Source organism: Carya illinoinensis, chromosome 9, assembly GCF_018687715.1.
Source record: "Carya illinoinensis cultivar Pawnee chromosome 9, C.illinoinensisPawnee_v1, whole genome shotgun sequence".
Classification (NCBI taxonomy): domain Eukaryota; kingdom Viridiplantae; phylum Streptophyta; class Magnoliopsida; order Fagales; family Juglandaceae; genus Carya; species Carya illinoinensis.
In genome coordinates this window covers 16,455,647-16,527,735 of record NC_056760.1, presented here as the reverse complement: position 1 = coordinate 16,527,735, position 72,089 = coordinate 16,455,647, and the positions used below count along the sequence as shown (strand labels likewise).

At 35.8% G+C, this 72,089-nt stretch overlaps 3 protein-coding genes across 4 annotated transcripts; 2 read left to right on the top strand and 1 right to left on the bottom strand.

The window, feature by feature from the left end:
- Positions 1–7,513: 7,513 nt before the first annotated feature.
- Positions 7,514–10,812, top strand: LOC122276260 (protein SRG1-like). Its single transcript, XM_043085851.1, has 4 exons — positions 7,514–7,863; positions 7,973–8,220; positions 8,691–9,015; positions 10,313–10,812. Exons 1-4 carry the CDS (start codon positions 7,597–7,599, stop codon positions 10,577–10,579), a joined length of 1,107 nt encoding a protein of 368 aa, XP_042941785.1. The 5' UTR covers positions 7,514–7,596; the 3' UTR covers positions 10,580–10,812.
- Positions 10,813–42,956: 32,144 nt separating this feature from the next.
- On the bottom strand, positions 42,957–43,754 carry LOC122276861. Its single transcript, XM_043086757.1, has one exon. It carries the CDS (start codon positions 43,752–43,754, stop codon positions 42,957–42,959), a length of 798 nt encoding a protein of 265 aa, XP_042942691.1.
- An 11,707-nt stretch (positions 43,755–55,461) lies between these two features.
- On the top strand, positions 55,462–58,097 carry LOC122276268 (protein SRG1-like). 2 transcript variants are annotated; one of them, XM_043085859.1, is made up of 4 exons: positions 55,462–55,856; positions 56,438–56,613; positions 57,049–57,373; positions 57,597–58,097. In XM_043085859.1, the coding sequence occupies exons 1-4, from the start codon at positions 55,608–55,610 to the stop codon at positions 57,843–57,845; spliced, it is 999 nt and encodes a 332-aa protein (XP_042941793.1). In that variant the 5' UTR covers positions 55,462–55,607; the 3' UTR covers positions 57,846–58,097. The 2 variants fall into 2 exon arrangements, with proteins under 2 accessions (XP_042941793.1, XP_042941792.1); XM_043085858.1 differs by having other exon boundaries at positions 56,438–56,685.
- Positions 58,098–72,089: the final 13,992 nt, after the last annotated feature.

Here is a 72,089-nt window from a genome sequence, read left to right as displayed (position 1 = left end):
TTTGTATTGCAGTCACTCGAGCCTCCAATTATGCTACGCATGCTGTTGGATTATTGGGGTTAGAAGAGGTAAACAAATCTATAAAGTATTCTTGGAAAAAATGACTAATTCCCTCTCTCGAGTCTATTACTTGTCCATTGCTATCCACCAACTTTTTCATCCCATTTTTTTTCCTCCTATGTGAAGCACATTGGTGAAAATATTTTGTATTTCTATCTCCCTCATGCAACCATCTCTATTTTTTCCTTTGTTTCCACTTGATATTTTCAGCCTCAAGAATTATGTCCACTGTTTGTTGTACTTGCTTGATCTCCTCAGTTAGCTGGTCTGTGTTCCTTTCTTGTAATTTTGAGAGATAGTCTATTTTTTTCACTAACTTCTCTGTTTGAGTTGCCAAAGGTCTTCTTACTCCATTGTGATAGCTTTAGTTGACAATTTTTAAGACCTTCAGCAGTAGATTGCATTTTGTTTATAGCCTACCTAGGTATCCTCCAAGTTTTCTCAACCAATTCAAACCTTTCTTCCCTTAGTGACCAACTAGCCTCGTACCTGAAAGGCTTAAGATGTCTGTTTACAGGAGGTTGCATTTGTTCCATAGCAATCCATATAGGATTGTGGTCTAAGTTAGGTGTAGGGAGAGTGAATACTCTCAAGTCATTGAATAGGTCTAACCAGGCAGTATTGCAAAAGGCCATATCAAGCCTTTCTTTGGTGAAAGCCTTCCCTTGCCTACCATTTGACCAAGTGAATTTGCTTCCAAAGTAGCCCATATCACTAAGTCCACAGCTATTCACAGCATTTCTGAAGGCTTCCATTTGTTTATTAGGTCTCAATGGTCCTTCACACTTCTCTCCATAGCTCAATATTTCATTAAAATCACCTACACACAACCATCCTATTGAGCTTGTAGGTTTAAGTGCCTGTAACAAGTGCCAACTTTCCTGCCTCTTTGTTATGATTGGATTACCATAGAACCTAGTTAGGAGACAGGGGACACCCTCCTTCATATCCTTAACTTGCAATGAGATGTGGTGTTGAGTATATGAGACCACCTTTGCTTCCATATCTTCTTTCCATAGGAAGGCTATGCCTCCACTGGATCCTTTCGAATTAACCACAAAACCGTTTTCAAAGTTCAAATTCCTCTTGAAAGCTTCCACCTTTGGTCTGTTGCATTTAGTTTTCACTAAAAAAACAAATCTTAGGGCCTTATTTTGCACCATCAGATGCAATTTATCCATTGTCCAAGGGTTCCCAAACCCTTGACCATTTCAACTTAGACTAATCATTGCAAAGGGTGAGGCTTTGCACCAGCCACCACCACATCATTTCTGTTGGCACGTTCATCAAGCACCACCACATTTTTCCTTTTTTTGTTTGCATGAACTACATCTTTTGCAGTTATTTGAGTAAGATCCCTCTTAGTATCACTTGGGAAGCTTACATTACTCTCCCCTAACCCAGTTAGTAGGCTATCAAGATTTTTATCCCTAGCTTTTCTCTTCCAACTTGCTCTTTTTATATATATATATATATATATATTCTCTAGGGCTTGGACCTGGCCAGAGACCAACTAGGCCAAGCATGATGCTTGGGCCCTCAAGTCAAGGTTGCTCTCAGGGCCCAGGGTTGACTTCTGGTTATTACCTTTGCTGGCAATGACTTTTGGACAATATGATACCTTAATGCCTTGCTTGAGACACGCACCTCCTACAATAAAAGTCTGCTTAGAACTATCCAAAACAGGCTCACTCTAGCTTTCCTTAAAAGGCATTTGGGTTGTTTCTGCATAGATCCTAGGAGAAAGCATGTTTTTAGATGTCAAAACAGTGGTTGCATTGTCAACATCAAGCAAACTAGTATCCTGAAAATCTGTTTTGATTCACGATTACTTTTTGGCCCTTCATCCCTGTTCTCCCCTCCCTTCTTCAATGACTGCTCCTCTTTAATATGCTGAAGGTCTTCTTCCCCATATTTATTGTTTGTGCTAACCCTTCCTTCACTATTGGTGCTCTCAACCAAACCCCATATTACAGCTTACTACTATCAAGTGAGCTAACAAAACAGTTTTGTTTGGTATGCTTTATCACCCCACACTTGAAATAGAAAGTAGGCAAGTGTTCATATTTAATAGGGACCCAAGTCTTCTTGCCTTCAGAGTTAAAAAAATCCCCCTGACGAGTGCTTCTGCAATGTTCACTTCTACCCTTATCATCAAGAGTTTCCCCCAATCAATACCTCTATCACCAGCCTAGACTTTTATTACTCTACCAATCTTGACACAAACCTCATGTGTCATGCTTGCAAAAGAAAAGTTGTAAGTTTGCATCCATAACTCTTCCTTATTGAAGGGAACTTCATTGATGGATTTGTTACCTTCAAAGGCTTGAAGACAAAGCAACCATCTATCAAATGACCATGGTCTATCATGTAAAATATGCTGAAGATCCTTCTCTTGATTAAACTCAATAAAAAATTTATTCATGCCAATTTACCAACTCCCACCCCTCTATATTTTGACCATTGTAGTCTTGAATGCTTCTCGATTAACGGGTCTTTTTACTATAATCATGGCCAATAAACAAAATTTGCTCAAGGCTTTGGTAGTAGAGTTGAGAACTTAGAAGGTAAAACCACTACCTTTTTTACTTTCTAAGTAAGACATAAGTCTTCTCACTGTTAGCTAAGTCCTTTTCTATTGTAATCACTTTAAGCCACACAAAAAGACTTCACCCTTTACGAGAGAAAAACCTTATCCTGTTAAGAGAGGACCGGTCCTTGTAAGAGCATCCTCATTAGCTTGGCCAAATGAGGTGCTTGGCTATATATGAAATAAATTGGTTCAGAAAATGCTCACATTGGATTGGGCAACTTCAAATATTATGGACTTGTGCTACAGTTGATGGTCAAATATGAAAGACCGATTTCACTCACCAAATCATAAATAATTATTTTCTTACTCCTACAATCAAGCAAGGGTCAGAACATGGGAAGGAAAAGTCACTTTCTCCTTTCTCCCTCCATTTCCGTATCCGCTCCCTTTCTCCCGTTCACTTTTTCTCTCCTCTCTCGATTCGCATACACGGAAAACCCCCACGACCCACGGCTGCGCACATCCACTCCCACGGCTGCACCCCTCCACTCTGTTTCTCTCACAGACGATCCCAATCAGTAAGTTTCCGTAAATTACCCCTCTTTTTCTCTCAGTTTTGCACTTAGAAATGTGTATTGGTTTGTATTGATCGATTTCTCTGTAAGAAGGTATCTGGGGTGGAAAACCTATAACATTTGGAATTTTAAATAGAGTCACTGACTGCTTTTTAAATTGTAACAATCTTCTCAAGCCTTTTAATGTCGTTGGTTCCAGGTGCTTAAGGCACAATACACCGTGTACTCAGCAAATATGCTATTTCTATTCACATGAATTAGTCTGTTATTATATTTTATTAAAATGGAGCATTTGGATAATTTGTTGTTCTCTAACAAGATCATCCTTGCAGCAGATAGAAAGATGGGTATGATTACTGCGTTGATAACTTCTGTGTCTGGCTTGTCTTTTCTCCACTATTAGTGTATATGCAAATTTATCAGATGCAACCCGAAAAACCCATTAATACACACTGACTATTTACTGTTTTTAGGGCGTGTTATTAAGCTTGGTGATATTTTGTTGTTATTTTTACATTAGGCAGTGTGTGGATGTTAATGCTGTAAGTTCTTTACTATGGTCACATACTCATTTGCAGAGAGTGATCATTTACTGTCGTCAAAGCACTCTACTTAGGGGAATCCCTCATGTACCATAAATTCCAAATCGGCTTTCTAGTGGTAGAAGTTATGCTTATGCATGCCTTTGTCGGCCATTAGCTTTGTGCAGTCTAAGATTACAGTTGCCTTCTTAAAGTTTGACTTACCGGTAACTTCTCTCACGTTGGGAGAAATGGAGGCTTGTGATTGTGGAAAAGATAACTGAGACACATATAGAAGAGTAGGCTTGTGAAAGTAAATGGAAAGCTGCCTTGGCCTGGTCTCGAAAACTAAATTCCACAATTTAATTTCAACTCAGCTTCAATATCTTACAACTACATTAGTTGATTGGACCATGGCAGAAACCTCATGATTAGGAACTTAACTAGGAAGTTGGAATTTTTTAGTTGGGTAGTTCACTGTTCTATCTTCTGAGGCTCATTTAGCCTTAAGCTAGTTGTAGTTCAGTGATGAGCATAATATTTGGTACTCATCCTAATAAAGGTTGTCTGGCTGAAAATAATTGCTCATGGGCCATGGAATCTAACACAATGTCTGCATTGCATTTCAATTGTTGTTTGAACCATTATGCAGAACTAGGATTCTTTGTCTCCAACAACCGCGAACTGACATGAAGTGTCCTGTTGCACAATGATGAAAAATAGCAGTTGTCTACCATAAAAACAAGCATTATATATATTTCTAATATTGCTCAAATATTAAACACTCCCTTCTAGCCATTTGGGCGTATATTGTTACATAGTATGGTAGTTTAAACAAAATACTAAATAGTCAACCTATTTCTTTTAGTCATTTTGGCATATATTGTTCACTGTCTCCCCTGCTTACTTTAAGGTTGTTATGTTTATTATTTGCTGATTGTTGACTTTATTACTTGTTGATTGTTTTAAATAGGATGGATTCACAGTTATTGGACGATCCCTTTTTCACCACATTATTGCAAAGTGGTGGAGAAGGTATTATTAACCCCCCCATGGCTCGTGTCTTGCATGATAATATTGTTAATGAGGTTGAAGTGACACAACCCGAAGGGCAAGTAAGGGCATGAACTAAACTATCCCAACGGGGTGTGTCCTTCAACGTGGAGGAAGATAACCTTTTTGTATCAAGGTGGCTGAACATTAGTATAGACGCTATTAGGGGGACAGATCAAAAGTCCACCCAATTGTGGATAAGAATCTATGATTACTTTAATACTTATAAAAAACATAATTGGCCTGAACGTTCTGTTAGGTCGTTGACTAATCGATAGTCAACTATCCAAAAAGCCACAAACAAGTTTTGTGGTTACTTGGCCCAAGTCGAATCAATGCATCCAAGCGGTACCAATGAACAAGACAATGTATGTTTCTAATTATCATAAAGTTTGACTGAAAATATGTACTAATATTTTTATGATTGATGTTTAGATTGACAAGGCAAAGGCATTGTACCGATCGACACAAAAAAGCAATTACAATTTGGATCATTGTTGGAACTTATTGAGGCACCAACCAAAGTGGCAAGTGCATATGGATAATTTGCCAACAAAGAGAAAGACGGGTTGCCCTACTGTTCCAGCTGCCATTGCCATAGATGTTGAGGAAAATGAGAGCATGTCTACCAATTTGGAGAGGCCGCTAGGTAAGAAATCTGAAAAACAAAGGGAAAGGAAAAGAAAATATGAAGAATCTTGTAATAGTCAATTTGATGAAAAGTTAAGTAATATGGAGACTGATAGGAGGATAATGATGATTGAGCGACGGGAGACAGCAATGAAGGCTAAAAAGAACAGGGCTGAGATAATTTCACTTAAGAAGAAGAAGATGGAGATGGAAGTCATGATGTTGAATGTTGATAACATGAATGCAGTGCAGCGAGAATACTTCAAGTCAATTCAAATTGAGATCCTAGAGAAACATAGAACTGAATTGAATGAAATGCAGTAGCTGGAGGAGGGAGAAGTGCACTGGAGTTGCTGTTTTGCACACCTAGTAATACCATGGTTTTTTGTTGCTGTTTTTTGTTAATAAACTGAAGAGTTGCTGTTCATGATGTTGAATGTTAATGCCATATTTGGTAGTTGCTGTTTTTTGTTAATAAACTGAATAGTTGATGGTTTTGTACACCTGAAAATAATTACTAGTTGCTGTTTTTGGTAAAAAAAAAACAGATTAATATTGCTCTGTCTATCTGTTTTGCAGTTGGTACTGATTTATAAAATGGAAGAGTATTTTTTGCATTGAAGTCTACTTTTTGGAACTTCATGACAGCTTGGAACCCACTGAAAGATTTTTTAGATGTATATTGAAACCTTGTAACTGCTGTTATATGTTAATAGCGGTTTATATTTGAACTGTTGTATATGATAACTAGGTGCAGATTTATGTATTTCCTCTTGGTGTTTATGTAAGTGTTTTTTGTAATTAAGATTGTGTTTGAATATTTGATTTCTACTAGGTGTTTATGTAAGTGTTTTGTAATTAAGATGGTGGAGGAAGTGTATATTTTCTCTAGGTGTTTATGTATATGTTTTGTAATTAAGAAGGTTAAGAATGCAGTGCAGATTTCCTAATTCTGTTTATGTAGATGTAAGTGCAGTGCAGATTTTCTTCATATTGATTTATGTAACCTTAAGTTGTTGTTTTCTTCATATTGATTTATGTAATTGCAATGCAAATTTTCTTGATATTGATTTATGTAAGTGCAGTTTTTTATTTTTGCATGACTTCTCAAATGTTGTTAGATATTTGGTTAAGATATTTAGTAAAAAAATTAGTTGATAGAATTTTGTTATTCCTAAATGAGCTTTAAAAATGTGTTTTTTTAATATTACTTAATATTAAATTGGTAGAATTATAAAATGTGAGAAAATAATAATTTTTTTAAAAAAATATTGTTTTAATATTATTTTATTATTATATATAAAATAAATGACTAATTCAATATAAGATTTAAATTTAAATTAAATAAATAAATATATTTTTAAGTTAATATTAATTAAATTTAAATATGCATTTAACCAAATCAATGTTAATGTTCTGATGAGACAAGTTAGAATATTACCATTCTAGTTGCGTGAATGAGGTGGTATTTCAACATGGAACTTTGCCACGGGCTTTTCTGATTTGACTTCTGCGACATGATGACTCGTACATGAATAGAAGAATTTTTGTCTGGTACCGTGTGTGATACAGGCCGTCACATGTGATCAGAATCGAAGAATTGCAAGGAGACTTCCCGCGAATTGAACACCGAATTACGTACTAACGACGGAATCAACCTAGTTGGCTTCAACTTTCTCTTCTCGTCTCGTCGAATCTTTCTTTTCTCAAGTTTCTGTGCTGTCAAATTCCACTTTAAAAGATATTTGAAAAGAAAAGAAAATTATTTCAACCCACCTTTTACTTAGAATATATTTAGACAGTCAGCTGATTTTAAATTATTTATAAATAATAAAAAAATAAAATATAAATAAAATATAATAATACAATATTAAATAATAATTGATTAATTTATTATTTTTCAATCATAATAATAAAGTATTTTGACGGTTGACAAATATAATTTTAATCAACTCAATTTATTTCATACATTTTAATCTAAAAAATTAATATAAAATATTTAAATTCATTTTAATCTAATATATAAAATATTTTATTTAAAACTCAACTAACTATCTCTACATGCACACTCAGCTAGGCAGAATTTATACACCGACTTTAATATCTAACCTTACTCGTATATAAATAAGAGTGAGTAGTTAGCTATCAACAAAGTTGATACAGAGAGGAACTTATTATATATACACCATCGTAGATTGTTGGCTTGATATATCTGTTAAAAGCTATGGATCTTCAAGAACAGCTACAGAACCTAGGAAGATCTCTTGCAGTGCCATGGGTTCAAGATCTGGCCAAGGAGAAAATGACAACAATTCCACCACGATATGTGAGGTCCCATCAAGATCCTCCCCTCATCTCAAATACCTCCTCTTTATTACCCCAAATTCCTGTCATCGACTTGCAAACTATACTTTCCAACAGCGACGATTTTAGTACCCACTCAGAGCTCGACAAGTTGCACCTTGCTTCTCAAGAATGGGGTTTCTTCCAGGTATTTTCTCGCATCTAGAATTAACAATAATTTAAAAAAGAAGAATTGGTGATGGAGTACTGTACGTTATCTTAAAATTAAGAATATGGATTAATTATATATATTACAGCTGATAAACCATGGGGTGAGCAGTTCGTTGTTGGAGAGTGTGAAGTCTGGCATTCAAGAATTTTTTGAACTCCCAATGGAAGAGAAGAAGAAATATTGGCAACAAGGAGGAGATATAGAGGGATTTGGGCAAGCCTTCGTCATTTCTGAGGAGCAGAAGCTTGATTGGGCAGACCTTTTCTACATGGTCACTCTTCCTACCCATTTGAGGAAGCCTTACTTGTTTCCCAAGCTCCCTCTCCCATTGAGGTTCTTTCTCTATATAAATTATCTTTAAATTTGCACAATTCAATAATTGGTTTTAATATTGAAAAAGTATATGTAGTTTGCTTAATGGAAAAGTTAGTCATATATTCATCTAATTAAGAGAGCCAAAAGGAGGGGGAGATCCATTTTACCAATAAAGGCTTTTTGGACATAACAATGAAAATAGGAATTAATATGGAGACCAATCTAAAGCCATTAAATCTAGACGCAAGAGCTTTGATATATAACCTCATCAAATTTATTTATTTATTTTTTTAACAACGTCAATCGCATCTTTATAGTTATCTCTATATTTGGAGAGTAAATATATTAATATATATATATATATATATATGTATATTATATAATTTGGGGATTAAGACTGAAACGTGCATTTCTCCAAACTTTAGATATAATTAATGCACTTGATCAATTGAGTAAAAGATCAGTACTGAAGCATATCTTCTTTGCAGAGACAACTTAGAAGCTTACTCAGCTGAATTAAAAGCTCTTGCAGTGAAAATCCTTGACCTAATGGCAAAAGCTCTGAGAATGGAAGCTAGAGATATGAGGGAATTGTTTGAAGAAGGGTGGCAAGCTATGAGGATGAACTATTATCCTCCATGTCCGCAGCCAGAGCTTGCCATTGGTCTCACTCCTCACTCTGATCCAGTTGGCCTAACAATCCTCCTGCAAATCAATGAGATGGAAGGCTTACAGATAAGGAAAAAGGGGATGTGGATTCCTGTTAAACCTCTGCCTAACGCTTTTATTGTCAACATTGGTGATATTCTGGAGGTAAAAGTACTCTTAATAGATTATTCATTTTATCTTTTAAAATATATAATTAAAATTAATTTTATTTATTTTACGTACTAAATTTTATAATATACTATATATCAGTTTATCTATTTTTATTTCATATTTTTTAAATACTATATTTTTTAATATTTTGTGGGACAAAAATATAAAAAGAGAAATTATTGTAAAATGCAAAGTATAAAATAAATAAAATAATATTTATAATTGTGTACAGTTCCTTCTATATTTAGAGACAACATTGTAAATAAATTGAAAATAGAAATGGAATGCATAATCTATTAGATGCACGTTTAAGAGTACTAGTAATGATTTATTCATCTTTATTTTTATTTTTAAATTTAAATAAAGTTGCCTTAAAATTACCTACATTGGCTTATCTATTTTTATAATTTTAAATAATTATGAACAGTAATTATTCATCTTTAAATATGTCTTTTTCATTCTTCAAATATTATTTTATTATTTTTCTCTCTCCTCCCAACTTTCTCTTTTCTCTCTTTTCTTTTTTTCTCTTCTCTTTTTATTATTTTATTATTATTTAATCAAAAAATACCTAATTCAATATAGGAATTTTTTTTATATTCAAAAACAATTTTTAAAATATGTAATTTTATATATAAAGATAAAGAATCCATACTCTAAGCTGTTTTACTTCAAATTTTACGTAAAAATGACTTTGACAAAATCGAGTGCTCTTAACCCAAGATTTCGAAAAGAATAATAAAAGAAAAACCTCGTTGTCGCCAATTCATGCTGGCCGGGCAACGACCCACTTCAAGTATTTTTCATATTTTTTTAGATGAATCATTGCATATATAAAAAAATATATATATATATATATATATATGTAAAAATATATAAGACGTGACAAACTAGTACGAGGCCGGTGAGAAGAAGTCATGGCGCACGGGCACGATTTTTGACTTTCTTTTACGTGTTAGGCCAGTGTTCACTTTTATATATATATATATATAAGCAAAGAAGTATTATGTCACGAAGTGATTTAATAAAAATAATTTTATAAATTAATGTGATTTTATATGACATGTTAGATATATTTTATAATAAAATTAATTTTATATTTGATCTAATATATTAAATTATATCAGTTTGTAAATTTATTTTAATAAAATATACAAGATTTTTTCATATAAGAAAATAGAAAAAAAAAGGAGATTGAAAATTAAAGCACTTATGTCCCGTAGTTATTAAAATATTTTGTTGATGCATATATGTGAAATTAAAGGGGCTTTGCTACATGACGTACATGCAGATCGTGACAAATGGAACATACCGAAGCATCGAGCATCGGGCCATGGTGAACTCGGAGAAGGAGAGGCTCTCTATTGCCACATTTTACGGCCCAAAGCTGGATGGAGATATGGGACCAGCACCAAGCCTTATTTCTCCGGAAAAATCACCTGCTTTGTTTAAAAGAATTGGTGTTGCCGATTACTTTAGGGGTTTTTTTTCACGGGAACTCCATGGGAAATCATATCTCGAAATCATGAGGATCCAAAATAAAGAGGCGAGCATTTAAAGTACTGATCTACATCTACTTATTTGTAACAAGTTATTGTCATATATATATATATATATATTTCAATAATTAAGTATCAATGGCAATGGAATACCCTTAATTTCTTTTCTAGGCATGGGATGAGGGGAGATTCGATCGATGTAGAATGTCATGACAGTTGAAACCACAATTAATTGTCATATATACATATTGTAATGATAATTAAAATAATACTTCCCCTCTTGGAATGGTGATATTATTTTCTCTCGAATTTCATTAATAAAGAATAATGTTAAGGGTAAGTGCCAAATATATATAAGTTTTGTGCAAACGTCTTTTTGTAAAAAAGTAATGTCACCAAGGAATAAAAGAGACGAGTTTTTCTTATTCTTTTATGGTGGAATTCACTTAAAATTTATATATATAATTATTTGTTAATAAATACCATTGGAGCTACGAATTAGGGGCTTCCCAAGTCTCAACGCCAAAGGCCAATTCTTCCACCGTCCCTTGTTTCACCCTCCAAAGAGTTACACCATCTCCAGCAGCATGTGTTGGTCGACTGGCAACTGCCAATCTCCCTATTAATTTCTACCACCAACATCCCACTCTTCCCATTTCCCAGCACGTCCACACCATGAAATATGTTCGCTCCATTGTTTAAAGAAAAATAATATTTATAGTCTTAAGATTATGTTCAAATTCTGTGTATTTTTTTTTTAGAAAAAGTGAACAAATCTGTAATTTACATGAAAATAAATAGTTTTTTAAAGGTAGACTATTTTTTTCAAAATCGAGTGTGCGAAACTTGCATAAATTAGCTTATTAACGCTCTTGTTTAAATAATTGTTTTGTAAGAGTTAATGCATGATCACTTGTACTGTTCTGGTTTTACGTAATTAATAAATCCTAATTCATCAACAAAAAATGGAAATGATACTTAGCATATATATCATTTGACAGCCCAACTTGACCGAATTGAATAAAGAATTTTTTTTCCCCATTTTCTTGAAAGAATGAATTTCATACCATTTGGCACTATTTTTTTTTTTTTCCATGAAAGTTTCTCGTAATTTTCTAGCAGAGAACCGTAAAATTAAAGAACAAAACGTCCATGATCGTCATCAAATTAATGAGATCGAAACCTAAATTTTAGAAATATGGTGGAGGCCCAAAGAAAATTTTTTGGGCAATGTTAGGGATCCTGTTGGGGGATATCGTTGTCCAGTCCTGTTAGTCTTTTTTTATTTTACATCATTTTTCAATACAATATTTAAAAAAATTTAAAATATTATTAAACAATACTTTTTTAACCTCTTATTTTTTTTAAAACAATAAATTGAAGTGGGACAGGACAACAGGATCCCTATCGGGATCCCTATCTTTTTCCAAAGAAAATTTAATCTTAGTTAGCTAGCTAAAGGTCGAGGAGAACTAAATGAAAAATAATTATAAAGTTTTGCTACATATAAATGAATTTACGTATTAATTTGTGTACTAATACTGTTACTTTTATATTCAAAATTTATTGACACAATTTTTATTAAATTTTAACTTACTAACTAATCATATTTAATGGATACGCATATTGGTACGCAGAATCGCTTATAATTAAATTTTTCTAAAACGATAATAATTGGCAAGCAGCGCCCAAGAAAAAGTTCTTCACGGCTTTAATCGTACCCACTTGTAACGTCTTTCCAAGGGCACATCATTGAAGACGTCGTAATTGTACTTTTTCATGAAACTTTTTAATTTGTAGGTCTTTCTCGGCATCCGCAAAGAATTCTTCGATCTCGGACTTTGTTGGCATCTTCCTCTTCTCTACCGTTGATCTGGGATGAGAGTTCGCCTCGGTTGGCCTCGCCTTTGATTCCAGGTTGGTCGACTCTGCTCGAGGCTCGCTCGATGGCGTCGTCTCTCTCCTGCCAGAGGATTGCATTTCAAATTTGAAATGACGCACATATTGTTGGGAGCTGTTCGGAGATAGAGATGATTATAAATAAAGGAGAGATGAAATTTAACGTGGTTCAGCAATTGCCTACGTCCACAGCTGCTGTAATTTTACTATGAAATTATTTTTACAAAAAACCTCTCTTGTAAACTCTCTCTGCTCACCCACTCTGTTTTTCTCTTCTTTCTCTCCCACACTCTATCCGCACACACGCAGCACACACTCTCTGTTTTCTCTCTACACTTCTCTGCTGCACACACTCACCTCAACTGAGCTCTCTCCTATTTATAGGAGAAAGCCGCCTACAATTTTTTTTTTTCCCGGTGTAGTGATTTATGCCTAGAATTGAGGCGTCACTTGCTGCAGACACTGTGTGTGTCTGCAAGTGGCGCCTAACATGTCAAGGAAGGAAACGGTGCATGATTCACTACTCATAATAATCTCCCACTTGAAGACAAATGAGTCTACATATCTTCATAGCGACCATTACAGCAACTTCAAGTCATGCCTTTAAGTACGAAGGCCAACTGAAGCTATACACAGTTTCAGTTTGTCAGCAGTAACTACTTTTGTAAACATGTCTGTTGGGTTCTCTGCTCCTCAAATCTTCTCAAGTATCAGTTGTCCACTATCGAGAAGAGATCGGATAAAATGGTATCGCAACTGTATGTGTTTTGTTCTGCAATAAAAGGCTGGATTCTTTGCAAGAAAAATAGCACTCTGACTATCACTGTGCAGAATACCTTTTTCATTCTTCTTTCCCAATTCCTCCAAGAATGACTGCAACCAAATCATTTCCTTCCCTGCTTCAGTTATAGCAACGTATTCCGCTTCTGTAGTTGAGAGAACAACAATCTTCTGTAACTTAGAAGCCCACGATACAGCTGTACCACCCAGCGTATACACAAATCCAGTAGTACTTTTTCTGCTGTCAACGTCACCTGCTAAATTAGCATCTACATATCCTTGTAGTTTTAAACCTGCTTTTGTAAAGCATAGTGATGTATCTGAAAAGCCTTGTAGATATCTTAAAATTCATTTGACTGCTTCCCAATGCTGCTTTCCTGGATTACTCATATACCTACTCACAGCTCCTACTGCTTGTGCAATATCTGGCCTTGTACAGACCATGGCGTACATAAGACTACCAATAGCAGATGCATAGGATATTCTGTTCATGCATTCTTGCTCTTCCTCCGTCTTTGGCGACTGATCCTTAGTTAGTCAAAAGTGACTAGCTAAGGGTGTGCTCATTGGTTTCGCCTTGTCCATGTTAAACCTTCTGAGCACCTTCTTTACATACTCCTCCTGCGAGAGCTTAAGAGAATCATTAGTCATGTCTTTAATAATTCTCATACCAAGGATTTGTTTTGCAGCACCCAAATCCTTCATCTCAAACCACTTTGACAACTGCTTCTTCAGTTCATTGATTTCCTCGATGCTTGACCCTGCAACGAGCATATCATCCACATACAACAGTAGGATAATATAAGACTTGTCAAAGTTCTTCATATAGCAACAATGGTCAGCCTGCAGTCTTGTAAATCTATTACTGCACATGAAGTTGTCAAACTTCCGCTACCATTGTCTTGGAGCTTGTTTTAGGCCATACAAGCTCTTCTTCAGTTTGCAAACTAAATTATCTTTTCCCTTCACTGAGCATCCTTGTGGCTGGTGCATATAGATGTCTTCCTCCAAATCACCATGAAGGAATGCAGTCTTCACATCTAACTGCTCAAGATGTAGATTCTCTGCAGCCACAATTACCAACACTAGCCTGATCGTAGTCAATTTTACAACTGGGGAGAAAATGTCTGTGTAGTCGACACCTTCTTTTTGTTGAAACCCCTTCACGACCATTCTGGCTTTGTAGCGCTTGCTACCATTGTGTTCTTCCTTAATTCTGTACACCCATTTATTGTGTAAAACCTTATTGCCTTTTGGAAGCTTAGTTAGCTCCCATGTCTGATTTGACATCAGTGACTCCATCTCATCTTGCATGGCTTTCTCTCACTTGATCGAATCTTCAATTCGTAGAGCTTCATCATAACTTTTTGGTTCACCACTATCTGTTAGCAAGATGTAGTGTAGAGATGGTGAGAACCGCTGTGGTGGCTTGATTGTCCTTGAAGATCTTCGAATAACAGTGAGTGGTGTACGTTGTTCGATCTGTGTATCATCATTTTCTTGATCCTCATTCTGATCAGTGTTGACTCGAGTAACATCAAAGTCAACAACCTCAGGTTTCTTTGGCTGCTCTTCAGGTTCAGATTGTGACTTAGCTTTGTACAGAATCTGCTCATTAAATATCACATTTCTACTTCTGATGATTTTGCGATTTTTATCATCCCAAAATCGATAGCCAAATTCTTCATCACCATAACCGATGAAAAAATATTTTCTAGATTTGGCTTCTAACTTGTTACGATCAGTAGAATCTATGTGAACATATGATAAACAGCCAAAAACTTTTAAATGGGAAAGATTTACCTTCTTTCCGCTCCAGACTTCCTTTGGTAGATCGAACTTTAAGGGAACTGAAGGTCCCCGGTTAATCAAATAGGCTGCAGTGTTAAATGCATCAGCCCAAAAACATTCAGGCAATCCTGAATTCAGCCTCATGCTTCTGGCACGTTCGTTGAGAGTTCTGTTCATGCGTTCAGCTACGCCATTCTGCTGCGGTGTCCCGGGAATAGTCTTCTGAAATCTAATCCCATTTATAGCATAGAATTCTTTGAACCCTCCGTCGATGTACTCTCCGCCATTGTCTGACCTCAGACATTTTAACTTCAAGCCTGTTTCATTTTCAACCATGGCGCTCCACTTCTTGAAAGTATCAAATGTGTCAGATTTATTTTTCAAAAAATAAATCTATACTTTCCTGCTTTAGTCATCAATAAAGGAAACATAGTACCGCGATCCTCCAAGAGAAGCGACTGGGGATGGCCCCCACAAATCTGTGTGCACCAACTCCAACTTTGTGGACTTTGGAGTTCTACCATTTTTCAAGAAACTAACATTTTCTGCTTCCCAAAAATGCAACCTTCACACATGTCGAAATCAGTTGATTCCAACTTTGGTAACTTCCCCTTGGATAATAGTACTTTCATTCCTTTCTCACTCATGTGACCAAGCCTTTGATGCCATAGGTTGACATTTGCATCAGCAATTGCAATAGTATCTCTAATACTTGAAGTCATGTATAGAGTACCTGTTTTTGTACCTCGAGCTACTACCATAGCTCCTTTTGTTATCTTCCACGTGCCACCGGTAAATAGTACCGAATGCCCATCAGCATCAAGTTGTCCTACAGAAATCAGGTTCCTCATGAGCTTGGGAACATGTCGCACCTTTTGTAGCAACCATGCACTTCCATTGGGCAGATTGATTGGTACATCTCCCATGCCTTCGATTTCCAACGCTTACCATCTGCTAAGTACACCTTTCCGAAATCACCAGTGACATAATTCTGCATGATTTCTCAGTGTGCTGTAGTGTGGAATGAGGCTCCTGAATCTAACACCCAAGATTCAATTTGGTTGTCGACTGAAAGAAGTAAGGCATCTTGGAGATCTTCTGTTGTGGCATTAACAGAGTCATGCTCATTCTTCTTCTTAGCTTCCTTACAAGTATTTTTGAAGTGGCCAATCTTGCCACAATTCCAGCACTGTACTTGTTTTCCGGACCTAGATTTACTTCTGCCTCTTCGGGACTTTGACCTGTCCCAATTTGAACTTCGACTAACTCCTCTACCTCTCGTCTCGAGGTTTAAGGCAGAACTGGAAGTTGATACTTCTCTTGTATCTCTTCTGCGAACTTCCTCGCTAAGAATATCGTCCCGGATATCTTGATACTTCATCTTTGTTTTGCCATAAGAATTGCTAACAGCTGTTCTCATGGCCTCCCAGCTTTTTGGCAATTGAGCTAGAGCAATCAGTGCACGTATTTCATCATCAAATTCAATCCCTACTGAAGTTAATTGATTGATGATGGTGTTGAACTCATTTAGATGCTGAATAACTGGAGTTCCTTTTGCCATTCTCAAGTAGAATAGCTTGACATCAAATGCACTTTGTTATTGGCTGATGGCTGCTCGTACATGTTTGATAGAGCTTTCATCAAATCCGCTGTGGTCTTTTCCTTTCCCACATTGTGTGCAACTGATCTTGACAGTGTTAGTCGAATGACTCCCAACACTTTTCTATCAAGGAAACTCCAATCTTCATTGCTCATGTCATCTGGCTTTCTTCTTAGGAGTGGAAGATGTAGTTTCTTCCCATAGAGATAATCCTCTATCTGCATTCTCCAATAGGCAAAGTCTGTACAGTCAAATTTCTCGATACCAACACCTTTAGCTTCTTCTCCAGCCATAACTTTACAAATGAGTTTAAATTTAAACAAACAAAGATCACCGTTGAGTCCGAAACACTCGAATTAGCTGGAAACGAGTCCGGAATGATCCAAATAGTTTGTCAGCACTATTTGATCGTCGCGATGGAACTCCAACTAGCGTGATCTAGCCCAAAATGATCTGTAACACGTGGATGGTTCAGATCCAATGTACTGATGGCCAATCTCAAAATTTTGACCGTACGGATGAGTCCGGAATGATCCAAATAGTTGGAAAGCACTATTTGATCCTTAAAATCGGACTCCGAATGGCTTAGATCTAGCCCAAAACAGATTTAAAAAACGGACGGTTCTAATTTGTCTGGTGCGTGGGATGCACGCGCTGCACAGTGCTAGTGGGCGCGTGTATTACACGCGCTAGAGCACTGTGTGTGCATGAGGGAGAGTGAGGCGCGTGTGACACACGCACTGAACCTCTGTAGGGCGAGTGGGGGCACGTGGGCGCGTGTCCGTCACGTGTCTTCAACCTCTGGAGCGCATGGGGGCGCGTGTGGATCACACGTCTTCAACCTCTGGAGCGCGTGGGGCACATGGGTTGCAGCAGATGCACACGCCGATCTTCTGGGGTCACGTGTGGGCTCGTCCGACCTCCGTTTTCGATTTTGTTTGTGGCAACGGATTCGTCTTGACGCGAAGAACACCCTGGAGTTGTCAAAAATTGATTTTGACCAACTTCAATTGTCAAACAGCTCGAACCAGAGCTCTGATACCAGTTGTTGGGAGCTATTCGGAGACAGAGATGATTATAAATAAAGGAGAGATGAAATTTAACGTGGTTCGGCAATTGCCTACGTCCACAGCTGCTGTAATTTCACTATGAAATCATTTTTACAAAAAACCTCTCTTGTAAACTGTCTCTGCTCACCCACTCTGTTTTTCTCTTCTTTCTCTCTCACACTCTGTTTGCACACACACAGCACACACTCTCTATTTTCTCTCTACACTTCTCTGCTGCACACACTCACCTCAACTGAGCTCTCTCCTATTTATAGGAGAAAGCCGCCTACAATTTTTTTTTCCGGTGCAGTGATTTACGGAAGAATTGAGGCGTCACTTGCTGCATACATTGTGCGTGTCTGCAAGTGGCGCCTAACATGTCAAGGAAGGAAACGGTGCATGATTCACTGTTCACCGTTTTGTCTCCACTCATAACACATATACCACCATTTGGCACTAACTTGATTGAATTGAATAATTTTCTTTTAATATATTTTTCTCAGATTTTTGTATGTTCATTAACAAAAGTGACTTTCTAACTGACTTTACTAACTAACAACTTATAAGATGAAAAAGGTCTTTTTTGTTAAAAAAAAAATATTAATTTTATTTTTATTTATTTATTTATTTTTATATATTTAAATTTTTAAATATTTTAAAAAAGATTTAAAACATCATTAAGAAATATTTTTTTAATCATTAAGTAATAAAAAAATTATGGAGACCTAATATATAGAGGCCCAAGTCTCGGTAAAACTAGCATTTCTATTAACTTATTTGAAAGTTGCACCCATATCGAGCTCACAAAATGGTGGAAGGAAAAAAGGGATCCCATATGTACGTTCTAGATCACCTACTTTTTAAGATCGGTGATTAATCAGATGCATTAGTCATTTATTGGCTTTTCTATATGTTGTTTGTGAGATTCGTGGGAATAATTTAAAATATTTCGATCAAAAATATTGTATGTATCTATCAAAAACAATATATCTATGTTGAAAATATAATAGGCACAAATTAAGGGATCCCACAAAAAGATCCCACACACTGATGTGGCATACTATATGTCACGTGTCTCCATAATTTTTGTTCTCTTCCCCACCGGTACAAAATGAGAAACGTAACTCCCTTGATCTGCATCAATCACCCTTTACTAGCAATCACAAGGCTAGTCAATTGTAGGATTCAGACATTAGGAGTGGAACAGTTTCAAAGATTCGTCAATCTGAATTATTGGCCAGCATGAATACAATTAATGTCCAGCATGATCCATTTTTTATTGTTGATCCCTTGCCCATGGAAATGGTTACAAACGGACTTCTCTCTGCTGCTGACCATACTAGTTTCACTTTTCAATCCCAACCATCTTTAGTGAAAAAGAAGTCCACATGGAAAAGGAAGGCACGTGAGGGGCTAGGTAAGTCTGTTGTTTCCGAACCATTTTTGGAGTCAAGTGGTGATAATAAAAGGGCTTTGTGATCTAATACCTTCATTAATGACATTTCCCAAAGTGAGAAAAAACAAAAAAACAAGTATGCAGACTTGTGAAGCTGAATTAGTGGTGGCTGATTGGTAGCCCCACCAGGCTTAATGAGTTGCCTAAGTTGGAACTGTCGAGGGCTTGGGAACCCTCGAACAATTCAAGAGTTGCACCATTTGGTGCGTTCAAAGTGCCCAAACTTTGTTTTTCTTATAGAAACAAAGTGTAACAGACAAAAGGTGGAGCTTATTCACAATAGACTTGGTTTTCAGCATAGTTTTGTAATTGATAGTAGGGGACTCAGTGGTGGAATTTGTTTCATTTGGAAAGACTATGCGGAAGTGGAGTTAGTGACCTACACCCATCATCATATCTCTCTGAAGGTGACTTTATCAAAGGAAGAACAAAGATCCTTTTTATTAACAGGTTTCTATGGTTTTCCTGAAGCTGCTAGGAGGGTAGCAAGCTGGAATCTTTTGAGAGCCATTAAGCCTATTGATAATGTGGCATGGATTTGCATAAGAGATTTTAATGAGGTCTTATATAGCTATGAAAAATTTGGTGCTATAGATAGACTTTTAGATTGATGGAAGCTTTCAGAAGTGCTATGGAGGATTGTGCATTGAGAGAGGTCCCTTTCCAGGGAGATTTTTTTACATGGAGTAATAGCAGGGAAGGGAATTCCTTTACTAAAGAAAAACTGGAAAGGGCTTTGGCAATCAATGTTGGTTTGATGGCTTCCCAGATGGCTTTATGTTGACCTTAGCAGCTCAAAGCTCGGATGATGCACCAATTTTTCTCTCAGTTAGCAGTGATGCTTCTTTCAGAGGTACTGGCTTGAGACCCTTTAGATATGAGGCCAACTGGTTTAAAAGGGATGGTTGTGAGGATGTTGCTAAAAGGGCATGGGGAAATACTCTCCTACAACACTCAAGGATTAGAGAATCTACTCAAGGTCTTCAAATATGTCGAGAGGAGCTTTTTATGTGGAGTAAGGCTAATGATCAGAACCTTAAGGATGTGATCTTTACTAAGAGAAACCAGATTAAGCATTTGCAAAGTATTAATCAAGGGGATAGAAACTCTGAAATTTTTGAGCTTAAGAGGGAAGTTGACTCATTATTGGACGAAGAGGATTTGAGGTGGAAATAAAGGGCAAAGCAACAGTGGCTTAAAGAGAGTGACGGAAACACCAAGTTCTTTCATAGATGTGCTTCCCAAAGAAGGAAGGTCAATTCAATTAAAAGTATTACAGATGATTATGGTCGTGTGGTTGACAACCCAAAATTTCTTTCTGCCAAATACTTCCTTGATGGCCAGTTTCTCAATGCTACAATCACAAGGCATCCATCCCTCATATAGAGACGTATCATGGCTGCAAAACCGTTGCTAGAGGAAGGCTTGTTTTGGCGTGTTGGAAATGGTGCAAATACTAAGATTTGGTATCACATTCAAAGTACTGTAGAATTTTTGGATCCAGAGGAAACAATTTTAGCTCTGATTGATCATGAAATCAAGACCTGGAGGACTAAAGTGATTGACCACATTTTTCTTCAAACAGAAGCTGAGATAATTCGACAGATTCCTATAAGCTACTGTAATAGCCCTGATAAAATTGTTTGGAGATGTACCACTAATGGAATATTTTCTGTTAAAAGTGCATACCATCTGCAACTAGAGCTTCATCAGATAGGTAAGGGCCATAATTCTCACTCCCATGTCAACAAAGAGAATTGGAACAAGCTCTGGAGAATCGAGGTTACTAATGATGAGAGATCATTTCTATGGAAAGCCTGTCATAATAATTTAACAACAAAATTGAAAGTGTTCAAGAGAAAGGTTGTCACAGATCCTTGGTGTCCAATTTGTAATCAGCATGAAGAATCTGTGCAGCATGTCTTGTTGGAATGTTTAGTAGCAAGGGATGTGTGGTGTCTGAGCTCCACTAAGCTACAGAAACAAAGTTTGCATCAATTTAGCTTCAAAAACTTTCTGTTACAAATGCTTGAGGACCTCGATGATAAAGCTTTAATTGAACTGGTTATGGTGGCTTGGAAATTATGGAGGAGAAGGAATGATTTTGTTATTAACCAAACATTTTCTAGTCCTCATCTTCCAATGAGACAGGCTACTCAGAAAATAGAGGACCTTGTTGTCCTTTCCTCTCAGCATCCTACTAATCCTCCTACTTCTACATCTCAGTTTCACTAGTGGCTGGCCCTACCTTCTGATGTGTACAAGATCAACTGGGACTCTGTTGTGGATAAAGTGCATTGCAAAGTGGGTGTTGGGGCTATAATTCGAGATTGGGAAGGAAGAGTTATAGCCTGTATGAGGTTGTGCAGGCCTTTATTTCCTGATTCTTATATGGCAGAGGCATTTTGTGCTTTGCATTCAGCAAGTCTAGCTGCTGATATTGAACTGAAACAAATTAACCTTGAAGGTGATGAACTGAATGTTATAAATGATATTAAAGGCAACAAAGAAAGTTGAGGCCATGCTGGTTTACTTGTTCATGATGTTAAACAAGTGCTGAAGAGATTTGATTCCTTTTTAGTTAACTTTATTCCTAGAAGCTGCAATAATTTGGCTCATTGTCTAACTAAATATGCACTCAATGTTCCTGATGTCCTTGTTGATATAGAGGATGTCCCTTCATGTATTGCATTTTTATTGTAATCTTTGATGATTAATATAATTGTTCATTTAAAAAGAAAAAAAAAACTAACATATAATTATGAACTATATTCAATATACAGGTATAAATGACTAGGGAAAATAATTGGATTACATACTACATATTTAACTATAAAGGTAACTATGCTTATGTTATTAAATTTAATATGTATAGAAGCATATATGTGTGTATAAAAATACTAATATATAGAAATAATTTATATATATATATATTCATTGATTTATGAATGGCTCTAATCGAGTTGAGCTAATGAGCCAAGTCAAGCATGAATGAGCAGGCCTTAATGAGTCTTAACTAAGTGAAGTCAAGTTTAATCGAGTATGTGTAATTTACTAATTGAGCGGGTTTTTGCTTTTATGATTGAGTTTTTTTTTTTTTTCCCACTTGTCAAGCTCGGTTTGAGTTTAGCCGAGCTAGTATCGGGTGAGCAATCATACAAACTGGTGCATTTACTACCCTATCGGTAAAGTTCAGTCATGAGTTTCGTGTTTTGCAGGAGGAATTCAAACCATTAGGATAAATGAAAGTATCATCTGACCATATTGTTGGCATTCACCACTGACTAAAAAAATACACGAACAATTTGGCTTTGATTGTGAGATCTATGTATCACTTTGCAAATAAAAGGTCACATATCCCAACAAAAACTACTTATACAGGAGGCAATATAGCAAAATTATGCTAGACAAACACAAATATAAGTCTATTATGTTATTTTATAATGTAAAGTTTAAAGTAACGAGTGTGTGGCATGCACTGCACACGTAGGCACTGCATGTCCATGCACATTGTGTGTAAGAGCAAGCATCACAGCTTGCCCTCAAGCACTCAGCTCGCCTACACTAGGAATATTTCATGCGAGTAATGAAGCTCGGCCTGAGGAACAAGCACGGTAGTCAAGTAATGAAGCTTGCCCACACAAAAAGCTTGACGAGCACTTTTCTTGCCACACTATACACTTCAATGGCTAGAAATTAAGTTTACTCCTGCACCAGTACTGGGAACTCATTCTTCCCACGTAACGAGCGAGCAAAATAACTAGCTTTGAGCAACAAGTGTAGCGGGCAATAACTATGATGAGTACTTACCTAGCCTGGCCACTAAGCCTCGTTTGGATGTTGTGATCAGATAAGAAATCTGTGAATAGTAGTAAAATAGATTAAATTAAGATGTTTTACAAAGTTTTGGGAAATGAGAGATAAAAAATTGAATAAAAATATTATAAAGTTAAAATATTGTTATAATATCATTTTTTTAATATTATTTTTGTTTTAGGATTTAAAAAATTGATTTTTTTTTGTAAGTTTGGAAAAGTTACAATTATTAGATGAAAAAATAAAATTTTGAATTTAAAAAATGTGTATTTAAGTAATATTTAGATGTTGAGATGAGATGGGATAAAACCACCTCAACATCCAATGGGCACTGGCGGAACCAGAAATTTGTTTTAGGGGGCGCCAAGTGAAGCTAAAGGTATAAAAAATATTTTTTATTCTATTTCTCCACAATATTTTTTTTTTTGTGTGGTATAAAACTATCAGATAATAAGATCTAAAATAAAATTCAAATACAATTAATACAACCTATGTATTAAAAAATATATCATGTGTTATGGACAATATATTATTGAAATAACAAAAAAGAAATATAAGTAAATAATCTATAAGATCTAAATAATTTTGTGAAGGAGGGCCAAATTAATTTTGTAGAGAAGGGGGCCAATACAAGATAAAATTAATATTATATTATTAAATCATAAAATATTAATATATATTTTTCAAACTTTAGGGGGGGCCATGGCCCCCACAAGGGCCTTAATAGGTTTGCCACTGCAAATGGGGCCAAACTCTTTCCCCAAGCAACTAGCATAGTGAGCATCTGCCCACCCAAATATATCACGAATGACCAATGAAGCTCATCTGAGCAATACGGTACCCTCACAAGTGGGCAATAAAACTCACCTAAAAAAAAAAGCACGATGATATCGTCACGAGCGAGTACTAATACTTGCCCCGAGCAACTAGAAGAAAAGCATTTAGCTTGCCTATGCACTAAAACTTGGTGAGCAATGAAGCTCACCCCGATCTCTTCAACAAACCACCAACTACAATGCTCACCTTGAGGTTCTATGCTCATCCCCAAGGTTCTTCCAATAGTTGGACTGAAAAATATTTATTGAGAGAAGTGGACACACATTGACATATCTAAATTTTTTTGCTAAAAATCTAAAAATGCATTCAACTTTAATTGGTCTTGGTTTAACTCCTCTATCCATTCGACATTGCTCAATCTTTTAAATATGAGAAAAATTGGTCTATATTAGAATTGTTTTTTATAACTAATTGCTTATGTTGATTTTAAAAATTATGTCTTGGAATTTTAAGGTTGAAGAGTAACACCGGTCAAGTGGTCCCATAATTTAAGCTTAAGAAATTTGAAGCATTTCAATGTTGGTTAGAAAGGAATCACGTTACTTAGGAAGAAGTGGCCACTTTTTCCCTCACACTTTATCCACAATGTATATACCAGTGATCTATGCTCCCATGGAAGGTTATTCAACAAATAGTAGAATATTTGCAACCTATGACAAAACCAAATCTTTAGTTACACTTATTCCTAAGATCTTCCTCACGATCGAATTGTAACAATAGTTGCCCGGAAGTATGCTCATTCAGCATACTCCAACCTAAAATATGGCTCGCTAGCTAGTTCCTTGATTTGCTACCTGTGCTAAGTGATTGGAGGTAAATGATAGAGCTAAAAAGGTCTCGAGGTGGAAAATGAAGATAAAATTGAAAAATGAAGATGGGCGAAAAAAGTTCAATAGGATGGAAAAATGTTTCTAAGGCTGAAAATGAAGATAGGAGAAAAAACTTAAGACCTATGAGGTGTGAAAAATGAAGATAACACAAAAGCATTCTCAAGAATTTCTACCCAAGCAAACTTCCACTTCAGACTAAAGATATATCTTGTATCTGAGCTTCACATGTGTTAAGAGTCTAGCATCTAGTTTGATTCATCCCTACAAGCTAGTAACTTGGCATATTTTGCCAAGGAGGTTCATCCCTGCATGTGGCCCTTTAAAACTAATAGTTAGGAGACAAATTCCTTTAAGGCCACTGATTTTATTGAATTTTGGGAAATTATATTAAGTCCTTATGTGTATATCTAGTTGCACTCCCAAGCACAAACTCAAGACATGTTATATATAATTGGTTGATAAGCTCACATTGATGGATTTTGGTCAAGCAAGCACAACATTTCTACCATGTCCCACGGCAAGCCAATATGTAAACCATGTCAAGTAAGCACCATGCCAAACTTGAACCAATAAAAGCTATTTGCGAAGGGTGTTGTCCATCCAGCTTAGCAATAACACTCTTAGCACATTTTCTATGTCTAAAAATGTTGTTCAGTATAGGATGTTTTGAAAAGAGTCAAAACCTTGAAATTTAAGGGTCTTTATTTTAGTTAAAAAGTTTAGATCTTTTAACTAAAAAGTTTTGCGTTTATGTGAAGGGAATTTCTATTGGTTGTTTTAAGCATGATTCTAAGTATAGGATGTGATGATCTATGTTGCAATATTTTCGTATTAGTATGAGAATTAAAGTTGGATAAAATTGCAACACAAAAAGTGTTTCGACCTTGGTGTGATTTTTATGGTTGTGAGTCATTTTAAATTTTTCTAATTAGATATTTGAGTTTAGAACAAAATTCATATGAGGGATGTAAATTTTGGTGATTTTTGGAGTTAGGATGTGAAATCCTTAAATTATGAGTAAAATGGTCATTTTCCTACATGTAAAGGATGAAATGGTAATTTTACTCTAAGATAGTATTTTTCATGTTTCTAAGTTATTAGTGATGAAGTTATAACATTTAAAATCCCTACTTATAGTTTCTATTCTTTTTTGCTTTTCCTCGTAAACTCAACGACCACTCTAAGTTAGTTTCTAACTTACTGTCAGATTACTATATATATGTGATGGGTAAGGGAACTCCTGTTTATATACTTATGTTATTCTGTATACTATGCTATGCCATGTCACTACATGTATGACTATTACACACTATATTCTGTCCTGAAATATTTATCTGTCACATAATATATTCTGTCATGTAATGTTATCTATTATACATTATCTATTACATGTTATGTCATGTTACGTAATGTTATCTGTTACATGTCATGCCATGTCATGTAAGGGTTTGTCTATTACACGTTATGTCATATCACGTAATGGTTTGTTTGTTACACGATATGCCATGTCTTGTAATGTTCTCTGTTCACGTTATGCTATGTCATGTAATGTTACTTGTTACACGTTATGCTATATCACATAATGGTTTGTCTGTTACACATTATGTCATGTTACGTAACAGTTTGTCTGTTACATGATATGCCATATCATGTAATGTTATCTGTTACATGTTATACTATATAACGTAATGTCATTTGTTACACATTATGTCATGTCATGTAATGTTGTCTGTTACAAATTATATCATGTCACGTAATGTTTATTTGTTACATTTTATGTCATATTACATACTGTTTGTTTGTTTCATGTTACATCATGTCATACATCTCACATACATGTCATGCCACGATACATTCGGTCTCTGTCTTTTCATTTCATGTTACATTATGTCTCAAGTACTGAGTGTGTCTCAAAAGCAGTGTTTTCTCAATCAGTCATACTTGAGATACTTGTGATGTAATCACTATGATTGTCCAAGTATCTCCATTGATAATTACTATGATTGTCAGAGTATCTCCATTCATAATCATTATGATGTCCGAGTATCTCCATTGATAATTCATGCGAGATACTTTCAGTGTAATCATTTTGATTGTTAAAATTCATCTACTTAAATGCAACTGGTGAAATAATTTTGATTGTCAAAGTATTACTAGGTACTCCTAACATAATTATTCTAATTATTAGCATATCTCATTTAAAATACTCATGGTATAAGCATTCTGATTGTCTAAGTATCTCTAACATAATATGTTGGACAAAATCATTCTAATTGTTCACTATTCCTGACGAAACAACAAGCGAAATCATTTTGATTGCTAGAGTTCATGTTCAGTTTTACATTAAGTTCATATTTAGTTTCAGTTCAAGTTCAATTTATGTTCACATTTATGTTTAAGTTAATGTTCAAATTTAGTTTATTGAACAAGATTCCAAATTCATGTATTTCACATTCAAGCCCATGTTATTCAAGTTCATGTTTAGTTAAGTTCAAGTTCATGTTATTCAAGATCAAGTGTACGTTCAATTCATGTTCGAGTTAGTTTACATTCAAGTTCATGTCATGTCCAGTTTAGTTTCAGTTCAATCTATGCTCAAGTTCAAGTCATGTCAGTTCATGCCATGTTAAATGTCAAGTCACGTCAATTTTATTTATGATCATGTATGCATTCATGTTTTTACAATCATGCATGCATCTTTGACCTATATATTAAGTTATTTATAAACTTGCTAAGATTTGTAATCAAATCTCATCATAGTAGTCTCAATTACCATTTTCCCCAGAGTGGTAGACCATGTGTAAGGATTAGGAAGCACATTAGAGGTTGAACGACTAGAGAAAATCGATTAAACGGCAAAGGCATGACACTGAGTTCATAGCCTCAATGCTCCAATTTATTGTTAGTATTATGACATCCTTAACAGAGTTGCCTGAGCTACTCAATGGATTAGCCTAGTAGTTGCTTCAGTTCTTGTACTTAAGGAGCTCAGTTTTCAGTACTCTTATGATTACAGATCTTTTGGACTCACACTGTAATCAAGAAGGTCAATCACTTTAATGTTTATGTATTATGTTGAGGAATTATCTGTGATATTATTAGTAGGTGCATAGTATTACTCAAGAAAATAATTATTTGCTGTGAATATTGCATATTACTAGATGTATGGTAGGTGCATTACATCTTTAATTGTCATGAACAATGGCAAGTAACCTTGTGTTATCTTTAATTGCATGTAATGAAACTTTAAATTTCCATTTGATCCCAAGCGGAATTTGGGCACGTCACAGATACTCATTCACATATCTAAGTTTTTGTGCTAGAAATCTATAAATGCATTCAACTTTAATTGGTTTTGGTTCAACTCTCTTGTCCGTTCGACACTACTCTATTTTCTAAATATGAGAAAAATTGGGTTATATTTGTATTGGTTTTTTTTATAACTAATTGCTTCTGTTGGTTTCAACTTTGATGTCTTGAAATTTTTAGATTGAAGAGTAATGTGGGTCAAGTGGTCCCATAATTTAAGCTTGAGAAATTTGAAGCATTTCAATGGTCACTAGAAAGGATTCACATTACCCAGTAAGAAGTAGCCACTTTTTCCCTCACACTTTATACACAAGGTATATACCAGTGATCTATGCTCCTATGGAAAGCTTTTCAACAAATAGTAGAATATCTGCATTAAACTATGACAAAACTGAATCTCTAGTGTCACTCAGGCCTCATTTGTGATGAGATGAGATTAAATAAGATGAAAGTTGAATAAAATATAGTTAGAATATAATTTTTTAATATAATCTTTGTTTTAGAATTTAAAAAAGTTGGATTGTTTATTGTATTTTGTTTGAGAGTTTGAGAAAGTTTTAATGATTAAATGAGATGAAACAGTTTGTAAAAACTAATCAGGCCTCATTTCCAAGATCTTCTCCATGATCGAAATGTAACAGTAGTTGCCCGGAAGTATGCTCATTTAGCATACTCCAACCTAATGTATAGCTTGCTAGCTAGTTCCTTCATTAGCCATATATGGTAAGTGGTTGGAGGTAAGTAATAGAGCCAAAAAATTAAGGTCTTATGGTGGAAAATAAAGATAAAACGAAAAAATAAAGATGGGGCAAAAAAAAAAAAAAAAAAAAAAAAAAAGACAAACAAACAATAGGATGGAGAAGAGGTCCTAAGGCTAAAAATATTGAAGATAGGAGGCAAAAATTAAGATAGGGCGGAGAAATACAATAGGGTGGAAAAATGATGATAACACAAAAGCACTCTCAAGATTTTCTACCCAATCGAGCTTCCACTTCTACCAAAGATATGTCTTGTATTTGAGCTTCACATGCGTTAAGAGTCTAGCATGTAGTTCGATTCATCCTTACAAGCCGATAGCGTATTTTGCCAAGTAGGTTCAACCCTGCACGTGGCTTTGTAAAACTAATAGTTAGGAGACACATTCCTATGGAGCCACTCATTTTATTAAATTTTGGGAAATTATATTAACTCCTTATGTGTATGTGCAGTTAAACTCCCAACCACAAACTCAAGACATGTTTTTCTCAAATAGTTATATATATATTGGTTGATAAACTCACTTTGATAGATTTTTAGTGAAGTAAGCACAACATTTTTACCATGTACCACGGCAACAGCCAGTATGTCAACCGTGTTGACTAAGTACCAAGCTAAACTTGAACCTATAAATGCTACGTGCGAAGGGTGCCATCCATACAGCTTAGCAAAAATACTCCTAGCATTTTCTGTGTTTAAAATGGGAAATGATATTTGCAATCATGGTTGTGCAAGCGGCGTGCAGTCGTTTTGAAAAAAATGAATTAATATGGGACCTACATGAAAAAAAAAACTAACTTTTTAATCGTGGACCCCACTCTTTTTCAAAGCGAATGCGCGGCGTTTGCAATTCCACGATTGTATGTAGTATTGCTCGTTTAAAATTTGTTCAGTTGCCCGACATGTCAAATCAAAGATGTTCTCAAGAATTGAAGCAAAGCCATTTTTGAGCTAAATTTTCTAAAGCTAGCTGAAAAATCTAGTAACTTTTACATAGACAAAGGAGAGGAGCCATCTCAGAGCACACATCTACATGTCGAGCATATGAGCCAACTTTTCAAGCTCTTGAGCATGCAAACTAAGCAACAAAGTTCGTTCACCACCACAATGTCAAGTGTAGAGAAATGGAGATCTAGTTTTACATAATAGTGCACTAGTCATTTGGATACAAACATAATGAGCTGCATCTCAAGTTCGAGCAAGATCAGTAAATACCTAACTACATAAAAGTTCAAGATTAGAGTTTTGCAAACATTCTCAACACGAACACTATATATTGGTCATTTCATTGTAAGTTTACAAGAATTCTCGGTATGAGAACTGTAGCTTCATATGATTGATTCTAATTAAGAACCACCCCCTTGGTTCCTACACATACCACAAATTCAAACAAAGTTATAGCTCAATAGCTAGGCAACCCTCCTAAATTGTTACGACTAACCAATTAGGCACCAACCGAGTTCTAGAAGTCGAGAAGAATTGAAATAGTATTTCTTATTATTTTAAAATAAGGTACATTTCGTATGTCTTATAGACTACAAGGATAAGCTGAAAGGAAAGAATAATAAAGGAAAGAATAACAAAAGGAAAAAATGACAATTGTTAAAAATTTCCTAGAGTATCTCCTAAGAATATATCCACTACAACAAAAATACTTTTTAGTGACAGTTTATAAATTGTGACAATGTTCAAATTGTCACTAAAATGCATTTTCTGTGGCAGTTTGTGTAAACCATCACTAAAAACTGGTTAGGATTGTTTTACGTTCGAACGTGTCAAATTTTTTTTCGAACATCACATAAACGTTTGAACGTTAGATGTTAATTTATATTTTTGAAATTGTCTATAATATATATTTGTTTATATATATAAGTGGGGCCCTCATCCCCATTAAAGGGGCTAGATGCATGGCGGGTGCTCTGCTTTTTAATATTAAAGTTGTATAAGCTAATATTAAAGAAAATTGAGAATAGAAATTAAAAAACAATACACACATTAAATAATATTGTCTATTACATATATTGAAAATTAAAAACTAAATATGATTAATTTTTGCAAACAATACTCAGAACTGATAGTTTACAAATGATCGAAACTCCTCAGTCAATGTCTCAACCTTGTTGTTTAGGACATCTACATGATAGGCAAATTGCGCGACAATTTGATCTATATGCACAATCTGTCGATCAATCTGTTGGTCCTTATGCGCCTTTATATTTGCTATCACTGCATCAACCTAAGCAGGTCGCACATCCCCTATAAATGCACTTGCTAGCTGCTACATTAGCTACTGACTACTACTTGCATATAGGGGAGCAATATCGACCCCAGACTTGGTGGGAGGAACAATATCTGATATAGGACCAGACTGACACCAAGGATACCCCCTCCCTTGTCCAATGCTTCAACAATATGTGGTCATGTCAATGGGGCTCGTCTGATCTATCATCATCTCCTCTGCTTGAAGTGGCACAGGCACTCCCTGGGTCAGTCATAGCTAACTGATGATTACTCTATACAAGAGGTTGTCCATTGAGACGTTGTTCGCCTTGTAATGGATCCTGTCAAATATAACGAGTGGCAACTCAATGGGCGCTCCACGTGCCAAGCGAATTAGAAACTATGCACGAGCTCGATTGAATGTGGTCTTATGTGCCACAAGGTCTACATTTGTTGCAACATGCAGAAGAAAGGTAGAAGCTAACTCTGGCTGAAAAAGTTTGGCCTCTTGAGGTTCGTGCGGCCTTTACCAGTGAGGATGTAGAAATCCTGATCTTGCTCGTCATCATTGGCCTCAGGAGCAGTATCCTCAGCCTCAAACCAATCGACATCATGACCGACCATAGAGTCAGCCGGGCTCATAAATGAGGCAGAAGTATCAAAATTTGCCTCAGATGTGCTTGGAGTTGATGCAGCTACTGTGTCACCTGCCTGAGCAGCTGTCGCCTTAGGTATGTGATGCAGGATTTGAAGTAACTCGACGATGACATCTGCCGAAAACTCAAGCTGTACACCAAGTACAGTGATGATGTAGGAGAATGTATCATGAGTCATGGTGGCCATCTCCATGTAAAACTCGCAAACCATTGCGGGGTAAATATTTCCCCTCAATGTGCATACTAGGCCCCAGCCTCTCGTGATGAAGACGTCTCTCAACATATTCCGCTCCCAGCTCAATTCATTGAACCCTTTATTCAATATTTCCTGCTCACCCATGACTGTTTGCGCCCTTAGCCGAGCAGTGTTCAGACTGGCTCATTCCCTCCCTCATTCCCTAGTTGTCATACAGTGAACCATATCCTGAAAAAATAAATTCTAAAAAATTATTAGAATTACATATATATGCATATCAAGACATGTTTGGATGGTGAGATGAGACACAAAATTCTTATCTCATCTCATCTCATCATTACAAATTTACATAATTTTCACATCAAATATAATAAACAATTTCACTTTTTCAAATCCTAAAACAATAATAATATTAAAAAATTATATTGGCATACTTTCATCTAAAACCAAAAATTCTCATATTGCCATCCAAACCTATATTGTAATGGAAAATGTTACAGACATATGTTCAAACATCAAGTAGACTACGTTTGAATGATAATATTTTAATAATAATAAAAAAATTTACGTTTGAATGTACAATGTATGTGCATTCACACATATGAAACATTTGAATGTAACCAAGTCAACGTTTGAACATTTAGTCAAATAAAAGAAGAAAAAGCGTTTATGTTTGAATGTTTTATCCAACGTACTATTCAAACATACAAGAAATACGTTCGAATATTAAATATATACGTTCGAACATTTACATTGTAACGTTTACACGTTTTTCAATGGTTACTAAATTTCAAATGATATACGTTCGAATATTACGAGACAAGAATGGTTGACTCGACTCAGCCATTCCTGAAATCTCTTTCTACATGTTTTGGGGCCACCATAGAAATGATGTATACACTTCAAGAAGGGTTTATATGGTGGCTATTTATCCATTGGCAACCTATGGTGGCCGGAAAATCAAAAAGAAAATCCGGCCACAATGGGTTTCGAATTTTCTCCCTAAACGTTTAAATTAAAAAGAAAAAAAACACACTTTGTATATAGAGGGATGTTTACCTTTTGTGACGGTTGTGATGGCGTTGGACGGCGGCAATGGTGGTGTGAGTGGCGGACCGTGTGCATGTGTTTGAGAGAAAAAAGTGAGAAATAAAAACTGTACCATCATACAACTATTTATATACACGTAATGTTCGAATGTTGAAACCAGTAACGTTTGAACGTTAATAAAAACCGTTATTGATGTTTGAACGTATGTTGGTTGACGTTCGGACGTTTACCCATATGTTTGAATGTAAAACTTTGACATGCGAACATGAACACATGTATAGACTTAAATCTTATTGATATATATTATTATCTATATAATATGCATATTATATGTTATAATTATTATATTAAATACTATTTTTTTTTAGAAAGAGACCAAGGTCACCTGTCCATGAGTGACCCCCTTCCAATTTTATTAATAGCTCTCATTTATGGTAGATAAAAATCGTAGTTACAACCTGACTCCTAGGGGTTACAAGTAAGCATAAAGAACAAAACCCAAGAATTAAAAAAAAAAAAAAAAAAAAACTAAGAAACACCAAAATATCCAAAGAACAGACAAAACAAAACGGAAGGACAACCTAAAGAAAAAGACGAACTTGCAAAAACAGCTCACATATAAGAGGAACAAAAGGACAAGGATAAGTGAGAAAAGTACCTCATTTTGATATCCTCGGGTAGGGAAAGCCAAGTCTATCCATTTGAAGAAGGCTGCACAACTGGCTAGGCAGAGCCTCCCTCTCATCAAACCACTCCATAGTAAGACCCCCAGCACCCTGCTTAAAGTCAGCTACAACATTACCTTCACGAAAAACATGAGTCAGTCTATAATCTGCTTAAAGTCAGCTACAACATTACCTTCACAAAAAACATGAGTCAGTCTATAATCTAGGCGGTCAAGACAAGCACGAAGTTCATCCCAAAAATCCTCGAGGTACCAAATATTACAGGTACCCCTAGTAACCTAATTGACCAGAAGTTGGGAATCAATCTCAATGTGAACCTGAAGAAAACTATACTGACAACACTTCCTAACACCTTCCAATAAACCTCTCAATTCAGCATAATTATTAGAAACCCTTACCTATATCCATGGAATATGCAAGACACAACTGACCGCTAGCATCCCGAATAAAACCCCCCACACCAGCTGAACCCAGATTACCCAAGCTACTACCATCAGTATTAAGTTTCACCCAGCCCTGCTGAGGCCGAAGCCACTTGACCAAATTCACCTTCTTAGGTTGGGGAGGAAGGACCGGGATATCCAGTCTCCTCAAGATATCACCATCCCACTGAGAAAGTGTCAAAGAATTCATAGACACATTTAGAATATGACGAATCCAAAATTTAATACATTTCCAAATCGAAACAGCCGTTTCAACCTTCCCATCAAACCTAGCTTTGCAACGTCTATCCCATAACTTCCAAGAGACAATGGAAGGGATAAGGCTAAATATGATCCGAATATGAGAAGAATGACCTACACGGTGGAACCAAAAACTTGCTCCTGCCAAGTACGAAAAGAACCCATATGCACACCTAAATGGATCACAGCCAAGCACCAAATTTGTCTAGCAAAATCACCCGTGCATAAAATATGATTTAGATCCTCAAGATGGCCCATAGAGCAACAATTACATTTAGAGACCATGGGAATACCAGCCATCCTGATCTTTGCATCCACACTCAAACAATTATTAGTAGCTTTCCACATCAGAACATATATCTTTTTTGGGAGAGAAGCATGCCAAATCCATTGAGCCCAAGGTAAAACCGGCACCCTGACCCTGACACAATCCCAAGCACATTTAGTGTTAAACTTGCCATCTCTGTCATTCTTCCAAATAAGGACATCCTGCCCCTCCTTACGAGTAGTGAAGAAATGCACCAAGTCATTAGCTTTTTGGTGACCCACAAGGCTTTCCAATAAATGAGTGTCCCACCCATTATCAATACGACAATCTTTAATTTTCAGAAGAGGCTTATCTATAACTGTGTAATGATCATGGATAGGACCATCTTCATCCCAGTTATCATACCAAAAGGAGATGTTACCATCTCTCACAATCCACTTAGAGTTACTCAAAACAGTCGGGATACTTTTCACAATCGCCTTCCAAAACCGCATTCCCTTATTAGCATCCAATAGAGATAAATGTTTTCACCGAACATATTTTCCTCTAAAAAACTCTGCCCACAAAGAATTCCTTGAAAGCAATTTCCAGGTGAATTTCATATGTAATGCCTTCTGTATATCACCAAACTCACGAATACCAATCCCACATTCGGCAATGGGTTTACAAATATGATTCCAAGCCACCCATTTTCTCTTACCTTTACCTGCAGTATCGCCCCAAAAGAAAGAGCTCAAGAGTCTATTCAAAGCCAACAAAACCACATCAGGAACATGTAACACAGCAAGAAGATGAGTGGCCATACTCGACAGAACATGTCTCAAAAGGATAGTTCTACCACCAACTGAGAGTAGTTTCATTTTCCGCCCAGTAATTTTCCTTTTAATTTTCCCAAGTAATTCATCTAAATCAGAGGCCTTTAGCCTACCCGTCACAATAGGGACACCCAAGTACTTAAAAGGAAAAAGGCCCTCAGGAAAACCAGTCAGGTTAAGAATCCATCTTTTACGAGGAGCCGTAATGCGTTTAGAAAAATAAATAGCACTTTTTTATTTATTAAGGGCTTGACTCGACCAGTCCTCATAAAGCTTTAACACTTGAGCCAAACCTCTTATGGACCTTTTACCACCATTAGCAAAAATCACAATATTATCGGCATACATGAGATGAGAAACAAGAGGGGTGCCCCTAGCCTGGGAGAATTGCCCAATTTTACCTTGATCAAAGAAATGTCGAATAAGAAGAGAAAGCACCACTTGCATAATAATAAATAGATAAGGCGATAAAGGATCACCCTGCCGATGACCTCATTCACCTTTGAAGAACCCCGTGGGAGTGCCATTCATCATGATAGAGTACCAAGGTAGGGAGATGCAAGCCTTAATCAAGTCACAGACTTGAGGAGAAAAACCAAATGCAGCCAACACATGTAATAAAAAACCCCAATCCACTCTATCGTACGCCTTGGACATATCCAATTTGATCTCCACATTACCCCCATTGGATTTTTTATTAATAGAATGGACCATCTCCTGGGTTAAACTAATATTATCAAAAATACTACAACCAGGAATAAACGCCCCTTGCTCTTGAGAAATTATTTTAGAAAGCAAACTCGTTAGACGGGCCACAATAATTTTAGAGCAGACCTTATAAATAACCGAGCAGAGACTAATGAGTCTAAATTTATCAAAACCAGAAAGCTTATCCATCTTAGGAATAAGAACAATATACGAAGCCGTGAAAAGATTTAATGTGAAAAAACTTAGTAACGGCTTCCAATAAATCCTCCTTAATAAAGTCCCAAGAAAGACGATAAAAACCCAAACCAAAGTCATCAGGGCCATGACTACTGTGAATAGGAATGCTAAAGAGAGCATTTTTTATATCCTCCATTCAGGGATCCTTACAAATAGAAAAGTTATCAACCTTAGTAATCATTGGAGTGATAAGATAACTTAAATCAGGTAAATCAATTCTACAACTGTCACCCAAAAATTGTTGAACGTAATCAACAACAGCCTTATGAATATCAATGAGAGAATGAAGTCTGGTACCATCAGTAAGACGCATGTCACTAATTCTTTTATGTTGTTTAGACTTCAATATAGCATGAAAAAATTTAGAATTTTGGTCCCCATCTTTCAACCAATTCTTTTTAGCCATATGAGAAAGTCTCGTCTCTTCTCTCTTTCTCCAAGTAGATAATTCCAAATTAGACACCATGAGGTCATAGTCATCCTCAACACCAAAACAATCCTGAAGAAGATTATCTAACCTCTCAATGCGATGCTCAAGATCTTTAATAATAACAGTAGTTCTCCCAAACACACTCTGATTCCACGCCCTTAAGTCCACCTTAATCTTTTTTAATTTAGAAGCAAACTTATGAAGCCCAAAACCAAACCCATCCTGATTCGAAACCCCCTTCACAAAAGTAGTAAAGTCCTTGTGATCAGTCCACATATATTGAAATCGAAAAGGCTTAGGACCATAACTAAAAGGGTCCTCACCCATACAAATAACCAAAGGAGAATGGTCTGAGGTGGAACGACCCAAAACATGATAATAAACAGTCGGAAACAAAGTAAGGAAATTAGTATCAATAAAACACCTATCCAATCTAGCCCAACTCTGAGCCAAACCACCTTGGCCATTGCACCAAGTCATCAAAGGGCCCTTAAAGCACATATCCATCAAACCACAATTTTGAATACAAAGGTTAAAATCCTCTATGGTAGAGAATTGTCAAGGATGCCCACCTCTCCGCTCCAAGTCCTCTTTAATAATATTGAAGTCCCCACATAGAACCCAAGGAAGAGCACCATTTCCAGTCACCACCAAGTCCTCCCAAAGAACCTGCCTCTCAGCACGACTACATTTAGCATAAACTGTTGAGTACTGTGGAGTTTGGTCCACACCGCTTGAGCGAATTCAGGTAGAGTTAAATGCTCGATGTTAGCTCGACAGTGAGCTCGAGCAGAAAGCTTTCACTCGAGCGGAGTCATTGGCCACTCAAGCAAAGTCAGGCAGAGTTGAATGCTCGATGTCAGCTTGACAGTGAGCTCAAGCAAGATGCAGAAGGGAAGTTCGCTTGACACGCGCTCGACACGCCGCTCGAGCGAACATGCATTTTTTAGGGTTTTCGCCGTGTAACTATATATATGATGTTTTGCATCATATGGCCGTACGAGTGAATACTGTGGACGTACAGTGTTGAGATCCATCTTGTAGTTTGATATTCCTCAATAATAAAATTCTTTGCAGCTCCCGTGGACGTAGGCAATTTGCCGAACCACGTACATCTTATGTCATGTGTGATTGCGTGTTTGCTTTTCTCGTTCGATATTATTTTTCAATTCATTGTCATCGTTTTTTCACAACAATTGGTATCAAGAGCCAAGGTTCGGGTATCAGGAAGAACGATGGCTGGAGATGATTTGAAGGTATCGGGGATCGAGAAGTTTGATGGCACGGATTTTGGATACTGGAGGATGCAAATAGAGGACTACCTTTATGGGAAGAAACTTCATCTTTCACTATTGGGGAAGCAACCGGAAAAGATGGATGATGCTAATTGGAACCTGTTGGATCAGGTTCGAGATCCGTTGCACACAACGTCATCAAGGAGAAGACGACTGCGGATCTCATGGCGGCTTTGTCAGGTATGTATGAAAAGCCGTCAGCGAATAACAAGGTACATCTGATGAAAAAGTTATTCAATTTAAAAATGGCAGATGGTACGTCTGTTGCACAACATCTGAATGATTTTAATACTATCACAAATCAATTGTCGTCTGTTGAAATTGAATTTGATGATGAGATACGTGCACTAATACTATTGGCTTCACTGCCAAATAGTTGGGAAGCCATGAGAATGGCTGTTAGTAATTCTGCTGGTAAAACTAAATTGAAATATGATGATATTCGTGATTTGATTTTGGCTGAGGAGGTGCTCAGGAAAGATTCAGGCGAGACCTCGGGTTTGAGTTCAGCCCTAAATGTTGATTCTCGAGAGAGATCACATGACAGGAACTCAAACAGACGAATATCAAAATCAAAGTACAGGGCCAAGAGCAAGTCGAGGCCTGGTCAGCAGGCAACTTGCTGGAATTGTTGCAAAGCTGGCCATATAAAGAAGAACTGCAAAAACCTTAAGAAGACGGAGAATGATAGTGCTAATGTGGTAACTGAAGAAGTACATGATGCACTATTGCTTGCAATTCACAGTCCAGTTGATGACTAGATACTGGATTCAGGGGCTTCCTTCCATACATCTTCCCACCGGGAGCTAATGTGAAACTATGTTGCAGGTGATTTTGGGAAGGTGTACTTGGCTGATGGTGAGGCGTTGAACGTAGTGGGGATTGGAGACATTGACATTGCACTCCCTGGCAAGAACAAATGGACCTTGCAAAAGGTCAAGCACATTCCTGAGTTGAAGAAGAACCTCATTTCTGTTGGGCAGTTCGATGAGTGTGGTCATTCAGTGGTGTTCTCAGATAGCACCTGGAAGGTCACAAAAGGGGCATTGGTACTAGCTCGGGGTAAGAAAACTGGTACAATATATATGACTACTGGTTTGATTGACATTATTGCTACTACCGTTGCAGAGAGCACAGCAGATTTATGGCATTGCAGGCTTGGCCATACGAGTCAGAAGGGTATGAAAGAACTTCTATCTAGAGGCAAGCTACCAGAACTGAAGTCAGTTGAACTCAGTATGTGTGAGAGCTGCGTTATGGGGAAACAAAAGAAGGTCAGCTTCTTGAAAAGTGACAGGACGCCTAAGACAGGAAGACTTGATTTTGTGCAAACAGATGTGTGGGGTCCTTCCCCAGTAGCATCTCTTGGAGGTTCTCGCTACTATGTTACATTCATTGATGACCATAGTAGGAAGGTATGAGTTTATTTTTTGAAGCATAAATCTGACGTATTTAATGTGTTTAAAATTTGGAAATCCATGGTTGAGACAGAGACAGGCCTGAAACTGAAATGTTTGAGGTCTGACAATGGTGGTGAGTATGTCGATGGTGGGTTCAAGAAGTATTGTGTAGCTCTGGGTATCAGAATGGAGAAGACCATTCCTGGGACACCACAGCAAAATGGAGTTGCTGAGCGTATGAACAGAACCATCAATGAGCGTGCTAGAAGCATGAGGTTGCACGCTGGACTACCATCCACTTTCTGGGCAGATGCAGTCAGCGCTGCCGTTTACTTGATAAATAGAGGGCCATCAGTTCTACTGGATTGTGGATTGCCTGAGGAGGTTTGGAGCGGGAAAGAGGTTAAATTTTCTCACCTTAAAACTTTTGGTTGTCTTTCTTATGTGCTTATTGATTCTGATGCTCGTAGTAAGCTTGAGGCTAAGTCAAAGAAATGTTATTTCATTGGCTATGGAGACGAAGCATTTGGCTATCGTTTCTGGGATGATCAAGGTCGAAAAATCATAAGAAGCAGGAATGTGATTTTCAATGAGAAAATTATGTACAAGGATAAGTCTAGTACAACTTCTGCAGTAGCTCCTCAGGAGTCCGAGTTTGTGAGATTGGATGACCTACTAGAGGTCACAGTGCAGTGTAGAGATGTGAGTGACGGGGAAAGTGGGTCCAGTGCACCCATTCCTATTATTTCGCAGGCAGTTTTAGAACTGTCCACTCCTACAGTTGCAGTTCGCAGGTCAAGTAGGACTATACGTCCTCCACAGCGTTTCTCACCTACTTTGAATTATATTCTGTTGACAGATGGTGGAGAACCGCAGAGTTACAAAGAAACCTTGCAAGATGAAAATTCTAGCAAGTGGGAGCTAGCCATGAAAGATGAGATGGATTCCTTGTTAGGGAATCAGACATGGGAGTTGACAGAACTTCCATCAGGGAAGAAGGCATTACACAACAAATGGGTATACTGGGTAAAAACTAAACATGATGGCAGTAAGAGGTACAATGCTAGACTTGTTGTAAAAGGCTTTCAGCAGAAGCAGGGTATTGATTATTCTGAGATCTTTTCTCTTATGGTGAAGATCACAACTATCAGGACGATACTGGCTATGGTTGCTACTGAAGATTTATTTCTTGAGCAGTTAGATGTGAAGACAGCTTTTCTTCATAGAGAACTTGAAGAAGACATCTACATGCACTGGCCTGAGGGGTTTGTGGTACAGGGAAAGGAAGGTTCAGTTTGCAGACTGAAGAAGAGCTTGTATGGCCTGAAGCAAGCTCCTAGACAGTAGTACAAGAAATTTGACAACTTCATGCACAGTGCAGGATACATTAGATGTCAGGCAGATCACTGTTGTTATGTCAGGCATTTTGACAATTCTTACATTATTCTGTTGTTGTATGTGGATGACATGCTTATTGCAGGGGCTAGTATTGATAAGATCAATAATCTGAAGAAGCAGATGTCAGAACACTTTGTAATGAAGGATTTGGGAGCTGCAAAGCAAATCCTTGGCATGAGAATTGTCAGAGATAGAGTCAGAGGTACGTTGAGACTCTCACAGGCTGAGTATGTGAAAAAGGTACTCAGCAGGTTCAATATGGACAAGGCCAAACCAGTTGGCACACCCTTGGGAAGTCACTTCAGACTCAGCAAGAATCAATCACCAGAGTCAGAGGAGGAACAAGATTACACGAGTAAGGTTCCTTATGCCTTAGCTATTGGTTCACTTATGTATGCTATGGTTTGCACAAGACCAGACATTGCCCATGCAGTGGGAGTTGTGAGTAGATACATGAGTAACCCAGGAAAGCAATATTGGGAAGCAGTGAAGTGGATTTTGAGGTACCTAAAGGGTTCCTCAGAAACCTGTTTGTGTTTCTCTGGAGAGAGCTTGGAGGTGCAAGGCTTTGTTGATGCTGATTTAGCTGGAGATATTGATAGCAGAAAGAGTACCACGTGTTTTGTTTATACACTTGTTGGTACTGCAGTGTTAAGGGGTTCTAATCTACAGAAAACAGTTTCTTTGTCTACAATAGAAGCTGAGTATATTGCAGTGTCAGAGGCTGCAAAGGAGATGGTATGGCTACAGGGCTTCTTGGAGGAATTGGGTAAGAAGAATCAGAAAGGCACTCTCTACAGTGATAGTCAGAGTGCCATATTCCTTGCCAAGAATCCAGCATTCCATTCCAGGACCAAGCACATTCAGATCAGGTATCACTTCATACGGTCATTGTTAGATGACGGACAGTTGTTACTTGAGAAGATTTGTGGAAGCAAGAACCCTACTGATATGTTGACAAAGGATGTTATGCTTGAGAAACTGAAGTTGTGCGCAACTTCAGTTGGTCTTCTAGCATGAAGACAGGAGCAGTAAGTTGTAGAGGTGGAGGATATCATGTTTGAGGAAGACGGCGATACAGCAAGTGTACCAGTCTCCAAGTGGGAGAATTGTTGAGTACTGTGGAGTCTGGTCCACATCGCTCGAGCAGAGGCATTGACCGCTCGAGCGAATTTAGACAGAGTCGAACGCTCGATGTTAGCTCGACAGTGAGCTCGAGCAGGAAGCTTTCGCTCAAGCGAAGTCATTGGCCACTCGAGCAAAATCAGGCAGAGTTGAACACTCGATATCAGCTTGACAGTGAGCTCGAGTAGGATGTAGAAGGGAAGTTCGCTCGACATGCCGCTCGAGCGAACATGCATTTTTTAGGGTTTTCGCTGTGTAACTATATATATGATGTTTTGCATCATATGGCCGTAAGAGTGAATACTATGGACGTACAGTGTTGAGATCCATTTTGTAGTTTGATATTCCTCAATAATAAAATCCTCTGCAGCTCCCGTGGATGTAGGTAATTTGTCAAACCACGTACATCTTGTGTCGTGTGTGATTGCGTGTTTGTTTTTCTCGTTCGATATTATTTTTCAATTCATTGTTATCGTTTTTTCACAACATAAACAACAGTAAGAAGGAAAACGTGAGCATTATCCTCAACCTGCACTGTCACATATTGACTGGAACCAGCCAACCAAGTTACGAAAACAACTGAATTCCACAACAACCAAATTTTACCAGCATGCATAGTATTCGTAAGATACGAGTCACATCTAAGCCTACTTAAAAAGCTAGGAATTCTATCATCAGGCAAAAAAGGCTAAGCAAGAGAGATAATATTTTATAGCTATTAATAAGGTTTTTGAACCGCAGTTGAGACGAACCAAGTCCCCTTATATTCCAAAAAAGAATTGGGCTAATCATAAATTAAGTTTAGAGGGGCGTATTACCGACTTGGTAGAACTTCTTGTTTTAACCTTACCACCATCCCCTCTAGGAATATCTGAATCTGTGTAATACTCTTTGTGCCTATCCACCCGCAGCGTGTCTCAATCAGCTTCATTTTTCGATTGATTTTCTTCCAGCGGGAAAATAGTGAAATCCTTCTTAGAGTCTATTACACCTTCGACCACAATGGCTTTGGACATATGTGCATCCTGCAGAAATTCCAACAGCTCCTTATGTTCCTCACCACATGCGATAGATAAGTCATCCACACTCAAATCCACACCATTGATATTATTATTACATGCCAGAGCATTGGCTCCCATAACAACCTCATCTGTTTCTATGGAATTCAGACGTGTCCTTCTGATGCACGTTGCATCTATCCTCTTCAACCAACTGCACCGCAACAACATCTTCCACGTGAGAAACTTGGTTCTCAGCCCAGACAGTCTTCACGGGACCAACATCATTGGGCGGTACCTGAGATTCCAAGGTAGCCTCAATGACAGTATTTGAAAGATCAATTCCTCCATCCCTTCCATCACCTTCCTGCAACATAGCCTGCCCCTCATTACCCTTTATTTGCGATGCCACATGCTCCACCATTTGAAGTTCACCATCAATTGGCACGTTTACTTCCAATTTCTCAAGTTTCTTGACCCAGACCGGCCCTCCATGAAATTTTTTTGCTTTGTTCTCATTACCCACTCGACAAGTTTTTAGATTATGGCCTTGTCTTCTACAACTTTTGCAGTATGTGGGCAAAGTTTCATAAATAATAACTTGTTTTCGGCTGCTTGGCAGTCCAGGTTTTCCTATCCAAAAATATGGAAGAGGTTCCTTGGATGCATCAATCTCGACGCACACCCTAGCCCCATCTGTTCTCGTAGCATAGCGAGTGGGATTGTCTCTATGAATCAATCTACCGATCAGTGCTGTAAGGGACTCCAACACCGACGTATGATAAAGATTAGGAGGACGTCCAGGAAAAAAAATCCATACCGGTACGCATGGAGGATCACTTTCTTCATCAAAATCAAGAGTCCAAGCAAATTGCCGATAATAGACCCCATTGATGTCGCATGAGTCTCTAGAAAGAGCTTTAAAGAAATCTACTTCATTAGACATTGCACAAAAACATTCCTAGGCCACTGCATTGAGGAGACCACAGGGACCTGAGCCAAACCCCATCTACTACGGATGTAACTCTGAATAGCATCAAGGGAAGGCCTTTTTTTTAGAAATTTCATAACCAGTGAAAATCGAAAAGGTTGTGCCGTGCGATCTATTTCTTTGACTGAAAATATGAATCAAACTTCAACATCTATGAGTTTGGGAGGACGCACTGCGATATCCCTCTCAGGGAGTGGTTGTGGCAGCACTAAGATAGCCTTAGAGAACGACCGCTTATGGCTTGCACGCGGAGGCACATCAACGGCCGCCATGCAAGGCTTGGCCAGCCCTAGCAAGTTTTAGCAAAAACCCTAGCAGAGCAATATTTCCTTAATAAGAACAAGCGTAAAAGTTTTTTTGTCATTGTACGTAGATGTTATGTATATTATTAAATACTATATATACTGGTATAGTTATATATATAGTGTTATATATATATTATATGCATATTATGTAACATATATATAATATACTATATATAATATACTGTTATATTATATATATATGCTATAAATAATAAGCTATATGGATTTACTATTCTAATCATAACTTTTGTTAGAAATGCATCTTTATACTATTGAAAATCAGATAATTGAGGACATCTTAGATTAATTAATAAGTCACTAGTTCTTTCTTTAAATTGAATAAGATCTCCAACAAAATGTTTGGTTAATACAAATATTAAAGTGTTAACAACATCTTCTAATGGTAAACTATCTTCTGCTTTAATAATTTGCATATTTTCATCATGCTTAACTTGGATATATTTGTTCTTGTATAAGATAATGATCCCACCGGCCTTTTAATTGACTAGTGAATCTTGTAACAAGAATATGAGCTACTTGGTGATCTATTTTTCTATGTGATTTATAAACATTAGCAACCATAACTATTTCTTAGAAATGATTTAATATTTTATATTTAGATAATCCATCAATATTTCATTCATAAAATACATCTGGTGCAAAGGCAGATCTTACTATATGTTCTCTTTCTTCAAATTGTATATCCGGATACCAATTACAAGTAATAGAAATATTACAATTAGAATCCCTAGAAGAGAAATTATTCATATGATCTCCTTTGATTTTATTTATTTGTAAGTCTTTAAATTGGTTTTCAATATTACTAATTTCAGAATCAGATAAGTTGGGTGAATCTGTTGTATTTGAAGTAGATGTTGTATTTGAAATATTCAATGTTTCTAATTTGTTAGAGATTTGTTATAATAATTCATCTTTTCCTTTAGAAAAACTAGGTGTTAGATGAAAAGGGATTTCATGGGGAATGAACAAAGGAGTTTCTTTTCTTTCTTTAGTAGTTTGTCTAATAGGATTTCTTTGGGTTTCAATTTTTTCTAATTGTTTACTCATAGTTTTTAAATATATATTAGTATAATTAGTTTGTTGAATAATATTATCAGGATTTTTACTTTCTTGTATTGAATTATAATTTTTTATTGGAGAAGCTAATACTTGAGTATTTCTTTGATTATACTTAATTGCTTCGAAATGGTGATATTCTTCATATATAATTTGATTATCTTCCTTAATCCATTGATTATTTGTTTTATTTAAGGATTATAATTGGTTTGATTTATAGATTTCAAATCATGTCAAGAAATGTATATTAATTTGTGTACTTTCCAAGTACTTGTAATATTCTGTTAGACAAACTACTAAAGAAACAAAAGAAACTCCTTTGTTCATTCCCCATGAAATTCTTTCTCATCTAACACCTAGTTTTTCTAAGGTCAAAGATGAATTACTAGAAAATTAGAAAAATTGAATATTTCAAATAATGCATCTACTTCAAAACAATCTCATATTAATGTATTAAATAAAATAAATTTACTTGACTTATCTAATTCTAAAATTAGTAATATTGAAAACCAATTTAAAGCCTTACAAATAAATAAAATCAAAGGAGATCACATGAATAATTTCTTTTGTAGTGATTTTAATCGTAATATCTCTATTACTCGCAATTGATATCCGAGGCCTATCCCTCCGAATATGCAATTTGAAGAAAGAGAACATATAATAAGATCTGCATTTGCACCAGATATATTATATGAATGGAATATTGACGGATTATCTGAATATGAAATATTAAATAATTTCCAAGAAATGCTTATGGCTGCTAATGTTTATAAATTACATAGAAAAACAGATCACCAAGTAGCTCATATTCTTATTACAGGATTTACTAGTCAATTAAAAGGCTGGTGGGATCATTATCTTACATAAGAACAAAGATATTCAATACTTACCCAAGTTAAGTATGATGAAAATATGTAAGTTATTAAAACAGAATATGGTCTTCCATTAGAAGATGTTGTTAACACTTTAATATTTATATTAACCAAACATTTTGTTGGAGATCCTATTCAATTTAAAGAAAGAACTAGTGACTTATTATTTAATCTAAGATGTCCTCAGTTATTTGATTTCCGATAGTATAAAGATGTATTTCTAACTAAAGTTATGATCATAAATGATTGTCAACAACTATACTGAAAAGAAAAGTTCATAGCCGAACTTCCATATTACTTCACACAAAAATGTATAATAATCATTAATAAAATCATATAGTACTATTGATTTTATTAATCTTATATATGGTGATATAATAACTACTATTAATAGAACTGGTCTAATTATGTATAATGATATAAGATTAAAAATCAAATAAAAAAAAGAAAAGAAATTTGCTAAGAAAGAATTAGGTACCTTTTGTAAACAGTTTGGTTACACTTTATTATTGGCTCCATCTAGAAGACACAAAAGTAAAAAAGAATTTTAAAAATTATCCTAAAAATTGAAAATATAAAAAACCTTATAAGAAGACTACAAGGGAAAAACAAATATTTAATAAACTAGTATGACCAAAAAAAAGTATAATAAAAGGAAAAAATAGGTTGCCTGTTATAAATGTGGAAGAGCTCGACATTATGCATCAAATTATAAGATTAAAAAACAAATTAATAATTAGATGTACCCAAAAAATTAAAAGAAAAATTATTAAATATTTTTATAATACATTCAAGTGAAGAAGATGAAAGCTTTTGAGAAAAAAAGGAAATCTATCAATTAAAAAAATCAAGTTTATCAGAACAAACTTTTGCTAGTGGATAGGAAGAAGATGAAGTACAAATTTGTAACTGTTTAAATAAGAATAATTGCATTTGTAATTAAACCATTAATGTATTATCAACTCATGAAAATATTATATTAAAACTGATTGAGAAAATCATTAAACCACAAGAAAGAAAAGAATATTTAAAAAAATTAAAAGATACTTTTACTGATCAAAACACTTCAGTTTTTACCCCAACACCTTCATCATATAATTTCTTAGAAATAATTGATAGATTTAAATAAGAAAAACAAAAAATTACATTACAATTTTACAATAAGAAATTAATGAAATAAAACAAGAGATTAGAAATTTGAAAGCATCTAATACTAAGCTTGAAGTTTCAAATGAATAATTAATACAAGAAATTATCTTATTAAAAATTAATAAAGATTTTAATCCTCCTAAAAAAGAACAAGGAGAAAGTTCAACAATAGTTATTAAAAAAGAGTCAAACAATTTCATTAATATCCTTAATTAGAGAAATTTTCAAAAATGGTACATTGAAATAACTATTTCCATTAACGAAGAATTTTCTTTTACAGCGATTACTTTATTAGACACAAAAACATATTTAAACTGTATACAAGAAGGAATAATACCTTCTAACTATTTTGAGAAAACAAAAGAGACACTCTCTCAAATTAATGGAGCAAAAATAAATATAAATTATAAATGATCTAATGCACATATATGTAATAATGGAATTTGTTTCAAAACAACATCTATTTTAGTAAAAAATATCAATACCAGAATACTAGTAGGAATTCTTTGCCTTACTTTACCATTTTTCTGAACCAGAGGAAAGAATTTCTACAAAAATATTAGGAAAATAATTTCAATAAATTTCTATTTTCCCTAGTTTCAAAAGAACTTATGCTTTAAAAGAAGTTTCATTGATTAAAAAAATTAATTTTTCAAATAAAAATAAGATTAAAATGAAAGAGAAATAGATAAATTTCTTGAAAGAAGAATTAAAATATAAAAGAATTGAAGAACAATTAAAAGATCTATTATTAATTCAAAAAATTAATAATTTTAAAATTATAATTGAAAGAGAAGTATGTTCTAATTTACCCAATATGTTTTAGAGTAGAAAACAGTATATAGTTGAATTACTTTATGAATTTTTTTTTTTCAGAAAAGAATATTCCTACCAAAGTTAGATCAATTTAAATGAATAATGAATTATTATAATTCTATAAAAAAGAAACTAAAGAATTATTATAAAAAAGATTAACTAGAAAAAGTAACTCACCATTGAGTTGTGCTGCTTTTATGTCCAAAAATAGGCAGAATTAAAGAGGAGTACCTCCATTAGTCATTAATTATAAACTATTAAATAAAGCATTACAATGGATTAGATATCCTATTCCTAATAAAAAAGACTTATTTCCCGTCTTTACTATGCTACTATATTCTCAAAATTTGATATTAAAAGTGGATTTTGGAAAATCTAAATTACTGGAAAGGATAAATATAAAACAATATTTACGATCTCATTTGGACATTATGAATGGAATGTTATGTCATTTGAATTAAAAAAAAAAATGCTTTTAGTGAATTTCAAAATATTATGAATGAAATATTTACTCATTTTACTCACTTCTCAATTGTCTATATAGATGATGTATTAATTTTCTCGTCATCTATTAAATAACATTGGAAACATTTAAATATTTTTGTCCAAATTATGAAACAAAATAGATTACTTGTTTCATCTTCTAAAGTCAAACTATTTCAAAATAAAATCAGATTTCTTAGTCATGATATTTATCATGAAACTATTACTCTAATTAGTAGAGCAATATAATTTATTGATAAATTCCCTGATGAAATAAAAGATAAACATTAATTACAAAGATTTTTAGGAAGCCTAAACTATGTTGCAGATTTTTATCAATCTCTTCGACCATTTTGTAAACCATTATTCAAAAGATTAAAAAAGAATCCACCTCTGTGGACGAATAAGCATACAAATATTATAAAACAGATAAAGACTCATATTAAGAAATTACTATATTTAAAACTTCCATCTTCTCATACTTCTAAATTTTTTTGAAATAGATGCCTCTGATTTTGGTTATGGAAGAATTATGAAATGAAAATATCAAATGACTCAAAACAAATTATTAGATTTCATTCAGGATGTTGGAATCCTACTCAAAAGAATTACAGTACTATTAAAAAAGAAATTTTAGTTATTGTATTATATATTTCCAAATTTCAAGATGATTTGTTAAATGAAAAGTTTTTACTTATAATAGATTGCAAATCAACCAAGGAAGTTTTGGTTAAAAATGTTAAAAACTTGGCTGCAAAACAAATACTTGCCAGATGACAAGTTATATTAAGTATTTTTTATTTTGATATAAAACATATGAAAAGAGAACCTAATTCTCTTCCTAATTTTCTATCCCAAGAATTTTTACAGGGAAAATTATGTTATCCTCAAAGTCCAGAGTGAAAACAAAATCTCCCTATGCCAGCCCACCTTTTTCTCTTCATCCTTCACCTTGTCTTTATGCAACTCTAAGACCTTATACGGTACTTGGAACATTACCACAAAACATTAGGCCTTCTTATAATCCATTCTCATCATTATCCTCTCCAAGATTACCAACTTCTTCAAAAGTTGTATCTCCTTCTTCCTCTACTCATTCCCAAATAATTAATCCACCACCATTAACTCAACCATCTCCACCCTCTTCTCCAATTATTGCTTTCCACAAAGTTACTATTAAACAAGTCCTCACATTAGAATATTGGGGAAAGAACTCCTATCTAACCAGAAAATTCTCACAACTTTATGATTCACCTCATTTTGATTATTATGATTATCAACAGGCATGGACAAAAATGTTCTTTAGACAAAATAAAAATTTGTGCAATTCTGTTCATTTTGACAAATTAAAGGAAATTAAGACACTCCCATGATAATTTCCTAGTATGATGGTATTTCTTTGGACCAGAATATGTTCTCTAGACCATATAGCATATGACGAGTCTACTCTGTCAAGGCCTTGGTTTCACTAGTAAGGTACCCAATCTTACCTCTCTCACGGATATACATTCAAACTGACAGAGACCGTCTCTAGAAGTTGGCTTCAAAATAAGGTACAATCCATATCTTATAGACTACAAGGATAAGTTAAAAGGAAAGAATAACTAAAGGAAAGAATGACAATTGCTAACAAATCTCCAAGAATATCTCCTAAGAATATTTTCATAATTATGGAAATTTCTCCTATAATCCAGGGAGAATTGACTGGATAAATTTGGAAACTTTCCAACAAGACCTCATTCGAGATCAATAAGTGAGGCCAAAAGTTATCGTAAGATTCTCCATTTAGTTATAGTATTGATTGAAATAGAATGATAAAGTATTGGATCTTCCGACTAAGAGAATGTTTGGATAGTGAGATGAGATGAAATAAGTTTAAATAAAAGTTGAATAAAATATTATTATTATTTTGAAATTTGAGAAAGTTGAATTTTTTATTATATTTTATGTGAAAATTTAGAAAAGTTGTAGTGATGAGATAAAATGAGAGTATTTCTTAATCCGTGACAAACATGTTACCTGCACCAGGTATATCAACCTTACTCAAGAAATACACACTCACAAATCCAAGCGGGAAAATCCATCTCAGTAGCTCTCTCAGCACCTCTATAAGCTTCAAAATTCTCTTTCTGTTGTAACTAACTTCTATTATTTTCACCCTTTTGTCCTCTGCGCACTCACTACACTTGTGCCTATATAAGAAGTGTAAGACCCTTTGTACATGTAGACAATACAATTTATACAAAGAAGAATATTCAAAGAACTTTTCTCTTTGGTTTTATTGCTCTATTTTCAAGGTATTAGAGCTGCTAAGACTAGCAGTCTCTCTGATCCTTCCCTTCCACCATGGCTAAAAGTTAACATCATCTCCTTCCTTCATTCCTTCTTCTTTTTCCCATTTAGTTACTCTTAAACTTAACTCAAAAAATTACTTACTTTGGAATGTGCAGATATCAACATATCTTAGGGGCCAAGACATCTACTCATATGTCGATGGAACTCAACTTGCTCCACCAAATATGCTTCCCTCTGAAGCTGGTTCTGCACAAAAGATCAATCTTGCCTATCTCTCATGGCAGTGAATTGATCAATTTATTTTGAGTATCCTTTTTTCATCCTTAACTAAGTCTATCATTAGCCATGTCATTTATGCAAAAACATCTCAAGATCTCTGGATCTCTCTTGAAAAAATGTTTAGTTCACACTCTCAGGAAAAAGTGTTTCAAATCCATTTTAAACTTACAAATTTAAATCGTGGTGAACAAGCCATTTTCGATTACTTTAGAAAAGTGAAAATGTTAGTGGACACCCTTGCTGCCATAGGATCCCCTCTCCCTGGTAAAGAATTTGTCACATATCTATTGAATGGTCTTATTTCCAACTAAGAAAGTTTTATCACCTCTATCACAACTAGAACTGACCTAGTGACATCCCATGAGCTTTATCACTTACTTCTTATTCATGAAAGTCATCTAAATCACACTACTAGAAGCACAACCCTTGAAGCTCCCTTTGAGCTATTGGCTAATTTCAGTTCAAGTTCCCGTGATCAACAAGGAAGAGGGTCCTATAATGGAGGCTGTCATGGCTGAGGATGAGGTAGGTTCCCTTCAAATAAAGGAAGATCTTCTTAAAACTATAATCCCAATTTTCAAAATCCAAATTCCCAATCCACTCGACCAACTTGTCAGGTTTGCAACAAGGTAGGGCATGTTGCCCTTCAATATCACTTTCGGTTTGATTATGCATACCAATATGATCCCCCTAGATCCCTCTCTGCAAATTACACATCACCCTTAGCCATACCTGATTCAACATGGTACCCTAACAACACTACTACACATCATATAACCCATGAAATCTCGTAGTTGAACCTCTCATCTGATCCTTTTAATGGGACTGAGCAAATGTGAGTTGCAATGGAACTAGGCTACCGATTCAACACATTTGTGAGTCTTCACTCTCTCTCAACTCTTCCTCTTTTAAACTTCATAATCTTCTTCATGTGCCTTCTATAACAAAAAAATTTGGTTTTTGTTTTCCAATTTTGTGTTGAAAGTTCTTGCTTTTCTGAATTCCATGCAACTCACTTTTCGGTGAAGGACAATCAAACTAGGAAGCTCCTCATCAGTGGTTAAACTCGTAATGGTCTCTATCAATTTCCATCATTTCTTGAATATGCATCTCCATCAACTCACATTGGCAAAAAGCTTCTCTAGACTATAGGCATCAAAGGCTTCGTCACTCATCCCTTGAAATTGTTGCCTGAATCCTGCATACCACATGCTTGCCATATTTCCCCAATCCTTCATTTGTTTGTTCACAATGTCCCTTAGCTAAGGCCCATAGTTGCCTTTTAAGTTGGGCTCCACTAAATCTATTAAGCCTTTAGACATATTATGGGCTGATGTATGGGGCCTGACCCCTTTTGTTTCTAGAAATGGCTTCAAGTATTATCTATCCATAGTAGACTCTTTTACACGCTTTATGTGGTTCTTTTGTCTTAAAAATAAATCTGATGTTTTTACTATCTTTTCCTCTTTTATTTGTTTTGCTGAACTATTTTTTGATTTCAAGATCATTTCCATTCAAATGGATGCAGGGGAAAATTTTGCCCTCTCACAAATCTATGCAAAACCCTTGGCATCACACATCGATTTTCTTGTCCGCACACCAACAAAATGGACTTGTTGAACAAAAACACCGATATATCTTCGAAACTAGTCTCACGCTTTTAGCTCAAACATCTCTCCCTTTATCTTTTTGGGATGATTCTTTTGAGATAGCTACTTATCTCATTAATTTACTCCCCACACCAATTTTGCAAAATTGTTCACCTTACCTTATGGTTTACCACAAACCTCCTGATTATTCCTTTTTAAATGTTTTTGGTTGTGAATGTTGGCCTAAGTTACATCAATTGTCATAAACTAAATTTTTGCTCCACCTTATGTCTTTTTCTTAGGTATAGTCCATCTCATAAAGGGTACAAATGTCTTGATCAACATTCCAACTGTCTTTATATTTCCCGAGATGTTATTTTCAATGAAACCAGTTTTTTTTTTTTTTTCAAAAGTTCAAAACATCTAATTCTGACGCCCAGCCCCAGCCCCAAACTATTCCACTCCTTGTTTTTCAACATTCCATTCTGAGCCCTGTTCCCACTTCCCCTCCTTCATCTTCCCTTCCATGTTCTAATTCCCATGTCCCTCAGCCCACACAAAATTCTAGGCCCACAACTACCTCTCCTTCTCAACCCACCCTTAATACACCCAATGAGCCCACATCTACTTCATCTTCTTCTCAAACACCCTGATCGCTTTCCCAAATTCCTTTGAACAAAACCCTAGATCTCCTTCCACCTCAATTCCTTCCAATGACCCACAACCTTTAACTCCTCAAAATCTCCCTCTGTTAATCCCCCATTGCTCTCCCATCATTACCCAATCTCAAACCAATTCTTTTCGTTCGCATATCACCATTGACGATATTGTTCCATATCCAACTCGCCACTGCCATCTCTCCACTGCATCCATTCCTGATGAACCCACATCCTTCGTTGTTGCCTCAAAGTTTCTTGAATGGCAATCAGCCATGACCAAAGATTTCGAAGCCCTCGGAAAAAAAAAAAAAAAAAAAAAAAAAAAAAAAAAAAGACTCGACCCTTGTACTTCCTTTCTCTATTTCTAATATCGTTGGTTGCAGGTGGGTATTTCGGACTAAGCTAAGTCCTGATGGCTCCATTGAAAGGAGGAAAGCATGGCTTGATGCTAATGGCTTCCACCAACAATACGATATTGACTATGCCAAGACTTTCAGCCCTGTGGTAAAACCTTGCACCATTCATTTAGTTTTATCTCTTGTTGTATCTAGAGGTTGGAATCTTAGGCAAATCAACATACAGAATGCCTTTCTTCATGGAACTCTCATTGAGACCGTGTTCATGTAATAACCGCAAGGATTCATTGATCTTGTGCAGCCTAATTTTGTGTGCAAAATAAATAAGGTCATTTATGGTCTTAAGCAAGCTCCGAGAGCTTGGTTCTTGGAGTTAAGCTCCTGGCTCTATGACTGTGGTTTTGTGGCTTCTAAGGGTGACCCATCATTGTTTATTTTGCATAAAAGTGATCTCTATATTTTTATTTTGGTATATTTCTACGATATGATAATTACATCATCCTCTAACTTTGTTGTTGATCATTTGCTTGCTTCCTTGAGTCATGCATTTCCTGTCACTGATTTCATTGTCTTATTTCCTTGGCTTAGAGCTTGACTATCTTAGTGATCGTTTACTCATTTCCCAAAGGAAATACATCTCTGATTTGTTAAAGAAAACTAATATGCTTGGTGCTAATCCAATCTCCTCTTCCATATCTGCCTCAACTAAACTTTCTAAATTTGATTCACCTTCTTTTGAGAATATTACTCTATTTAGAAGCATTGTTGGAAGCCTTTAGTACCTATCATTAACACAACCTGATGTTTTTTTTTTTTTTGCTATCAACAAAGTCTATCAATTCATGCATGAAACAAAAAGCACTCATTGGATCGCAGTAAAAAGAATCCTTCGATACCTCAAATCCACCATTAATCATGGCTTATTTTTCTCCAACAAAAAATCTGGTTTTACACTTCATGTATACTTAGATGCAAACTGGGCTGAATGCCCTGATGATAGGAGGTCTACAAGATGATTTTGTATATTTTTGGGCAATCACTTGATCTCTTGGAGCTCCTGCAAGCAACATACTGTTGTTCGTTCAAGCATTGAGGCTGAATACAAGTTCTTAGCCAACATAACAGCAGAACTCATATGGTTACAAACCTTGATCAAGGACTTTGGATTCTCACTTTTTCAGTCACCTGTTCTATGATGTGATAACCTCGAAGCAACATACTTGATTTCAAATCCTGTCTATCACTCAAGAGCCAAGCATATGGATGTGGGCTTCCATTTTGTCAAAGATAGAGTGGCAACAAAGACCCTTCAAGTTCAATTCTGCAACATCAAAAGTTAACTTGCAAATGTGTTCACTAAGCCATTAGTTTCTTATCGATTCCACACTCTAAGATCGAGCCTTACTATGATTGATACCCTAGTAGACTCGAGGGGGCATATCTAGTTACTATCAACCTTACTCAAGAAAATACACACTCAAATAAATCTAAGCTGGAAAATCCATCTCAGCATCTCTCTCTACAGCTCTAGGAGCCTCAATATTCTCTTTCTATCGTAACCAACTTCTATTATTTATTCCCTTTTATCTTCTGCGCACTCACTGCACTTGTGCCTATATAGGAAGTGTAAGACCCTTTGTACATGAAGACAATAAAATATATAAAATGAAGAATATGTAGAGAGCGTCTCTCTTTGGTTTTATTGCTCTGTTCTCAAGGTAAAATCCAAAAATCCAAAATAAAGAAGTCATAGGCAGAAAATAATAGAGTAACTGTAAGGCAGACAAATAGAGCATACACACTCACGATACTCAAAGCATAAAAAAACAAGTTTCGACAGCAATACAGTACTGGTGCCCCCCATGCCCATTTTGTAATAGGTAAAATTCAAGCTCTGTAATTGGCTTTGGACTTCCCATCTCAGAGCTATGGAAGCTGAGAAAACGAGATTTGGGAGCTCTCTCCCAGTACCCTGTGTTCAGGAGCTGGCAAAGGACACGCCAAACGCAATGCCACCGCGCTATCTGCGGCCCGATCAAGACCCTCCCTTCATATCCAACTCCACATCTTTTCCACAACTCCCAGTCATCGACATGCATCTCCTATTTTCCCCAGATTTTATGGACTCTGAGTTGCAGAAATTGCATTTAGCAAGTAAAGAATGGGGTTTCTTCCAGGTCAGTTTTATGTCTTTCTCTCTCTCTCACACACACACACAGTTGTAGAAATTATAGCATCTGATAATCTGTAAGGGTTCAAAGTTTGGAAAGATTGAAGAAAACACGAATCCAAACACAAGAATGAGATTACCAGATGCATGAATAAGATATCAAACCGTAGTTATATATGTTTTAGAGCATCTTTCTTAATAATTGAGTTGTCAAAATTTCATCGAATGATCCTAGAAACATATTGGTTGTAAACAAGCGTTGAACTTATGATCTGGAAAAGATAATGAATTAAAGAAGATCTGGAAATTTTTTCTTTAAACAAAAAAGACAAATACCAGTAAAAATTGATTGAAGAAGACGAAGTTGAATAATCAAAGCAAAAGTCAAAGTTAAGTGCGAGAGACAGACATGGGGACCTCTATCCATTTGTCTTTCCTTCTGGGTAGGGCCCGAGGGCTGAGGGTGAATGTGTGAACAAATTTTTCTATATGTGGGGATATTGGAGTTTCCTAGCAGAACAAATCGTACGAAATTTTGTTTTTGATATTTAATTATGAGGAAAATTTAATGTGGAAATGTTTTTGCAGTTAATAAATCATGGAGTGAGCAGTTCATTATTGGAGAAGGTGAAATCTGGCATTCAAGAACTATTTAATATGGATATGGAAGAGAAAAAGAAGTATTGGCAAGGAGAAGGAGAGGTCGAGGGCTTTGGACAGGGCCCTGTTGTTTCGGAGGAGCAAAAGCTGGACTGGGGTGACAGGTTCGGCATTTTCACCCTTCCCACCTATTTGAGGAAGCCCCACTTGTTGCCTCGCCTTCCCCTACCACTCAGGTCCCATCTCTGTTTTCACTCACATGCTTGCATGATTTTCAAAATAGAAATCCTATATGCAATCTTAGGGATCACGTACATTGTCTGGAAAAAAAAAAAAAAACAAAGACACAAACTCAAGTAATTTATCACTTTTACACAATTTTTAGTAAATTGTTATTTTCAATTCGAGCACTTAAAAAAAAAAAAAAATCAAATGAGTTCAAACGATAATAGTAATTTATCGAAGAATTGTATTAGAGTTTGAAAATAGTTATGTCTATATTATTTTTATTGTTAAAAAGAGTTTTGTAAGACCCATAATTATAGTTATACCAAAGTTAAAATACCAATATTTTTCATCACTATGGAATCTAATTGCAGAGATAACTTAGAAGCATACTCAACAGAGCTGAAAGATTTGGCCATGAAAATCCTAGATCAAATGGCAAAAGCTCTGAGAATGGAAAGTAGTGACATGAGGTGCATATTTGAAAAAGGGATGCAGTCAATGAGGATGAACTACTATCCTCCATGTCCACAACCAGAGCTTGCCATTGGCTTAAACGCTCACTCCGATGCTGTAGGCCTGACAATCCTCCTCCAAGTCAATGAAATGGAAGGTCTCCAGGTTAGAAAAGATGGAATGTGGATCCCTGTCAAACCCCTTCCTAATGCTTTTATAGTCAACATTGGAGACATTTTGGAGGTAAATTTTGGAGACTTGTATTACGTACCCTTAAGTTCTTTTACATTACACACAAACATTTCTTATGATTCCAAAAGAGACTGACAAAATATATGAATCCCATATCATAAAATGTTATCGCTAAAAACTATCTATTAAATATTACAATAAAATTCATCAGTTAGTGTATCCATATCTTTCTAGTTCTCAGTCGGTTAATTCCCATGCATGAATGGTTTGGCAGATTATGACGAATGGTATCTACCGTAGCATCGAGCATCGTGCGACTGTGAACTCAGAAAAGGAGAGGCTGTCGATAGCCACATTTTTAAGCCCAAGGCTGGAAGGAGATTTTGGTCCGATGCCAGGCCTTTTGAATTCAGAGTCACCGGCATTATTCAAAAGAATAAGACTTGCAGACTACTTGAAGGGTCTTTTCTCACGGAAACTCGATGGGAAGTCATACCTTGATGCTATGAGGATCCAGAAATGAGGGTGGAAAATGCAAGCTCTTTATCATAGAACTAGCCTTTTGAGCTTGCTTGCTTTATTAAAAACCTAAGTCACTAAAAGAAATAATTGCCAATGGCTCTTATCAAGTACTGAAGTTTAGCTTGCCCACACATTTAAATAAACGAAATCTTTCATGATATATCATTACTTTGTTTTTGCCAAAGTGGGACCAACAGAAACTTGTAATTCTACTGTAGTATATATTAGATCTATGTCCATAATTTTTAGGATATTCTACTATGACTCAGTAAATTACAACCATTTGTTTCCTAAAAACAAATTAAATTGATCAAATGTTATATCCTTTATTCTAAATCATATGGTCCCCAATCGCATTAATGGATGTGGCACAATTTAAATGATTTCATGTATCAATCATCTAAAAATGAATACCCTTCAAAATTTATTTAATTATGACAAAATATAAAATAAAAAACATCATTTCTCAAATAAGAAAATGGTAAAACCTGATTCACATGTATTTTGAAAGTAACTAATAAGACTTGAAAGAAATCTCCGATGTTAGTTGGTTTTCTCAATGATGAAAGTCATCACCATTGCCAATTAATTCCTTTTTAATTACCCTAGTTTTTTGTGCAAGTCCATGCCCGAACTTTTTTTTATTGGCACCAAGTGTCCAAAAATAGCGGCCCAACTAATTCCGAGTATTGCATAGGCCCTCACAAGAAGTTTTCTACAAATGCACTTCAAGTAATTCAAGAGAAACAATCATCCAGCTCAATGGTTCTTAGAAATTATTGACACCAAATAGGATTTAAACCTTAGATCTCGAGGGCGCATATCTCCAAACCCAAAACAATTAATATAATTATAATATATTATCACAATATATTATCACAATTATAATATATATTATAATATACTAGCTCATGAAAATTGAGCAAGAAGAAAGTTAGCACTTGCTCGAGAATACCGAGTGAGACTGAACTCTACAAGACATCTTTGCCATTGTCAAGGATGAAAGAAGGCAACCTATACCAAATAGTTACAAAAGCCGGCCACGATGGCAATAGATCAAATACCTCCTTGGAGTCATCAGACAAGAACTCATTCCAAATCGGTGAGTGAGGCCAAAAAGTTGTGGTAAGATTCTCCATTAAATTATAGTATACATTGAAATAGAATGATATAGTATTAATGGGCTTTCCAAATAAAGTGACAAACATGTTACCCACACGTAGAATCCAAAACCACCACCACCCCCCCCCCCCCCAAAAAAAGTCATAGGCAGAAAATAATAGAGTAAGGCAGACAGATAGAGCATACACACACACATATTCAAAGCATAAAACAAGTTTTGACAGCAATACTGTACTGGTCCCCCCATGGCCATTTAGTAATAGGAAGAATTCAAGCTCTATAATTGCCTTTGCACTTCCCATCTTAGAGCTATGGGAACTGAGAAAACAAGGTTTGGGAGCTCTCTCACAGTTCCATGTGTTCAGGAGCTAGCTAAGGAAAAGCCAAATGCAATGCCACCGCGCTATCTGTGGTCCGATCAGACCCTCCCTTCAAATCTAATTCCACATGCAGGGCCTATTTAAACCAAGAGCTCATTCTATTATAAAAGCCCAAAGTAGGAAAAGCCCATATAAGAGGTCCTTGGCTGATCGAAGGGAATAAATGAGTCCAAAGTGAATCAAAATTATACATACACCATGCTATCTTTCACAGAAAGATAGAGACCTCATGCAGTTGATCATTTAAGGTATTGAGTGATGATCTGCATCGATAAATTCTGAATAAACCTTGATAGTAAGGGATCAAACTCTCTTCTTGATTTCTGAATTCTTTAGTTGCATTTGTTGACTTAAGCATCGAAGCTTTTCTAGGTGGATCACACTGGAGCCTCTTAACAGTACGTGGTTGAACAATTGTAGTGGGGAAGTCTGACACGTCCTTAACACCACATCTTTGCCTCAACTCCCAGTCATCGACATGCATCTCCTATTTTCCCCAGATTTTATGGACTTTGAGTTGTAGAAATTGCATTTTGCAAGCAAAGAATGGGGTTTCTTCCAATTCAATTTGATCTCTCTCTCTCTCTCTCTCTCTCTCTCTCTCTCTCTCTCTCACACACACACACACACACACAAACAGAGACTGCAAAGAGTTGTAGAATACTAGAAATTATAGCATCTGACCTATAACTATTTTCAACCATTAATTAATTAATGACTCCCGATCATGAAAGTCTTTGAAAACACATCCCCCCCAACCCGATATTGACTGATCAAGGGTTCAAATTTTGAAAAGATTGAAGAAAAAATGAATCCACACGCAAGTATTCGGTCAAAAAAAGTATCAAACATGAATCAGATTACCAGATGCATGAATGAGATAGCAAACCATAGACATATATGTTTTAGAGCATCTTTCTTAATCATTGAATTGTTTCATCGAATGGTCCGAGAAACATATTGGTTGTAAACAGACTGCACAAAAAATAATAATTATAAAAAATTAATTTTTTTATTTAATTAATTTTAAGAAATAATAATTATAAAAAATGCATGAATTTAGAATTCATATAAAAAAATCTTTCTTTTTAATGATGAGTTCCTATATTTAGTATTACTCTAATTTTATAATTGCCTATTTTTTCAAAGAAAAGAAATCATAAAGGCGGCTAGAAAAAGGTGTATGTGTGCCAATTAAGTATATTATGATTTTATTTCTTAAATTGTACGATTATATTTATCTTTTCATACGAAATTTTGTTTTTGATATTTATTTATGAGGAAAATTTAATGTGGAAATGTTTTTCCTGTTGATAAATCATGGGGTGAGCAGTTCCTTATTGGAGAAGGTGAAATCTGGCATTCAAGAACTATTTAATATGGATTGGAAGAGAAAAAGAAGTATTGCATGGCAAGGTGAAGGAGAAGGCCGAGAGGTTGAGGGCTTTGGACAGGTCTTTGTTGTTTCGGAGCTGGAGCAAAAGTTGGACTGGGGTGACATGTTCACCCTTATCACCCTTCCCACCTATTTGAGGAAGCCAACTTGTTCCCTCGCGGCCTTCCCCTCCCACTCAGAGCATTAGTATTGGTTTCATCAAAAGTTAATGTATCTTCAAATTTTGATGAATTTATGTAAAATGAATCTACATTGGATTCATCAAATGTGTATTTGAGAAGCTTTGAGTTATAGTATTTGTTGCTCTTCCTTCAAATTTGAAGGTCTACTATTCCACCTTCAAACTAATATTTTATTCTAATTTTCATATGCAATGGTTTTATTTTATTTTATTCTAAATTAGTTGGAATCAATTATTTAAGTACTAAATTAAATTATTAATGTCCATATGGTTAGTATAATTGTAAAATATGAAGAAAAAAAATTAAAATTATTATTATTAACAAAATAATATTATATTATTATTTTGATGAATCTAATGACTAATCCAATGTGGAATTATAGATATGAAGGTTTTGGATTTATGACAAATTTGTAATTTTCATCAAATTTTGAAGATGAATTTAATGAGTCCAATGCTAGTGCTATCAGGTCCCATCTCTCTTTTTCGCGCACGTGCTTCCATGATTTTTAAAATAGAAATTCTATTTACGGTCCCTATGCGTAGTCCTTTAGAAAATAAAAAAATAAAAATGAAATGAGACTGACATAGAAAAACAGATATTCTTTTACATTACACACAAACATTTCTTATGATTCGGAAAGAGACTGAAAAAATATATGAATCCCATATCGTAGAATGTTACCTGTAAAAACTTTCGATTAAATATTACAACAAAATTCATTAGGTAGTGTATCCATATCTTTCTTACGGTTAAAAAGTGTTTGATTCTAGGTTTCAGTCATTGGTTAATTCCCATGCACGAACGGTTTGGCAGATTGTGATGAAGGGGATCTGCTGTAGCATCGAGCATCGTGCGACTGTGAACTTGGAAAAGGAGAGGCTATCTATAGCCACATTTTAAAGCCCAAAACAAGAAGGAGATTTTGGTTCAGCGTCAAGCCTTGTGAATTTAGACTCATCGGCATTGTTCAAAAGAATAGGACTTGCAGATTATGTGAAGGGTTATTTGTCACTCGAACTCGATGGGAAGTCGTACGTTGATGCTATGAGGATCTAAGAAATGTGGCCAAAAATGCATACTCTTGATCAATGAAAATACCCAAGTACCCCTGGTTCTACACGTTAACACTCAACACAAGTTATTAGCACCGATTAGTAACCAATATATATTAATAACTTTAACACACTATTTGGTTATGAAGGGAAACCCTTTAAAGAACTACTCAAAGGTAAAACCCTAAGGGGGAACCAAATCCAAAAAAGTCAATTTATTGATTGAGAGTATTACAAGTAAAATGTTTATAAAACCTTTGTAACGTTTACTCAAGAAATGCGACCCGTTTGTCTTCTACCATAGTAGGTAGTCAGAACCTCTGAGATTTTCTAATCGTTGCCTTTCCTACTGGAACCTCCAATGGTTGAATCTTGAACACAACAACTCCCCTTGGAGTATGCTCTCAATCAATTTTACGAACTGAGCTTCTCGAAAACTCCTTCACTTGGGTATTTTCCCTTGCATGATCTCTTGAAGTTACACCCAAATCTTCAAGCTATCAATGAATGTAAATATGTACTGTTCAAGTATCTTTTTTTCCACCCTCAACTGACTTCTCTATATATATGCAATGCTATCATTGATTTGGAGAAAGACTCAGCTGATAGGTTTATCCAGTATCCCAGTCAGATACGTTTCTAACAACTAGCGAACATCTCAGACTGGATTACTTCTTCTAGATTGCATCGAGTTCAGATCAGCTTCCGTTTATTCAATAAGACTGCATCTTTATCTCTTCAATTGATGCTTAGACGCAAAACACACAAAGGACTCTTGTTGACTCTTATGTTATAATACAAACAAGATTTGATAAGAGTTACAATTCAATTACTTATCTTTATCGGATCACTGGAGTCCTAAAGTCCAATTAAGATTACATTTATTCCTAACAACATACACATCTATTTCGAGCTAAACATAAATTACATTTACAATCTCCTCCTTTGGCCGATTGATGATGCCAACATATATTGGATGAATGTAATCTAACCTACAAAAACAACTACCCAACCACCATCAAAGATCTCATATAGACAGTCATACTTCATTTTAGCATAGCAAAATATGTGAAGTACCAATAAGTCTAAACCTAAATACACATATATCAATTTAATTTAGTACGCAAAATAAAACACACAAATCATTGTTTAATGTACAAACCAAACCGAAAATTTTAAATAAAAACTTTTCAATGGTGGTGGTGGTGGTTGCATTTTGTTAGCTCTTAGCTCTGTCATGCTCCCTCTGCTTGCTCTTCATCCCTTCTCCCCCTATGTTTGCCAGCACCAGTTAGAGTCATATTTGTCTTCATCTCTAGGTGGAGTGATTTTTTTTAGGATTTGATCCACATCCAAAACAATTTGCTCCAGCCTATCACTCATCTTTTCTGATTCATCTTGCTGATCTTCTAGCATTTGTTCAATCTTCCCCATCTTTTCTTCCCATTTGTCCACAAAAGAGTCAAATTTTGAGTGCAACATTTGAAGTTGTTCAACTAGTTTAGTGGATTGTCCTGGGGGGAGGATGAGGATGCCTTAGCATGACTTCTCTTCTTTCCACCAACTACTGCTTCTGACTTAGTGACAGTTTTGGAGGAGATCTTCCCATACATTTTGACTGTGGCCTTGGAGCTTCTTAAAGGGACTTTAGCTATTCTAGCTAACTTTGTGATAAGGCCTCCAAATGGTAGGCTTTCCTTGTCTGTTTTGTCAGTCCTGGCCTTTGAGATAACGTCAACAATATGGGAGAGGAGATCTATAGGTATTCCCTTCACTAGATCATACATAAATTGGGCTTTCTCAACTGTTAGCTCAGTATGTCTAGAGATGGGCCAAAGATTTGTCAGAACGACTTTGGTAAGGAACCTATATTCAGGGAACATTGATTTTATTGTGAGTTTATGAATCTTTGGTGGCCATGCTGGTGCGCTGGACCCTGCAAATAAATCTTACAATTGGGGTTTTGATGGGGTCCCCATGCCTTGTGTTGAACCCAAGATTTCAAGTTTTGTGTAATTATATATTTACACATGGATTTTGATGATAACAAATGAATTTAAAGAATAAAGAAGTCTCAAGCTCAAGTTGTCTACACAATGGAGTCAAGCACATCAAGGAAACAAGCATGAATAAGAAGAGAACAAGTTCACATTAAAATTATAGAGTAATGTTGTAAATCTCTTCAAAATTCGAAATTAGGATTAATGTTCAAAATTAATATTTTATCATAAAGCATTAAAATACATTTTCCACATGTGCATGAATATTTTTGAAAATTAAATTTGAAAATTTTGAAAGATGATTGATTGTCATCTTTTGCATGTGCATGCCTTGATTAAAGGGTTGAACTTTGAAAATATTAAAGATGATTGATTGTTATCTTTCACATGTGCATGTTTTATTTGAATATTTTCAAAAGTGATTGATGCTTTTTTAGACTTATACAAAAGGTAGATGATTTTGTTTGAAAAATTTGAAAAGTAAAGTGTGCTCATTTTGTCATATGCAAAAAGTAAAAGATTAGGTTTGAATTTTTTGAAAAGGAAAATGTGCTCATTTTGTCATATGCCAAAAGTAAAAGATTAGGTTTGATTTTTTTTGAAAAAGTGAATGATGTTGTCTTTGACAATTGAAAAAGAAGAACCTTTTATTTGAATTTTTTGAAAAAGTGAATGATGTTGTCTTTGACATGTGAATCTTTTTAAATTTGAATATGAAGTCTCATATGCCTATAAATAGATCATTTGAGAGCTTCACATTCACAACACCAAGAACATACAACATTCATTCAAAGTTTTCATTCTCTCTTCTCTAAGTATTGAGCCTTAATCCTTGTTCATTTTGAGAGATATAGTTTGCGCTGTATTGTTCTTATTTCACTCATTGAGAAGTGTTTTCTGATAACCTACCCACTGTCAGCTCTTGTATAAGAAAAAGGGTGTGTATAACCCTTGTGTGTGTAGAAAGTATTCTACACGGGGAATAGTTGAATCACCACGTGTAAGGTGATTGCAAGTGTAGAGGGTGTTCTACACGGATCCTTTGTAGCGGTGTTGTTCAAATGTGTAATAGGTTTCTATCTCCACTTGAAAGAGGTTGAATAGTGAATTTGGGAATCCTCAAGGGGTAGCTTGAGGCAAGGACGTAGGCAGTGGGGCCGAACCTCGTTAACATACTGAGTTTGCTTCTCTCTTACCCTTACTCTTTATATTTATTGTTATTTCATATTTTGTTTATATTTTATATTATATATTTGATTTATAATTGTTATTTTTTTTAATACAACTCAATTCACCCCCCCTCTTGTGTTAGTCATCTGGGCAACAATTGGTATCAGAGCTAAAAGCTCTATTATAAGATTAACTATCTTTTGAGTTAAGATCTTATGGCTAACATTGCAGCTTCATTTGGTGAAGGTCAATCTAGCAGTCGGCCTCCACTCTTTTGTGGAGATAATTACTCATTCTGAAAAGTTAGAATGAGAATATTTCTTCAGGCTCAAGGTAGAGAAATCTGGAAATGTATTGTAAATGGACCTTATATTCCAACAAAAGTGGTTGATGGAGTAAAGGTCAAAAAGGAAGAAGAAGAGTTTGATCGTGAAGACGATAGACTTTATACTTTAAATTTAACTGCTATGAATTTATTATATAATGCTCTTAATGGAAATGAGTTTAATAGAATAATGAATTGCGCTACGGCAAAGGAAATTTGGGATAACTTGGAAGTAACTTATGAAGGAACTTCGCAAGTCAAGTAATCAAAAATTTATATTCTTACTCATGAATATGAAATGTTTAAGATGAATGATGATGAATCTATTTCTAGTATGCACACTCATTTTACTAACATCATAAACAATTTGACAGCTCTTGGCAAAGTTTATTCCAAGGTGGAGATAGTAAGAAAAATTCTCAACTCTTTGCCAAAACGTTGGGAATCAAAAGTTACAGCGATTCTTGAAGTTAGAGACCTCAAGAAGCTCGAAGTCAATGAACTCATCGGGTCACTTATCACCCATGAGTACACATTGAAAAGAGGAGAAGAAGAAGGAAAGCCAAAGAAGAGCTTAACACTTAAAGTTGTTCCTCATGAAAGTGAAAGTGATGACACTACAAGAAAAAGCGTTTTTTCCCAAAGAGGTATGTTGTGGGCAAAACTATGCATTTCGTGGGAAAAATGCTGTCCTCACAAATTTCTCCCGTGGGAAGTTCGTGGCATATAAGTTGCCGAAAAAGGTATTATATCCCACGAAAACTTTACTTCGTGGCAAATAGATACTTTTCTTCACGGTGCATTCCGTGACAAGAGCCTTCACGAACTCGTGGCAAAAGGCAATTCAATTTATTAATTGCTCATGGGAATTGGATACTTCCCATGAGAGAGGTTTGTGGTTATTAGTATTACCCACGAACACTATCCGTGGGTAATTTTTGGACCCTCACGTCTGTACTACATGTCGTATGTTTTTTCCCTACCAAAATTTGCCCTTGGAAAATGTGTAAAGGCCATGAATAAAACTCGTGGAAAATATGAATTAATATTTTCAGGTTTTCATTATTCGCCACTCACGATACTCGTGGAGAAAAATATAATCTCCACGAGCATGTGTACGTCGGGAATTTGGATATTAAAGGGTATTTCCCGAATTTTTTGCGCATGAGAAGTAATTAATTTACATGAAGGTTCTTCGTGGCAAATAGCTTTAATTTATAATAAACATGCAAGATTATCTTTTTCCACCAATGTTGTTCCCTGGGTAAAAGTGTAAACATTGTAGGTGCCACTAAGAGGCCAGGTCCCGTAGATAATGGAATTGAAAGCCTCATAACATTTCGCAACTTCAGGTACATTACTTTAGGTAAAAACCTGTTTCTTCTACTTCAATTTGGTGAGATTATGGCACATATACTACAAAATACAGTCCGATATATACAAATAACACAATCCCATAATTCAAGTTATGAATAAACATTCTTACTATTCCACTGTCCATTTACAACATGTTGGAAATACATTACAAAATGTTTACCAAATGGGAAGGACAAGAGGGTCGTGATTAGCATTTTGGCATATACTACATTCCATACAACAGAAACTTGAACCCATATTACAATGTTATTTACTTTCCCCCTCACACAACTTGGCTCAACATAATCTATCCATAATAGCATCATCAACATTCTGTGAACCTGATCTTCCCAGCTGAACAAATGACCTTGTTTCCTCTTGTCCACACATAAAAGATACTTGAGAAGAACCTGAATAAACATGTGTACAAATAGACTAGACTTAGCTATCAATAATCTTAGATTCACATTTCTTCAACAAATCTCAATGAATGCAACCTAGCCATAGCTATTGTGGTGTATATATATATACATCTTAGTATAATATATACTACCCCGGGATTTACAATATTTGGACCTCATGCATGTATATGGTAGTACATACATCAAGTTAAAGACTGGAAACCTACAATATTGAATGAATTTTCCATAACAACTCAGGGAAAATAAAACTGAGTTTATATTACCAACTCCATCCAATACATTTTTGCCATAGAAACTGTCACATTTCTATGATCATGTTATGTCACTTCCTGTAAACATGGTATACATTAAAGTACAAAACCATGTAGATGCCATATATAAGCTAGACATTCAAATCTCTAACCCTCAATGTATGTGCATGTTGTGTAAAGGCCAACTCAGAACATACCATACTCAACAATTAATTTTGACACAATGTTACAATTATACAAGTGCTCCTGATCATAAGCTCCACCCCATTGAAAACTTCATTCTTTTGGTATCTATCACAATACCAAAAGAAGCAACCAATCCATTTTCAGATTTCACCAATAATTCTAAACATGTATTCTTGTCCTTTTTCTCCCTCATATCCTATATACTTCTCATTTGAAAATATTTCATTAGATAAACACCCTGGTAACTGACCTAAGTAACAAAAATGTTCCTTCAGGCTTGGCTGTGTCTAACACCATTAGATTCGACTCCTGACCAGACATTTTCTTGTATATTAACAACTGAACAATTGTATCCCAACTCTCCAACAAATGGTGCCTGCAGTATGATTTTCCCTATTCTTTTCCTGTCCCACAATCTTGAAGGTACAGAACTTCAATGATTGCGAGAGTTATTAAATATATAACTTACAATCATCTACCATTGCCTAATCTAGGAGAATGCTGTATTTTCACCCTCAGTTATCAAAACTCCCTAGGTTCTGCACAATCCTCATTTTAACTTTAACAAAACCCCATAATTACCACCAGTTCATGATCAATTTTAATCTAAATTCATATCAGCACATTGCCATCTTATTATAATCCAGATGTGAAGATGTATGATAGAAGAATTATGAAAAACATTGTTTGGAATTATACTGCCAGCCATGTGTATATTTTAATACACTTGGCTACAGCTATGATCAATAAAATTAAGGTACATTTGTTTGCATCCAGTTATTTATTCTCCCAAATTGCCCAGTCAAGTATGGATCTATTCACATATTATAAACAAACCTATATTATGCATGAAGAGATAGGTATAACAACATCTTGATATTAAGCTTATTCAATAAACACTAGTTATCGGAAAGAAACTATTTACCGGCACATAACCATTCTGCACATATCCAGTAATGCGTTGATAAATTCCATATTTGGTCATTTCCGTTTCAACTGTGACCCTTCAGTTGCCTTCCATCACATAACTGGAGTGTTTTTTAACCCTAATGGAGGCAACTACCTTAATGCTCAACCATTGTAACCCTGCAACAAAAAAATACAAAGAAGTTCAACTTCCCGGATATGTTTCTTGAGTCAGATAATTAGCTTTTCAAAACTGCGCTACAAACCAGTAGGTAATAAGATCAGATATGAAAGTGACTGACTCACATTCTCAAAAAAATTGGACAGTTGCTTGAGTATCACCAAACCTGTAAAAGCTACTTCCAACTAGATTTAATAGTTATATATAGAGTAAACACAAAATAATGCTGATAAAATGCTATAAAACCCGACCCTTTCAATGCCAAAACACCCCAACCTTCCCATACAACCCATCAAAAAAGTTGGCATAAGTAAAACTGCCATCTCCCTATGGGGAACACAAAACACAAAATATCCCAAAACTGGCTGTGATCCAAAAAAGTTAGAACCAACTAAGAGATGCCTAAGCATCTCCTTGAGTCTCTTGTTGAGACTCCCTACTTGTCCCCAACTGTGATGATATCATATTCAGTTGTTTGTCATGCTCAGAAAAAGCATTTCTAAGAGCAGCCATATCACCCAAAATTCTCTCTAGTTGTGTCTTGTAATTGTCTGCACTATTCTTGATCCTTTCATTCTCCTCGGCCAAACGTATAAATGCCTTGTTCTTTTTCAGCGAAGGGCTGGGATCTGGAATGACTGAGTGGCCTAGCCCTTGTGCATAGCCTGATTTGAATCCTAACACCTCTTTGAAAACCTCGGCTGCAGCTTCATCGCCATCTTCTTCTGATTCTGCCTCATTCAACCGCTCTATCATAAGATTCTAAATTTCCACAAACAAAATTATTCAAACATTTCAGTGTATGAGGAATCAAACACGGATGTCATTAACTGAAAATAACACAGGATAAGTTAACTCACATAATTATGTTCAGCTGCAGCATTGATCCATTTACCCTTCTCCCTTGACCAATGTGTTTCTTTGTAAAATGCTATCATATTCGGTGCCTCCCCACTCTTCATGAACAAAATATATGTTAATTTTAGCTCAAATACGGATTTACAAAATTACACAACCTATTTTAATGAAAGTTTGTCTTACTTTCTCTTCCAATATCCTGACAAAGGATTTCCTTCCCCCCGTATGCTTAACCTTCTGTTTTTTCCTATTATTAGTGTTTCTATTCGACTGTTCCTGAAATAATTCACAATAAATAAATTATTTCAGCTCTGATACAGCTTACAGTACATTAATCAACTCAAGCTATACAAAAACATCTATTAGACAATCAGGTATTATAGGCAGATTTATTCTAAATACTCAAAATCCCCTACTTCCTCCCCATCAATACAACTCAGGTTGTACCTTGAATGAGCTGCTGGCCCACCTTGAACATAGCCACTCCCAAACATGTGGCTCCACCGACGATTTTCGACCAGCTAGTGCCTCCTCGTGTGATCCATATTTCTTGTAGTGCTTGTGTAGTTCGTAATGGTATGCGTTGTACTTGTCAGCAAGTGCGTTTACCACAGCTTCGCGATGGTTTTCCTTGGTCCAATCCAAAATGAAATCTGCCTGCACATGCACCAACATCATATCACATGGTTGTCGCTACTCTAACAAACATACATTAAACAGAAAATTAACTCAAACTTTGTGAAACTGCACATTTTGGGTAACCCTTACTCTAACACGATTGATAAGCTCATGCTTGTGCTTGTCGGGAACCACACTCCAGCTAGCATTCTTCATATCTGCATGTACTTTCACTATCCAACTCACTCGACTACTGAATACATTGGCATGTTCGCATGATGGACCCCTGTGCCCATCCTTTATATTTACAGGGATCTTGCCCAACTTCCGTAGCTGTTCAAATGCTGTACCCTTTGCAGGCCCTCTGCCTCGTTTTTTTATGGGTGGACCTGTAATATAAGTGGTATTACAATGTAGTTATCAGCAAGCGTTAGGAATCTGGCATTATACAAAGCACGCTGAATTAAATCCCAAAGTCTTTCTTTGTACATATATAAGACTTGAAAATGCCAAACCTGTGATGTCTCCCCCCTCATTTCCGTCTTGTTGTACAACATTCCTTGCGTCCTCTACTGAAACTTCTGTTATTGCTTCTGGTGCAGCATCAACTATGGAATCCTCCTCATCCCTTAGGCCCCTTCTCGGAGGCAGCACATCTGAAACAGAGGCATTTTGGCTTGCTGCTATCCGAGGTGGCCCTCGGGGTAATCGTCCCCGACGTCCACTTTTTAGGGTTGGAACTGTAATCAAAGTGGCGAATTATTATGTACTGAGCAACAAGCATATTTGACATGCAATATTAAATAGCATAAACTTCGAATGTCAATCTTTCCACTATATTATAGAAACGGGCCTAACCTCTGATGTCTCCCCCATCATTTCCAAACTGGTCTACAGGTTGCATTACCTCCTCTACACCCACTTGTGTTACCAAATCTGGTGTGGCATCAACTATGGGGGACAACACTGCTGGAACATTTTCAATTTGGCTTGATGAAGTCCTACATGGCCCTTGGGATCGTCCCCTCCGTAAGCTTTTTATGGGTGGACCTGTAATAAAACTCTTATTAATTGTTTACAGGTTAACATTCATCATTGAGTATTCATTATAACTAGCAATAACTGGCTCAGGACTTTCTTGATAAATTAAGGCTACAAAATGCCAAACCTGTCACGTCTCCCCCCCCATTTCCTGACTGTTCTACAGTGTTGTTGACGTCCTCTACAGCCACTGGTTGCACTACTTTTGGTGCAGCATCAACTATGGGATCCTCCTTATCCCTTACTCCTCGTGTTGGACGCAGCACTGCTGGAACTTCTTCGGTTGGGCTGCATGCTATCCGAGGTGGCCCTCGGGGTAGTCGTGCCCGACGTGAATTTTTTACAATCCAAACCATTAGGTTAATTGACTGTAATTATGAAATCATTTCATCAATGCAAGCTGTCTCATAACCCATGAAGGATGCAGTTTTCACCACCCTCAAACTTGTTATAGTTTAGTTTTTTCGTACTTTTATACACTTCTATTTGCAATGACCAACAATTACATACGATAACAGACCATTGACTGGGCAAAATGTAACAGAAATTACATCTAAGTATTTATTGCACTTCAATATAGGAATGCTGAAACACTTTACCATAGCATATTAACAAATTTTTTCAGCAAAATATCAACATATAGTTCAATATGGACAGTGATCCAAACAGATTATCTTATAAGGTATGACTAAATATGGTTGCAATATTTAGGAAAAACCTTAAACTGTTATTATTGGTGTCAAGTTTTATAAAGTTCAGCTTCATAAACACTTATGTATCATCAGTTTCAACAGCT

Bases quoted from the DNA above. Each gene is read 5' to 3' on its own strand.
- LOC122276268 (XM_043085858.1), top strand. From the start codon at position 55,608: ATGGAAGCTGAGAAAACGAGATTTGGGAGCTCTCTCCCAGTACCCTGT. The intron at 56,686-57,048 runs GTCCCATCTCTG...ATCTAATTGCAG, and splicing joins CGCCTTCCCCTACCACTCAG to AGATAACTTAGAAGCATACT. The intron at 57,374-57,596 runs GTAAATTTTGGA...ATGGTTTGGCAG, and splicing joins ACATTGGAGACATTTTGGAG to ATTATGACGAATGGTATCTA.
- LOC122276260 (XM_043085851.1), top strand. From the start codon at position 7,597: ATGGATCTTCAAGAACAGCTACAGAACCTAGGAAGATCTCTTGCAGTG. The intron at 7,864-7,972 runs GTATTTTCTCGC...TATATATTACAG, and splicing joins AAGAATGGGGTTTCTTCCAG to CTGATAAACCATGGGGTGAG. The intron at 8,221-8,690 runs GTTCTTTCTCTA...TCTTCTTTGCAG, and splicing joins AAGCTCCCTCTCCCATTGAG to AGACAACTTAGAAGCTTACT.
- LOC122276861 (XM_043086757.1), bottom strand. From the start codon at position 43,754: ATGTCTAATGAAGTAGATTTCTTTAAAGCTCTTTCTAGAGACTCATGC.